General features: G+C 41.0%; 3 protein-coding genes and 1 pseudogene across 3 annotated transcripts; all 4 read right to left on the bottom strand.

Moving 5' to 3' along the window:
• Positions 1–15,399: 15,399 nt before the first annotated feature.
• Positions 15,400–16,332, bottom strand: OR7A67 (olfactory receptor family 7 subfamily A member 67). Its single transcript, NM_001389028.1, is given in 1 exon segment — positions 15,400–16,332. A coding segment is annotated over 1 exon segment (933 nt).
• Positions 16,333–42,321: 25,989 nt separating this feature from the next.
• On the bottom strand, positions 42,322–43,278 carry OR7C1 (olfactory receptor family 7 subfamily C member 1). The gene has a single exon (XM_038565371.1). The coding sequence runs from the start codon at positions 43,270–43,272 to the stop codon at positions 42,322–42,324; it is 951 nt and encodes a 316-aa protein (XP_038421299.1). The 5' UTR covers positions 43,273–43,278.
• On the bottom strand, positions 54,362–55,232 carry OR7A25P (olfactory receptor family 7 subfamily A member 25, pseudogene; annotated as a pseudogene).
• Positions 60,292–61,224, bottom strand: OR7A65 (olfactory receptor family 7 subfamily A member 65). Its single transcript, XM_038567028.1, has one exon. It carries the CDS (start codon positions 61,222–61,224, stop codon positions 60,292–60,294), a length of 933 nt encoding a protein of 310 aa, XP_038422956.1.
• Positions 61,225–67,562: the final 6,338 nt, after the last annotated feature.

Below are 67,562 nucleotides of genomic sequence, written 5' to 3'. Positions count from 1 at the left end.
GTTAGTTTATAGAAATGCAACTGATTTATGTGAGTTGATTTTAAATTCTGCAACTTTATTCTTCTATGAGTTCTAAAATTGGGAGTGGAGGCTTTTGGATTTTCCACATAGAGTATCATGTCATCTGCAAAGAGTGAGAGTTTGACTTCTTTGTCAATTTGGATGCCTTTTGTGTCTTTTTGTTGTCTGATTGCTGAGGATAGCACTTCCAGTCCTATGTTAGTAGCAGTGGGGATAATGGATATCCCTCTCATGTTCCTGACCTTAGGGGAAAACTCTCATTTTTTACCCACTTAGAATGATATTCACTGTGGGATTTTTGTGCTGTGGGCTTTTTGTGTATGATTTTTATTATATTGATATATGTTGTCTCTATCCCTACACTGGGAAGAGTTGTTTTTTTTAAATATTTTGTTTATTTATTCATAGACACACACACACACACACACACACAGGGAGAGAGAGAGAGAGGCAGAGACATAGGCAGAGGGAGAAGCAGGTTCCATACAGGAAACCCAATGCTGAACTCGATCCTGGGTCTCCAGGATCACACCCCAGGCTGCAGGCGGTGCTAAAACACTGTGCCACCAAGGCTGCCCTACACTGGGAAGAGTTTGAATCAAGAAAGCATGCTGTACTTGTCAAATTTTTTTCTGCATCTATTAAGAGGCTCATATGGTTCTTGTCCTTTCTTTTATTAATGTGGTTCTGTATCCCTGTCTGATATTTCCCACTCATTTTCTCTCCTTTCCCCTTTATTCCCTTTCACTGTTTTTTATATCCTAGGAGTAAATCTAACCAAAGAAGTAAAAGATCTGTACTCAGAAAACTGTAGAACACTCATGAAAGAAATTGAGGAACCAGAAAGAAATGGGAAAATATTCCATGTTCATGGATTGGAAGAGAAATTATTGTTAAAATGTCTGTGCTACCTAGAGCAATCTATACATTCAATACAATCTCTATCCAGATACCATCAACTTATTTCACAGAATTGGAACAAGTAATCATAAAATTTGTATCCAACCAGAAAAGACCCTGAGTAGCCAAAGGAATGTTGGAAAAGAAGCCAAAGCTGTTGTCATCACAATTTGGGACTTCAATTCTATTACAAAGCTGTAGTAATCAAGACAGCATGGTTCTCACACAAAATCAGATACATAGATCGGTGGAACAGAATAGAGAACCTAGAAATGGACCCTGAACTCTGTGGTCAACTAATCTTCAACAAAACAAGAAAGAATATCCAGTGGAAGAAAGACAGTCTCTTCAACAAATGGTGTTAGGAAAATTGGACAGCCACATGCAGAAGAATGAAATTGGAACATTTTCTTACACCATATACACAAAAAGACTCAAAATCCAGGATGCCTGGGTGGCTCAGCGGTTGAGCATCTACCTTTGGCTCAGAGCATGATCCCAGGACCCAGGATCCCACATTGGGCTCCTTGCAGGCAGACTGCTTTTCCCTCTGTCTATGTCTCTGCCTTTCTCTGAATAAATAAATAAAATCTTTAAAAAAAGAGGAATCTATTAAAATCCTAAGGGGGGGGGGGCACCTGCGTAACTTAGTTGGTTAAATGTCTACCTTGGGCTCAGATCATGATCCCAGGGTCCTATTATCAAGCCCCATATAGGGCTCCCTGATTAGTGGGGAATCTGCTTCTCCCACTTCCTCTGCCTCTCCATCCCCATTCATGCTCACTCTCTGTCTCTCTGTCTCTCTCTCTCTCTGTCTCTCTCTCTCTCCCCCCACCTCAAATAAATATGTACAATCTTTAAAAAAATTCGAAGGGGGAACACAGGAAGCAACCTCTTTGACCTTAGCCACAGCGACTTTTTGCCAGACACATTTCCAAAGGCAAAAATGAACTATTAAAACTCACCAAGATATACATTTTTTGCACAACAAAGGAAACAGTCAACAGAATGGGAGAATATATTTGCAAATGTCATATCAGATAAAAGGCTAGCATCAAAAACTTATAAATAACTTATCAAACCTAATACCCAAAGAACAAATAATCCAGTTAAGAAATGGGCAGAAGACATGAACAGACATTTCTCCAAAGAAGACATAGAGATGGCCAAGAGACACATGAAAAAATGCTCCATATCACTTGGCATCAGGGAAATACAAATCAATACTAAAATGAGATACCATCTTACACCAGTTGGAATGCCTAACATTAACAAGACAGGAAACCAAAAATATTGGCAAGGATGCAGAAAAGGGGAAACTCTCTTGTACTGATGGTGAGAATGCAAGTGATACAACAATTCTGGAAAACAGTATGGAGGTTCCTCAAAAAGTTAAAAATAAAACTATCCCCTGTACCTCTAAGGTGTTATTTTTTATAGCAAAGAAGAATTAAGATAGCAGATTGAATAGGGTTGCTAATCAGCTGCCATTAATATAAAAAGATTACCTATAATTGTCCCAGTGGGACTAAGGTAATCACAATGGCCCTCCAAATGTTATTGAAGGAGACAAGAGTTGGTGTCAGATTTTGAAAATCCTACCCTGCTAGCTCTTAAGGTGGAGGAAGAGCCATGAGCCAAGGAATACAGGTGACCAAAAATTGAGACTAGAATTGGAAAGAAAACAGATTTTCCCTTGAAGCTCTAGAAAGAACTCGTCCCAGCAGACATGTTGCTATTAGCTGAATGAGACTCCATCCAAGCTTCTGCCTCCAGAATTGTAAGAGCATGAATGTATTCATTTTAAGCAACTAGTGTGGGGCAATTTTCACCAGCAAAAGGAATTTCATAGGGACATAATCAATAATATTATTTGAAGGTATTAAGTTTAAGCTTTCCAATTGACTCATGGCTTCCTTTGGGTAAGGGCAATTTGCATTTGAAAAAAAACCACTTAGAAGAAAAAACATTAAATCAGTTTGGAAAGAAGACAGATAATAAAGATTTCAGCAGAACTCAATGAAATAGAGACCAGAAGAACTGTGGAACAGATCAACAAAACCAGGAGTTGTTTTTTTGAAAGAATTAATAAGATACATAAACCCTTGGCCAGCCTTATTAAAAGAAAAAAGACTCAAATTAATAAAATCGTCAATGAAAGAGGAGAGATCACAACCAATACCAAGGAGATACAAACAATTTTGAAAACGTATTATGGGCAGCTATACTGCAATAAATTAGGCAATCTAGAAGAAAGAGATGCATTTCTGGAAAACCACAAATTACCAAAACTGGAAAAGGAAGCAATAGAAAACCTAAACAGGCCAATAACCAGGGAGGAAATTGAAGCAGTCATCAAAAACCTCCCAAGACACAAAAAGTACAGGGGCAGATGGCTTCCCAGGGGAATTCTATCAAACGTTTAAAGAAGAAATAATACTGGAGGCGGGGCAAGATGGCGGAAAAGTAGGGTCCCCAAGTCACCTGTCCCCACCAATGTACCTAGATAACTTTCAAATCATCCTGAAAACCTATGAATTCGGTCTGAGAGTTAGAGAACAGCTGGAATGCTACAGTGAGAAGAGTTTGTGCTTCTATCAAGGTAGGAATGGAATATTATTCAGCCATTAGAAATGACAAATATCCACCATTTGCTTCCACGTGGATAGAACTGGAGGGTATTATGCTGAGTAAAATAAGTCAATCGGAGAAGGACAAACATTATATGGTTCCATTCATTTGGGGAATATAAATAATAGTGAAAGGGAATAGAGGGGAAGGGAGAAGATATGGGTAGGAAATATCAGAAAGGGAGACAAAACATGGAAGACTCCTAACTCTGTGAAACGAACAAGGGGTGGTGGAAGGGGAGGAGGGCGGGGGACAGGGGTGACTGGGTGGCAGGTACTGAGGGGGGCACTTGACGGGATGAGCACTGGGTGTTATTCTGTATGTTGGCAAATTGAACACCAATAAAAAATAAACTTATTATTAAAATATATATATACAAAAAATATCCAAAAGTAAAAAATAAAAATAAAAAAATTTTAAAAACGTAGGAAGATGGAAAACAAATAATAAGGAAATAAAAAAGCATCCAAGCAGGAGGGGCTACACGAGGAACCTGGCTAATGCCTTGGCGAGTGCCCCAGGACAGGAGAGCCCAGGCACAGAGAAGCAGGAGCTTTACCAATCTTCCTGGAAGGAAAGGCGCTGGCAGGGAGCTCAGGCAGGATCCCAAGAGGGGCATGGATGCCCTTAGGCTCCCAGGGGCACTAACAGAGGACCTGAGCCCCGGGAGAGCACCTACACACCGCAGCCGAGCTCCCTAAATTTAGGGCTGCAGCGCAGCCTGGCGGCCCGAGCCCAGGGTGCTGGCAGACACAGCCCAGGATCTGGTGCTCCCCTCAGGACAGGAAGACACTGGGAGGACACAGGACAGCAAGGACGCTCTTGCCGACGGGCGGCCCTGAGTTGTGCAGATAGGCGCCATACGCCCCCCCAGAGCATTCAGGCCTCTGCGGACTGGAAGCTGCGGTAGTTACTGCAGGAGCTGACTCTGCAGTTGGAGAGTTAGCCACCTCCACTGTTGTTGTTCCTCCTGGTGTCACCTTGTACCTGGGACTGAGCAGGAGCCTCACAGGATAAACAACTCCCACTGAGCCATGCACATGGCAGGGGGCTGGTCAGCTCCCCCAGGTGCACACACCTGAGAATCAGCAAAGGCCCCTCCGAAGAAGACCAGCTGGAAGGACAGTGGAAAAGCAGCTTATTGACCAAGCAGCGCTGAAAAGGTCCAGAGAAAGTCCAGGGATTGACACTATAGAATCAGAGGATACTCCCCCTTGTTTTTTGTTTTCTGTTTGTCTCCTCCCCAGCCTTTTTTTTCCTTTTTTTTTTCTCTCTTTTTCTCCTTTTTCCAGCACAACTTGTTTTTGGGCACTCTGCACTGAACAAAATGACTAGAAGGAAGAACTCACCACAAAAGAAAGAATCCGAAACAGTCCTCTCTCCCACAGAGCTACAGAATTTAGATTACAATTCAATGTCAGAAAGCCAATTCAGAAGCACAATTATAAAGCTACTGGTGGCCCTAGAAAAAAGCATACAGGACTCAAGAGACTTCATGACTGCATAATTTAGATCTAATCAGGCCGAAATTAAAAACCCACTATATGAGATGCAATTCAAACTGGAGGTAAAACGATGAGGATTAACAAGGTAGAAGAAGGAGTGAGTGACAGAAGACAAGTTGATGGCAAGGAAGGAAACTGAAGAAAAAAGAGAAAATTAAAAGATCATGAGGATAGGTTAAGGGAAATAAATGACAGCCACAGAAGGAAAAATCTACGTTTAATTAGGGTTCCCGAGGGTGCCAAAAGGGACAGAGGGCCAGAATACATATTTGAACAAATCCTAGCTGAGAACTTTTCTAACTTGAGAAGAGAAGCAGGCATTCAGATCCAGGAGACAGAGAGATCACCCCTTGAAATCAATAAAAACCGCTCAACACCTCGACATTTAATAGTGAAACTTGAAAATTCCAGAGATAAAGAGAAGATCCTTAAAGCAGCAAGAGACAAGAAATCCCTGACTTTTATGGGGAGGAGTATTAGGGTAACAGCAGACCTCTCCACAGAGACCTGGCAGGCCAGAAAGGGATGGCAGGATATATTCAGGGTCCTAAATGAGAAAAACCTGCAGCCAAGAATACTTTATCCAGCAAGGCTCTCATTCAGAATAGAAGGAGATATAAAGAGATTCCAAGATAGGCAGGAACTGAAAGAATATGTGACCAACAAACCAGTTCTCCAAGAAATATTAAGGGGGACTCTGTAAAAGAAAGAGGAAGTCCAAGGGAACAATCCACAAAAACTGACTGAATAGGTATCATAATGACACTAAATTCATATCTTTCAATAGTAACTCTGAACATAAATGGGCTTAATGACCCCATCAAAAGGTGCAGGGTTTCAGACTGGATGAAAAAGCAGGACACATCTATTTGCTGTCTACAAGAGACTCATTTTAGACCTAAGGACACCAACAGCCTGAAAATAAAAGGTTGGAGAACCATGTACCTTTCAAATGGTCCTCAAAAGAAAGCAGGGGTAGCCATCCTTATATCAGATAAACTAAAGTTTATCCCAAAGACTGTAGTGAGAGTTGAAAAGGGACACTACATCATACTTAAAGGATATTTCCAACAAGAGGACCTAACAATCATGAATATTTATTCCCTGAATGTGGGAGCCACCACGTATATCAATCAATTAATAACCAGAGTAAAGACATACTTAGATAATAATACACTTATACTTGGTGACTTCAATGTAACGCTTTCTACAATCGATAGGTCTTCTAAGCACAACATCTCCAAGGAAACAAGAGCTGTAAATGATACACTGGACCAGATGGATTTCACAGATATTCACAGAACTTTATATCCAAACTCAACTGAATACACATTCTTCTCAAGTGCACATGGAACTTTCTCCAGAATAGACCCACTTACTGGGTCACAAATTAGGTATTAACCAATACCAAAAGAGGGGGATTGTCCCCTGCATATTTTCAGACCATAATGCTTGGAAACCAGAACTAAATCACAAGAAGAAGTTTGGAAGGGTTTCAAACACGAGAAGTTCAAGGACTATCCTGCTAAAAGATGAAAGTGTCAACCAGGAAATTAGGGAAGAATTAAAAAGATTCATGGAAACTAATGAGAATGAAGATACAACCATTCAAAATCTTTGGGATGCAGAAAAAGCAGTCCTGAGGGGTAAATACATCACAATACAAGCATCCATCCAAAAACTGGAAAGAACTCAAATACAAAAGGTAACCTTGCACCTAAAGGTGGTGGAGAAAAAACAGCAAATAGATCCTACACCCAGCAGAAGAAGAGAGTTAATATATATTCAAGCAAAACTCACTGAAATAGAGACCAGAAGAAGTGTGGAACAGATCAACAAAACCAGGAGTTGGTTCTTTGAAAGAATTAATAAGATAGATAAACCATTAGCCAGCCTTATTAAAAAGAAGGGAGAAAAGACTCAAATTAATAAAATCATGAATGAGAAAGGAGAGATCACCATCAACAGCAGGAAATACAAACGATTATAAAAAATTATTATGAGCAGCTATACACCAATAAATTATGCAATCTGGAAGAAATGGACATATTTCTGGAAAACATAAGCTACCAAAACTGGAACTGCAAGAAATAGAAAACCTGAACAGGTTGGTGACCAGGGAGGAAATTGAAGCAGTCATCAAAAACCTCCCAAGACACAAAAGTCCATCGCCAGATGGCTTCCCAGAGGAATTCTATCACAGCTGTAAAGAAGAAACCATAATTATTCTACTAAAGCTGTTCGGGAAGATAGAAAGAGATGGAGTACTTCCAAATTCGTTCTATGAGGCCAGCATCACCTTAATTCCACAACTAGACAAAGACCCCACCAAAAAGGAGAATTATAGACCAATATCCCTGATGAACATGGATGCAAAAATTCTCAATAAGATACTAGCCAATAGGACCCAACACTACATTAAGAAGATTATTCACCATGACCAAGTGGGATTTATCCCCGAGATGCAAGGCTGGTTCAACACTCATAAAGCAATCAATGTGATTGATCATATCACCAAGAGAAAAAACAATAACCATATGATCCTCTCAATAGATGCAGAGAAAGCATTTGACAAAATACAGCATCTATTCCTGATCAAAACTCTTGAGAGTGTAAGGATAGAGGGAACATTCCTCAGCATCTTAAAAGCCGTCTGCGAAAAGCCCACAGCAAATATCATTCTCAATGGGGAAGCACTGGGAGCCTTCCCCCTAAGACAGGAACAAGACAGGGATTTCCACTCTCACTACTGCTATTCAACATAGTACTAGAAGTCCCAGACTCAGCAATCAAACAACAACAACAAAAAAATAAAAATAAAAATAAAAATAAAAATAAAAGGCATTCAAATTGGCAAAGAAAAAGTCAAACTCTCCCTCTTCGCAGATGACATGATACTCTACATAGAAAACCCAAAAGACTCCACCCCAAGATTGGTAGAACTCATACAGCAATTCAGCAGTGTGGCAGGATACAAAATCAATACCCAGAAGTCAGTGGCATTTCTATACACTAACAATGAGACTGAAGAAAGGAAATAAAGGAATCAATCCCATTTTCAATTGTACCCAAAAGCATAAGATACCTAGGAATAAACCAAACCAAAGAGGTAAAGGATCTATACCCTCCAAACTACAGAGAAGTTCTGAAAGAAATTGAGGAAGACACAAAGAGATGGAAAAATTTTCCATGCTCATGGATTGGAAGAATTAATATGTGAAAATGTCACAATTCACACATAATTCAATTCCTATCAAAATACCGTGGACTTTCTTCAGAGAATTGGAATAAATCATTTTAAGATTTGTGTGGAATCAGAAAGGACCCTGAATAGCCAGGGAAATATCAAAAAGAAAACCATAGCTGGGGGCATCACAATGCCAGATTTCAGTTTGTACTACAAAGCTGTGGTAATCAAGACTGTGGTACTGGCACAAAAACAGACATAGATCAGTGGAACAGAATAGAGAATCCAGAAGTAGACCCTCATCTCTATGGTCAACTAATATTCAACACAGCGGGAAAGACTATCCACTGGAAAAAAGACAGTCTCCTCAATAAATGGTGCTGGGAAAATTGGACATCCACATGCAGAAGAATGAAACTGGACCATTTTCTTACACCATACACAAAGAAAAACTCAAAATGGAAGAAAGATGTAAATTTGAGACTAGATTCCATCAAAATCCTAGAGAAGAACACAGACAACACCTTCTTTGAACTTGGCCACAGTAACTTCTTGCAAGATACATCCATGAAGGAAATAGGAACAAAATCAAAAAATGAATTATTGGACTTCATCAAGATAAGAAGCTTCTGCACAGCAAAAGAAACAGTCAACAAAACTACAAGACAACCTACAGAATGGGAGAAGAATTTGCAAATGAAGTATCAGATAAAGGGCTAGTATCCAAGATCTATAAAGAACTTATTAAACTCAACACCAAAGAAACAAACAATCCAATCAGGAAATGGGCAAAACATGAACAGAAATCTCACAGAGGAAGACATAGACATGGCCAACAAGCTCATGAGAAAATGTTCTGCATCACTGGCCATCAGGGAAATACAAATCAAAACCCAATGAGATACCACCTCACACCAGGGGAATGGGGGAAATTAACAAGACAGGAAACAACAAATGTTGAAGAGGATGTGGAGAAAGGGGAATCCTCTTGCACTGTTGGTAGGAATGTGAACTGGTGCAGCCACTCTGGAAAACTGTGTGGAGGTTCCTCAAAGAGTTAAAAATAGATCTGCCCTACTACCCAGCAATTGCACTTCTGAGGATTTACCCCAAAGATACAGATGCAATGAAACACCGGGACACCTGCACCCCGATGTGTATAGCAGCAATGTCCACAATAGTCAAACTGTGGAAGGAGCCTTGGTGTCCATTGAAAGATGAATGGATAAAGGAGCTGTGGTCTATGTGTACAATGGAATATTACTCAGCCATTAGAAACGACGAATACACACCATTTGCCTCAATGTGGATGGAACTGGAGGGTACTATGCTGAGTGAAGTGAGTCAATCAGAGAAGGAGAAACATTTTATGGTCTCACTCATTTGGGGAATATAAAAATTAGTGAAAGGGAATAAAGGGGAAGGAGAGAAAATGAGTGGGAAATATCAGTGAGGGAGACAAAACACGAGAGACTCCTAACTCTGGGAAATGAACAAGGGGTAGTGGAAGGGGGGTGGGAGAGGAGTTGTGTTGACTGGGTGACAGGCACTGAGGGGGGCACTTGACGGGATGAGCACTGGGTGTTATTATATATGTTGGCAAATCAAACTCCAATTAAAAATATACTAAAAAATCAATTTGGAGACATTCTGCCCTACAGCTGGTACAGTTAATTCCTGGTGGCATAAATGTAAGTGTAGTCTGACTCTGAGGCCTTTGTAGTAGTAACAAAGGAAAAGAACTCATGGTCTGAATTAAGGTCACTTTGTAATTTCCAATTTTGTGCCTATATATCTACCTTTTACTTCATGTTGATTCAATCATTCATTCTTTTTAGTGCTATCCTCCACAACTCTCCCTCAAGTATCCTTTCAATGTAAACGTTGAAATCAGAGATTGTCTCTGTGTGTACATATGTGGAAAGCATGCTTATTTTAAAGAAAATGTGTGTGAATATACACAAACAGACACACAAACACAAGACACAACCACTATACTAAAATATTTTCTTAAAAGTAAAAATTAAGGTCTATAAACTCTATTCTTTTTTTTTTTACAAGATTTTATTTAAAGTTATATTTAGTGTTCCACGCTGCCTTCAGAAAAAAAGGAAAGAGCCTCAGGGAATTTAAATTTTTATCAATTACCTAACACAGCAGTCGGAGCTTACCTAACAGTCTTAGTATGCATAAATGAAGACTTACACTATCTACTCTTCATTTTCACATAGCTCCTTTAATTCATCAAATTCTATACTTAAAATATGCAGCTTATTGTGTGTTATTATACTCCAATGAGTTAACAAAATAGGAAAATATCTCTGGAGCAAGGCTAAGGATTAGCTCTAGAGCACAGATACCTGACTATTCATGGCAGGTTTGTAAGAGAGCTCTTCTAACAGGGAAGGAAAGCAAGTGTTATATGGATGTAAGAACAGTTGGGCGAAACTCAAACAATTCACATAAGTTCATTTAATTTCTAAACAGAAGAATAACTTGCATATATAAATGTAGCAATAGACCATTAATTAGCTGAGACAGAAGAGCACTATAGCCACACACAACAACATGGATGAGCCCTAGAAATACAATGTAGAGGTTCACACCTGACCACAGATCCCTGAGAACCCAGCAGATATCAGAAATGCTTCCCAGAATATGATGTCATTTGATTGTAAAGGTATTATTTATTAGGAGAAGAAAGGCAAGAGAAAGATATCTAAAAGTCAATCTCCTTACAACCTGCAGTCCCTGATGAATTACTGAGACATGCAGAGCATGACTCTCCTCCAGGAACTCCTGGCTGACTTAACGTTGATTCTTCATTAGAGACTCAAGACAATCTTACCTTGACAACAATCAGACCTCTAAGGTCATCCTCAAGTTCAGGATACAGAAATTCCTTAGAAACTTACATTATCTCTACCCCCCCTCCATCCACAAACTTGAAAGTACAGAATCAATCATTCCTCACAATCCCAGTATAGCTCATTCTACCACCAGGTCCTCTTCCCATGCTATAATTTTAAAAAAACATCTCTTTGCCTTCGTGGATGTATCTTGCAAGAAGTTACTGTGAGCAAAAATGAACTATTGGGACTTCATCAAGATAAGAAGCTTTTGCACAGCAAAGGATACAGTCAACAAAACTCAAAGACAACCTACAGAATGGGAGAAGATATTTGCAAATGACATATCAGATAAAGGGCTAGTTTCCAAGATCTATAAAGAACTTATTAAACTCAACACCAAAGAAACAAACAATCCAATCATGAAATGGGCAAAAGACATGAACAGAAATCTCACAGAGGAAGATATAGACATGGCCAACATGCATATGAGAAAATGCTCTGCATCACTTGCCATCAGGGAAATACAAATCAAAACCACAATGAGATACCACCTCACACCAGTGAGAATGGGGAAAATTAACAAGGCAGGAAACAACAAATGTTGGAGAGGATGCGGAGAAAAGGGAACCCTCATACACTGTTGGTGGGAATGTGAACTGGTGCAGCCACTCTGGAAAACTGTGTGGAGGTTCCTCAAACAGTTAAAAATATACCTGCCCTACGACCCAGCAATTGCACTCTTGGGGATTTACCCCAAAGATACAAATGCAATGAAACGCCGGGACACCTGCACCCCGATGTTTATAGCAGCAATGGCCACGATAGCCAAACTGTGGAAGGAGCCTCGGTGTCCAACGAAAGATGAATGGATAAAGAAGATGTGGTTTATGTATACAATGGAATATTACTCAGCTATTAGAAATGACAAATACCCACCATTTGCTTCAACGTGGATGGAACTGGAGGGTATTATGCTGAGTGAAGTAAGTCAGTTGGAGAAGGACAAACATTATATGTTCTCATTCATTTGGGGAATATAAATAATAGTGAAAGGGAATATAAGGGAATGGAGAAGAAATGTGTGGGAAATATCAGAAAGGGAGACAGAACGTAAAGACTGCTAACTCTGGGAAACGAACTAGGGGTGGTAGAAGGGGAGGAGGGCGGGGGGTGGGAGTGAATGGGTGACGGGCACTGGGGGTTATTCTGTATGTTAGTAAATTGAACACCAATAAAAAATAAATTTAAAAAAGCATCTCTTTGAACCAAAAATGTCTCAATATTTCTTCTTTACCAATGTGTTCAGCCACCTTGAATCAGTATGATATCTATCCCATTTGACAAGGCCAACCTGTTATATAGCAAGAGCTAACTGACACAATAATCCAAGTGAACAGCCATGAGGCAATTAGAATGTGTGCTGATTTTTTTAATTGGAGTTCAATTTGTCAACATATAGCATAACACTCAGTGCTCATCCCGTTAAGTCCCCCCCACAGTGCCTGTCACCCCAACCCCTCGCCCACCTCCCTTTCCACTATCCCTTGTTTGTTTCCCAGAGTTAGTTGTCTCTCATGTTCTGTCACCCTCTGTGTGCTGCTTTTTATTTGTGGCATATGATCTGACAAATGAGGAGAGCAGTTGTGATCATTCTCTTATTCAAGCTTATTTCCCATGACTTTATGAACAAGTGAATATGTGGACTTCCTTTTGCATCGCTTCACGAACTTAAAGGACATGCACATTTGTGCAGAAGAACTGGTGACCCTGACCCACATGACCAGCAGGACATTCAGCTTTCCTGTGAAGCATCCTGTGATCCTGCAGGGGGAAGGGATTTCTGAGAAAGGAGGTATGAAATGGATGATACTGATACTGCTCATTCACAATCCCTTAGCATTTGTGACAAATATTAGGAAGAGGGAATTATTTTGTGTAACAATAGAGAGAGTCATATTAGCAGGTAGAATTGAAAGTTTTCAAGTTGAAACATGAAGATAATGGTGAAAAAATACAGAAGACCCTAACTAACCCTTCATCTCAATGAATAAACCCCCTCAGTGTGGACACCAATGTTCCATGCTTCAATAAATAGATGCAGAGCATGAAATGTGATGTAAAATAAGAGAAGATAGAAGTATTTTGTGTAGTAGCAAAATGAGTGTTTTGAAATTTTGCTCTGTCATATTCATGATCAGCCTGACACTAAGAACATATAAAATCAATCCATTTACTCAAATTTGTCTTTCCATGTAGACTCAACTGGGAGAGATATACTTGCTAATCAGTGTTTGCAATGGCTGTGGTGGACTTTCCAGACACTTAGCTGAGTCACAAAGTAAAAACAAAATAAGATTAAAATTGAGAGGGAGACAAACCATAAGAGTCACTGAACTCTAGGAAACAAACTGAGGGTTGCTGGAGGGGATGTGGGTAGGGTAAAGGGATATTGGGTGATGGGCACTAAGGAGGGCACTTAATTTAATGAGCACTAGGTGTTGTATGTAACTGATGAATTACTAAGTCCTATCCCTGAAAATAAATAAATAAATAAATAAATAAATAAATAAATAAATAAATAAATATATAAGACTGTGAGTGATTGTCAGACATTAAGCTGTCCCGAGCCTTGAAGCGCCTCTTCAGAAAACCCTGGGTAACCTAGATACTAACACATGAATGACCCTGCTTTCCCCCTACAGTGCCCAAATTCTAATCATAAAGAATTCTCCAATAAAGTGTGAACCTGCAAACTCCTCAACACTCTGGCCATGGACCCTAATAAAGACAGATCCCTCAGTGATACTTTCTCTCCCCCTCAAAATGCCTCTTTTTGCCTCTGAGACATTCCTGTATGGCCATTGGGCATTCCATGAGCCCTCTGGGACCTGTGAGTAATAAACCTTGAAGGTTTTTCTTCTGTTTTCTTCTTTTTTTCTTTAAATTCAATTGTAGTGTTCAATAATTTATCAGTTGGTAAATTATTGGGTAGCGCTCCATCTTTATATCTTACTTATCCATTCAGCTGTCGATGGATATCTTGGCTCTTTCCCCAGTTTGATTATTGTGGACATTGCTGTTATGAACATTGGGGTGCAGGTACACTTTGGGTCACTACATTTGTATCTTGGGGGTAAACACCTACTACAGTAATTGCTAAGTTGTAGGGTAGCTCTAGTTTTAACCTCTCAAGGAACCTCCATTACATTTTCCAGAGTGGCTGTGCCAGCTTGCATTCCCACCAACAATGTAAGAGGGTTCCCCTTTCTCTGAAGCCTTGTCAACATTTGTTGTTTCCTGCCTTGCACAGTAAGATACCACCTTTACACCAGTCAGAATGGCTAAAGTTAACAAAACCTTATTTTTTTAGAGTTCTCTGATGGGTGTTGCTGAGGTATTTCTTGCAGTCTAATACCAATCAAAAGTCTGGTGCAGCCTCACCAGAGGCTCTGGTGCATCTTTGGGAAATATCTGCAAGCACATGGGTACAGGGGAGTGGCTGGGCTTTCCTAGCCTGATCATCCTTGCCAAGAGCCTGAGCCTTAAAGGGAATAAGGTTAGAGTCCACATTATCAGGAAGAGGAGAGAAAGTAGTGATGGGAAAAGATTGACAGACTCTAGATGAAAATGGGGGTTTTGTATTCTCCTCTACAGTAAAATTATGTGAAAGGCTTAGTAGCCAAGTGTAGGTTTTTTCATATGAAGAATACAGCTCATGATTATTCTTTTGGGAAATCTAGGGAAAATTATTTGGCATGATATAAGTCATTTGAAATGAAATTACTTTTAGGAAATCCATGTCCCATGTAAGTTACAGAAGTTTCCAGGCATTTGCGATCAAAGATTGGAGAAACCAGGGACAGCTGGGTGGCTCGGTGGTTAAGTGTCTGCCTTCGGCTCAGGATGTGATCCCAGAGTCCCAGGATCGAGTCCTGGGATGAGTCCCAAATTGGGCTCCCTGCATGAAGCCTGCTTCTCCCTCTGCCTATGTCTCTGCCTCTTTCTTTCTGTGTCTCTCATGAATAAATAAAATAAAATCTTTAAAAAAAGATTGGAGAAACCGTTAGAGATGTATGAAGGTGGACAATGGAAAACCTGTCTATGTATCAGACAGAGCAGAAGGTTAATAATATGAATTACTTAAATGTATAGAGAAGTTGAATTCAAACAAATGGAAATTCCAAGGTATAAATAGAAGAATCAGATTCTACAACCACGGCCTGGTCAAGAATGGCAATTCTTGACTTTGAGGCTGTGAGCCCTACAAACATAGGCATTTCTTCAGCCCCAAGATGACTGGCCCTTACATCACAGGAACCCCAATGATTCTTTTCAGAGCCCTCTTTATATCTCTGTTCCTCAGGCTGTAGATGAAGGGGTTCAGCATGGGCGTGACCACTGTGTACATCACCGAGGCCACTACACTTGCATGGGAGCCTTGGGGCGCAGCAGAGCTAAGGTATACTCCTAAGCCTGTACAGTAAAATAAGGAGACAACTGAGAGGTGAGATGCACAGGTGGAAAATGCTTTATACTTACCCTGAATCGATGATATTCCACATATGGAGGAAACTATCTTAGAGTAAGAGAAAAGGATCCCAGGCAAGGGAGCCACACCCAGCAGCACAGTTGCAAAATACATCACCACCTCATTAAGAAATCTGTCAGAACAGGCGTGCCCAATTACCTGATTGAGGTCACAGAAAAAATGGGGGATTTCCATGCCTGCACAGAAGGACAGCTGTAACACCATTAAGCTCTGTAACAAGGAATTGAGAACACTGGTGATCCAGGCCACCAGAACAAGCAGTACACAGAACCAGGGGTTCATGATGACTGTGTAGTGCAGGGGATGGCAGATGGCCACAAAGCGGTCATAGGCCATCATACTCAGGAGAAAATCATCACATCCTGCAAAGAGTAGGAAAAAGTATATCTGTGTGATGCAGCCTGGGTAGGTTATGACTTTACTTCCAGTCTGAATGTTCTGGAGCATCTTGGGGACAGTAGTGGAGATGAAACAGATGTCTACAAAGGACAGGTTGGTGAGGAAGAAGTACATGGGGGTGTGGAGGTGGGAGTCAGAGCTGACAGCCAGGATGATTAGCAAGTTTCCAAACACAGTGATCAGGTACATGGAGAGGAAAAGCCCAAATATGAGGGGCTGCAGTTCTGATTCCCCTGAGAATCCCAGAAGAAGGAACTCTGAAATTCGTGTATCGTTGTCTGATTCCATGTGGTGGTGATGACTACAAGGAAAGAAAAAGATAAGATAACAATTTTCAAGCAAACAGGCTTCATTTATATATTTATTTTTATTTTTGAGTTTTTATTTAAATTCCAGTTAGTTAACCTATAGTGTAATATTTGTTTAATGTGTGCAATATAGTGATTCAACAGTTTCCAATAGTACCTGGTGCTCATCACAAGTGCCTTCCTTAATCCTCATCACCTATTTCATCCATCTCCCCACCACCTTCTCTCTGGTAACCATCAGTGTGTTCTCTGTAGTTAAGAGTCTGTTCTAGGTGCATCTCTCTTCTTTATTTTTTCCCCTTTTGCTCATTTGTGTTTCACATATTAGTGAAATCATATGATATTTATCTTTCTAACTGATTTATTTCACTTAGCATAATACTCTCTACCAGCATTTGTGTCACTGCAAATGGCAAGATTTCAATTTGTTTTACGAATGAGAAATTTACCATTGTGTATGTGTGTGTGTGTGTGTGTGTGTGTGTGTGTGTGTGTGTATCTTTTTTATCCATTCATCTATTGATGGACACTTGTGTCCACAGTTTGGCTGTTGTAGATAATGCTACTAAAAACATTAGGGTGCATGTATCTCTTTGAATTAGTATTTCTGTATTTGTTGGGTAAATACCTAGTGGTGCAATTGCTGGGTCATAGGGCAGTTATATTTTTAATTTTTTGAGGAACCTCCATACTGTTTAGCAGAGTGGCTCCATCCATTTGCATTCCCACTAAGGAAAGGATTAAGGTACAGGCAGAGAGAGATGGGATGCCCCTGAATTCCCTGACTAGGCTCATGCTGGGAGCTACTTAACTAGGCTCACAGAAATCCCAGATGTGGAGAAATGTTATAGATAAGATATTAACCAGAAAGAAGGGAACATAAGAAATCCACCTTGTTTGTCCTAAATATAGACAAGATATTCACATCATAGTTACATATCCACCTTGTTCCTCTTACGAATAGATTAGATATTTAGAATAGATTAGATATTAGATGATAGTTATAAATCCCACTTTGGTTTAATGTTATAGACATGATATTTAACAAGTTGCTTGATGTGTTTTCTATAAAAGCCAGACCATTAAAACCTTCAGTGGCAACCTATTTGGAACTCTTATCACTCTAGAGAGCTTTTTTTCTTTCCTTTCTGAGCTCACCTTTCCTCAATAAACTTTTTCTTCATTTCAAACTTTTGTATCCCCAAGATTCATTCTTCAGCTCCATGAGACAAGAACCTTGTAACCCTGCAACACCACCATCAAGATAAAAGGTTCCACTTTCTCCACATCCTTGTAAACAACTGTTTTTGCATTGGAAAAGGACAAACATATGGTCTCATTCATTTGGGGAATATAAAAATTAGTGAAAGGGAAAGGAGACAAAATGAGTGAAAATATCAGTGAGGGTGAGAAAACATGAGAGACGCCTAACTCTGAGAAATGAACAAGGGGTAGTGGAAGGGGAAGTGGGCGGGGGTGGGGTGGGGTGACTGGGTGATGGGCACTGAAGGGGGCACTTGGTGGATGAGCACTGGGTGTTATGCTAAATGTTGGCAAGTTGAACTCCAATAAAAAAATTTAAAAAAATATATTCCAGGAAAAAACAAACAAACAACTGCTGCTGCTTGTGTTGTTGATTTTAGCCATTTTGACAGGTGTGAGGTGATACCTCATTGTAGTTTTGATTTGTAGCAAATGGGCATTATTAACAGAGTGACATGGTACAATTTATATTTTGCTCTCAAGAAAGCAATACATATGTTTGGTATAGATCTGATTCCATTTAAGGGAATCTACCGACATTGCTGATTAGGAATTTCTGTCCATTCAGCCTTTTTTCTAACAGGGCATGTATTATAGGTTTAATGAAAATGCTTTCCTGTTTTTGAGGATTATATATTGAGTACTGACATCTGCTAGACAAAGAGTATAAAATTCTGAGAAAGAACAGTCCAGACAACCTTTGAATAAATAACTAGTACAATAATTTCTGGACTGAAGGCTAGTTCTTTTTCTTTAACTTTTGAGGAAACTCCATCCTGTTTTCCGGAGTAGCTGCAACAGTTTGTATTCCCACCAAGAGGGCAAACATTTCCCCTTTCTCTGCATCTTCAACACCTATTGATTCCTGTGTTTTTAATTTTAGCCATTCTGACTGGTGTGAAGTGATATCTAATTGTAGATTTAATTTGTGTTTCCCTGATGATGAGTGATGTTGAGCATCTTTTCATGTGCCTGTTAGCCATCTGTATGTCATCTTGGAAAGGTATCTATTTATGTCTTCTTTCTTTTTCATGACTGTATTATTTGGTTTTTTGGGGGGGGTGAGTTTGATAAGTTTTTTAATAGATTTTGGATACTAACCTTGTATGAGATATGACATGTAAATATTCTGTAGGTTGCACTACTAGGAATTTACTGAAGGGATACAAAAATAGTAATTCAAAAGGGCACATGGACCCTGATGTGTGCAGCAGAATTATCAATAATAGCCAAACTATGGAGAGAGCCCAAATGTCCACTAACTGATGAATGGGAAAAAAAAGATGTGGTATATAAATAAAGTGGAGTATTACTCAGCCATCAAAATATATGAAATCTTGAATTTGCAATCACACAGATGGAGCTAGAATATATTATGCTAAGTGAAATAAGTCAGAGAGAGATAAATACCAAATGACTTCACTCACTCGTGGAATTTAAGAAAAATTTCAAATTTACATACTGCGGGAAAAAGAGAGGCAAACCAGGAAGTGGACCCTTAACTATAGAGAACAAACTGAGGGTTGCCAGAGGGAAGTGAGTGGCGGAGGGATAAAATAGATGATGGGATGAAGGAGGGCACTTGTGGTGATGAGCACAAGATATGGTATGGAACTGTAGAATCACTAAATTCTACACCAGAAATGAATATTGCACTGTATGTTAACTACCTGGAATTTAAATAAATGCTTGACAGGGAAAAAAAGTCCATACAATCCAAAGATGGAGAAGGAATATATACTTAAAAAGGAAAAAAATCATAAATCATACACCATGTCAGAAGGTGACAGGTGCCATGAAGAAAAAAAAAAGTTAGTATGAAAAGTAGTGGGTGAGAAGAGTGCTAACTTTTAATAGGAGTACAGGAAGACCTGCAAATAAGGTGACATTTTAACAGAGACTTCCAATAAGACTAAGCAAGAGGCAGGAGGTTTCTGGGGAAGGTGTGTGTCCTGCAGGGAAAAAAGAGCAAAGGTGCTGCAGAAGGCACTTACTTCAGATATGCAGATCTCAGAATGAAGTCAGTGTGGTGAGGGGATGAGCAAGAGGGAGAGAGATGAGAGGTGGTGGCAGAGAATGGTGAGGACTGAGGTGGCTTTCCTGCCACTGATGGGACTTCAAGACACAGGAAGCCTTTCCTTCACATGGTGTTCTTTGAATTTTATTGATTTTGCTCCAAGAAATTCTGTGAACAGAGATAGATCTGATTCTTATTTTCATCTTTTGGTTAACATTCTGCATTTAAGGGTCACATATTGGAGTATATGAGCTCAGATACTATTGCCTGGAGGACTGCTCGTGCCCCTCAACACACACTGCACATAGTGCCCTATGCCCTCGTGGGATTGCATTACTATCATGCTTTTTTTTTTCTATCATGCTTTTTTAAAAGATTTTATTTACTTATTCAAGACAGACAGAGAGAGAGAAAGAGAGACAGAGACAGAGACGGAGACAGAGACACAGGAAGAAGGAGGCCCCATGCAGGGAGCCCGACATGGAACTCCATCCCAGGTCTCCAGGATTGCACCCCAGGCCGAAGGTAGTGTCAAACCGCTCGGCCATCGGGGCTGCCCACTATCATGCTTTTTTCATTGCTAACCACAGTAGTTTTGAAAGAAAATGATAGAAGGCAAGCTGTCAACATCAGATTACCTTTGCCCTGATGAATGTGTAAATAGCACATAAATTCTAGTTAGTAAGCCTTCCCTGGACATCTAAACAAGAGGCCCCATTTTCATATGATCATCTTGTATTTAAAAAAAGATAAAAAAGCAGTTCCAAAGCACAGAGAGGAACAAAATGGACACAGGTTTAAAGAGATTTATCTAATAAGCTCAAGTGGTCCCTAAGAGACTGTGATGAGCAAAAGCTTCTCTGGTTCTGGCAGCTTTCCAGCCCCAGTACATATACCCTGATGCCCAGAATAATTAACAAGGCAGGAAAAAACAATGTATCCAAACAAGAAAGAGTGACATCTTATGAGGTCAAGATAATTTACTGATTGAATATTCCTCTAGAAAAATGTACAAAGAAGGGATCCCTGGATGACTCAGTGGTTTAGTGCCTGCCTTCAGCCCAGGGCATGGTCCTGGAGTCTTGGGATCAAGTCCCACGTCAGGCTCCCCGCTTCTTTGAGCCTGCTTCTCCCTCTCCCTATGTCTCTGTCTCTCATGAATAAATAAATAAATCTTTTTAAAAATGTGCAAACGGAATAAACCTGCAATTTACAACAGAAATAAACCTGCAATTTACAACAGAAAATATACAATGTACTATATGGAAAATATATAATGTACTATAATGGAAGAGGATTTTTAAAGATGAAATAATGAAAGACTTTTCAGACTATTCTAAATGCAAAACTTTTGGAATCAGAAAACCAGGTTTTGAATGTCAGATCTATAACACATAAGCTGTTTGAATTTGAGAGAGACAACTGAGCCATTCCAAATGTGAATATCCTTACTCAAGTAGTTCCCCCATGCCCTCTTACTCAGGGGGAATAGCAGTATCCATCCTCCTATGGTGGCAGACGATGGTCATCAGTATATGTGAAAAACTTACAGTATATTCCTTCCTGTGAGTAAATAAGTGATTATCACCAGTGAAGAGATTTGGCTGACTTTTCTTCTATCTCACAAATATCACTTTATGTCCCCATCCCCTTCCCCTGTCTCATCCAATGGGACTTCAGTTTCCACCATGTGCTGTCAACAATGACGTCCATGTTGCTGAGTCAAATGGACACTTCTCCTTTGAAAACATTACATAAACCAATTATGAATGAGTCTCCCTATTCTCAGGTAAATCTCAACTTCCTACTTCCTTTCTCTCTGACCTTTTCTTGAAATACCCGCTGAGCTCTCAGACTTACCTGGGTGGGGTCTATAAGATGAAAGTCTCCATGTGGAGGTCTGAATTCTTCCCTGGATGGTTGGTGATGAAAACCAAAGCTCTGTTTCCAGGCAGACAGCAGGCAAGAATGAAACATGGGTCCCCCATCCAGACATAGGAACAGAAAAATAACAACCATGTCCTGGCCAGTCCAGGGTTTCACTTGCTGAAGTTATGCAGCAGAGGAGATAATTACAGCTCCCTAGATCTGTTCATTAGTCACTGCTTACAGTTTTACTCCCATCTTAGAGCACTCTATTCCCTGTGGGTCACTGGTCTGGACAGAAAGGAAATTTTTCCTAGTGAGACTCTGTCCCTGGGAGACAAAATTAGAAGTCAGGTGAATCCAGCTTTATATTCCTCATTCTCCTGAACTTGCATCCCTTTCAGAGGCCTAACCTCCTGCACTTTATCTTAACCTTGAGACCATAGTGAATTTATTTAGTTGAGGGGTTACTCTACCATTTATAGCTTTGGGGTGATGTTAATCAATAAGCCATGTGATCCTCTTTATGTGTGGTTTGGAGAAAAAGTCTGAGTCCTCACCCTAGAATCTCAAATAATTCTTTGTTTGATTCTTCAAAGTGAGGGACCCTGAAATGACACCAAATATACCTCTGAAAAAGACTTTTAGTTGGCAGAATTATATCCCTTAAATACTTCCAATCTTTTTTTTATTAATTTTTTATTGGTGTTCAATTTACCAACATACAGAATAACACCCAGTGCTCATCCCGTCAAGTGTCCCCCTCAGTGCCCGTCACCCATTCACCCCCACCACCCGCCCTCCTCCCCTTCCACCACCCCTAGTTCATTTCCCAGAGTTAGGAGTCTTTATGTTCTGTCTCCCTTTCTGATATTTCCCACACATTTCTTCTCCCTTCTCTTATATTCCCTTTCACTATTATTTATATTCCCCAAATGAATGAGAACATGCACTGTTTGTCCTTCTCCGATTGACTTACTTCACTCAGCATAATACCCTCCAGTTCCATCCACGTTGAAGCAAATGGTGGGTATTTGCCGTTTCTAATGGCTAATATTCCATTGTATATATAAACCACATCTTCTTTATCCATTCATCTTTCGATGGACACTGAGGCTCCTTCCACAGTTTGGCTATTGTGGACATTGCTGCTAGAAACATCGGGGTGCAAGTGTCCCTGCGTTCCATTGCATCTGAATCTTTGGGGTAAATCCCCAACAGTGCAATTGCTGGGTCGTAGGGCAGGTCTATTTTTAACTCTTTGAGGAACCTCCACACAGTTTTCCAGAGTGGCTGCAACAGTTCAATACTTCCAATCTTAATCCACACAATCTTTAAATATATATTGTGTCATGGCAAGGGAGAATTAAGGTTGCAAATGGTTTTAACATTGCTCATCAGCTGACCCTAGGATAAAGTTATTCCTATGATCCAGGTAGGCTCAAGAGAACACAACGGTCCTCAAAATGTGGAAGAGGGAGGCAGAAGTCTTGGAGTCAGAGAGAGATTTTGAGATGCTATGGTGCTGGCTTTGAAAATAAAGAAGGGGATATGAGTCAGGGAGTATAGGTGACTCTAACACTAACAATTGTTCTATCTTAAATTCCTGTATCCAAACTTTTGCATACTTTTACTTTCACATTAATACAAATGTTCATTCTTTTCATTTTTATCCCCTTCCCCAACTTTGTGGCATGAAATATGACTAATAATGAGTGAGTGTGTGTGCATATAAATGTCATGTTTATTGAAAAAAAAGTGTATATAAACACACACACATACACACACACCTGAACATACACACATCATACCCTTCACTACTGAACATTTTCTTAGGGATCTATAAACATGACCACATATTTGTTCATTCCCATAGTATTCTTCTGAAATCAGTTTTATTATCCTGTGTTATTCTCAGAAATAAGGTTTGGGAGGGCACTTGATGGGATGAGTACTGGGTGCTATACTATATGTTGGCAAATCAAACTCCAGTAAATATATATATATATATATATATATATATATATATATATATATATATACAAAAAAAAGAAATAAGGTTCAGGAGTATTAAATTTTACTAAGTTATAGAACAAAGTAGTGAAAGCTTATTGAGCATTTTCTAGAATTACATACAGAAGAAATCATTCAGAATGTGCTCCTAAATTTTGTGCAATGCCTTTAATGCAGCAAAGTTTACACTTTATTTAAAATTTTTATTGAAATAGTTGACAATGTTACATTAGTTTCATATGTACAACATAGTGATCCAACCCACAACTCTTTGTTATGCTGTGCTCACCAAAAGTGCCAAACTACATAAATAGGTGCAATTTATTATATATAATTATACTTCAACAATATAGTTAATGGAGAAAGTCTAGTGGAGCATGGCAGAGGGTAGGATCTAGAGCACTGATACAGCTGATTCGCATCAACAGGGATGGAAGATATCTTTTCTAACTAGAAAGAAAACAAAATGTCTATATGGCTATAGGGCCAATGAAATTAAGGCAATTTGCATTTGGTATGCCCACTCGAAATTAGTGTCAGATACTGATCTTATATTCAAAATACTCTTTCCCAAAGAACAAACAAAGCCCACTGTTACTGGAAGAAAGGAAATAATAAAGAGGAGAACAGAAGTAAATGACACAGAGAATTCAAAGAGTAACAGAAAAAAATCAGTAAAACAAAGTTCAACAAAATTGACAAATCCTTAGGAACACTCATGAAGAAAAAAAAGAAATGACACAAATAAAATCAAAGATGAAAAAGGAGTGGTAACAACTGATGCGGCAGATATACAAAGAATTAAAAAAGATTACTACAAACTATTATATGCCAAAAAAAGTGGACAATCTAGAAGAAATGGATGAAGTCCTAGAAATATATAATCTTCCAAAATGGAAACAGACAGGAGGGGCAAGATGGTGGAAGAGTAAGGTCCCCAAGTCGCCTGTCCCCACCAAATTACTTAGATAACTTTCAAATCAACCTGAAAACCTACAAATTCGGCCTTTCTTTTTTTTAATAAATTAATTTTTTATTGGTGTTCAATTTACCAACATACAGCATAACACCCAGTGCTCATCCTGTCAAGTGTCCCCCTCAGTGCCCGTCACCCACTCAACCCACTCCCCGCCCTCCTCCCCTTCTACCACTCTTAGTTCATTTCCCAGAGTTAGGAGTCTTTATGTTCTGTCTCCTTTTCTGATATTTCCCACACATTTCTTCTCCCTTCCCTTATATTCCCTTTCACTATTATTTATATTCCCCAAATGAGTGAGAACATACACTGTTTGTCCTTCTCCGATTGACTTACTTCACTCAGCATAATACCCTCCAGTTCCATCCATGTTGAAGCAAATGGTGGGTATTTGTCGTTTCTAATGGCTGAGTAATATTCCATTGTATACATAAAACACATCTTCTTTATCCATTCGTCTTTTGATGGACACCGAGGCTCCTTCCGTAGTTTGGCTATTGTGGACATTGCTGCTAGAAACATCGGGGTGCAGGTGTCCCGGCATTTCATTGCATCTGAATCTTTGGGGTAAATCCCCAACAGTGCAATTGCTGGGCCGTAGGGCAGGTCTATTTTTAACTCTTTGAGGAACCTCCACACAGTTTTCCAGAGTGGCTGCACCAGTGCACATTCCCACCAACAGTGCAAGAGGGTTCCCTTTTCTCCGCAACCTCTCCAACATTAGTGGTTTCCTGCCTTGTTAATTTTCCCCATTCTCACTGGTGTGAGGTGGTATCTCATTGTGGTTTTGATTTGTACTTCCCTGATGGCTAGTGATGCAGAGCATTTTCTCATGTGCATGTTGGCCATGTCTATGTCTTCCTCTGTGAGATTTCTGTTCATGTCTTTTGCCCATTTCATGATTGGATTGTTTGATTCTTTGCTGTTGAGTTTAATAAGTTCTTTATAGATCTTGGAAACTAGCCCTTCATCTGATACGTCATTTGCAAATATCTTCTCCCATTCTGTAGGTTGTCTTTTAGTTTTGTTGACTGTATCGTTTGCTGTGCAAAAGCTTCTTATCTTGATGAAGTCCCAATAGTTCATTTTTGCTTTTGTTTCTTTTGCCTTCGTGGATGTATCTTGCAAGAAGTTACTGTGGCCGAGTTCAAAAAGGGTGTTGCCTGTGTTCTCCTCTAGGATTTTGATGGAATCTTGTCTCACATTTAGATCTTTCATCCATTTTGAGTTTATCTTTGTGTATGGTGAGAGAGTGGTCTAGTTTCATGCTTCTGCATGCGGATGTCCAATTTTCCCAGCACCATTTATTGAAGAGACTGTCTTTCTTCCAATGGATAGTCTTTCCTCCTATATCGAATATTAGTTGACCATAAAGTTCAGGGTCCACTTCTGGGTTCTCTATTCTGTTCCATTGATCTATGTGTCTGTTTTTGTGCCAGTACCACACTGTCTTGATGACCACAGCTTTGTAGTACCACCTGAAATCTGGCATTGTGATGCCCCCAGATATGGTTTTCTTTTATAAAATTCCCCTGGCTATTCGGGGTCTTTTCTGATTCCACACGAATCTTGAGATGATTTGTTACAACTCTGATTGAATTGAACGTGTGATTTGCCCTCGTAAGCATTGATATTTTCACAATATTAATTCTTCCAATCCATGAGCATGGACTATTTTTCCATCTCTTTGTGTCTTCCAATTTAAATTTCTTTCAGAAGTGCTCCGCAGTTTGGAGGCTATAAATCTGTTATCTCCTTGGTTAGGTTTATTCCTAGGTATCTTATGCTTTTGGGTGCAATTGTAAATGGGATCGACTCCTTTATTTCTCTTTCTTCAGTCTCATTGTTAGTGTATAGAAATGCCACTGACTTCTGGGCATTGATTCTGTATCCCACCACACTGCCAAATTCCTGAATGAGTTCTAGCAATCTTGGGGGGGAGGCTTTTGGGTTTTCTATGTAGAGGATCATATTCATCTGCAAAGAAGGAGAGTTTGACTTCTTCTTTGCCAATTTGAATGCCTTTTATTTCTTTTTTTTGTCTGATTGCTGAGGCTAAGACTTCCAGTACTATGTTGAATAGCAGTGGTGAGAGTGGACATCCCTGTATTGTTCCTGATCTTAGGGAAAAGGCTCCCAGTGTTTCCCCATTGAGAATGATATTTGCTGTGGGCTTTTTGTAGATGGCTTTTAAGATGCTGAGGAATGTTCCCTCTATCCTTACACTCTGAAGAGTTTTGATCAGGAATGGATGCTGTATTTTGTCAAATGCTTTCTCTGCATCCAATGAGAGGATCATATGGTTCTTGGTTTTTCTCTCGCTAATATGATCAATCACATTGATTGTTTATGAGGGTTGAACCAGCCTTGCATCCCAGGGATAAATCCCACTTGGTCATGGTGAATAATCTTCTTAATGTACTGTTGGATCCCATTGGCTAGTATCTTGTTGAGAATCTCTGCATCGATGTTCATCAGGGATATTGGTCTGTAATTCTCCTTTTTGGTGGGGTCTTGTCTGGTTTTGGAATTAAGGTGATGCTGGCCTCATAGAACAAGTTTGGAAGTGTTCCATCTCTTTGTATCTTTCCAAACAGCTTTAGTAGAATAGGTATGATTTCTTCTTTAAACATTTGATAAAGTTCCCCAGGGAAGCCATCTGGCCCCGGACTTTTGTGCCTTGGGAGGTTTTTGATGACTACTTTAATTTCCTCCCTGTTTGTTGGCCTGTTCAGGTTTTCTATTTCTTCCAGTTCCAGTTTTGGTAGTTTGTGGTTTTCCAGAAATGTGTCCTTCTAGATTGCCTAATTTATTAGCGTATAGCTGCTCGTAATAAGTTTTTAGTGTCATTTGTATTTCCTTGTTATTTGCTGTGGTCTCTCCTTTCTCATTCATGATTTTATAAATTTGAGTCTTCTCTCTCTTCTTTTTAATAAGGTGGCTAATGGTTTATCTCTCTTATTAATTCTTTCAAAGAACCAACACCTGTTTTGTTGATCTGTTCCACAGTTCTTCTGGTCTCTATTTCATTGAGTTCTGCTCGAATCGTTATTAACTCTCTTCTTCTGCTGCATGAAGATTTTATTTGATGTTCCTTCTCCAGCTCCTATAGTTGGAAGGTTAGCTTTTGTTTTTTTTTTGTTTTTTGTTTTTTTTTTAAGTTTCAGTTTATTTTATTTATGATAGTCACAGAGAGAGAGAGAGAGGCAGAGACATAGGCAGAGGGAGAAGCAGGCTCCATGCATCGGGAGCCCGACGTGGGATTCGATCCCGGGTCTCCAGGATCCCGCCCTGGGCCAAAGGCAGGGGCCAAACCGCTGCGCCACCCAGGGATCCCAGGAAGGTTAGCTTTTGTATTTGAGTTCTTTCCATTTTTTTTGAGGGATACTTGTGATATATTTCCTCCTTTCTACTGCTTTTGTTGTATCCCAAAGATTTTGAATGTTTGTATTTCATTATCATTAGTTTCCATGAGTCTTTTTAATTATTTCCTAATATCCTGGTTAACCCTTTCACCTTCTAGCAGGATGGTCCTTAACCTCCTCGTGTTTGAAATTCTTCCAAACTTCTTCTTGTGATTTTGTTCTAGTTTCAAAGCATTATGGTCTGAAAATATGCAGTGGATGATATCAATATTTTCCTATCAGTTAACACCTGATTTGTGACTCAACATGTGGTCTATTCTGGAGAAAGTTCCGTGTGCGCTTGAGAAAAATGTGTATTCAGTTGCATTTGGATGTAAAGTTCTGTAAATATCTGTGAAATCCTTCTGGTCCAGTGTATCATTTAAAGCTCTTGGTTCTTTTTTTTAATTTTTTTAATTTTACTTATTAATGATAGGCACACAGTGAGAGAGATTGGGGCAGAGACACATGCAGAGGGAGAAGCAGGCTCCATGCACCAGGAGCCCGATGTGGGACTCGATCCCCGGTCTCCAGGATCGCACCCTGGGCCAAAGGCAGGCGCCAAACCGCTGCGCCACCCAGGGACCCCTAAAGCTCTTGGTTCTTTGGAGATGTTGTGCTTAGAAGACCTGTCAGTTGTAGAAAACCTTATATTCAAGTCACCAAGTATAAGTGTATTATTATCTAAGTATGTCTTAACATTGATTATTAATTGATTGATATACTTGGTGGCTCCCACATTTAGGGCATAAATATTGATGATTGTTAGGTCCTCTTGTTGAATAGATCCTTGAAGTATGATATATGATATAGTGTCCCTCTTCATCTCTTTCTACAGTGTTTGGGATAAACTTTACTTTATCTGATATAAGGATGGCTACTCCTGCTTTATTTTGAGGACCATTTGAATGGTAAGTGTTTCTCCAACATTTTATTTTCAGGCTGTAGGCATCCTTATGTCTAAAATGGGTCTCTTGTAAACAGCAAATAGATGGGTCTTGCTTTTTTATCCCATCTGAAACCCTGTGCCTTTTGATGGGGTCATTAAACCCATTCATGTTCAGAGTTACTATTGAAAAATGTGAATTTGGAGGAGGGGCAAGATGGCGGAAGAGTAGGGTCTCCAATTCACCTGTCTCCACCAAATTACCTAGAAAACCTTCAAATTATCCTGAAAATCTATAAATTCGGCCTGAGAATTAAAGAGAGAACACCTGGAATGCTACAGTGAGAAGAGTTCGCGCTTCTATCAAGGTAGGAAGACGGGAAAAAAGAAATAAAGAACCAAAGGGCTCCAAGGGGGAGGGTCCCCGTGAGGAGCCGGGCTGAGGCCGGGGCGAGTGTCCGCAGGACAGGAGAGCACCGTCCAGGAGACGCAGGAGCTGCACCAACCTTCCCGGGCAGAAAGGGGCTCCCAGGGAGTTGGAGCAGGACCCAGGAGGGCGAAGATGCCCTCGGGTTCCCTGGGACAGTAACAGAGCAACTGCGCGCTCAGGAGAGTGCGCCGAGCTCCCTAAGGGCTGCAGTGTGCACGGCGGAACCCGGAGCAGCTCGGAGGGCTCGGGGGCGGCTCCACGGAGGGGGCTGCGGGGCGGGAGCAGCTCGGAGGGGCTCGGGCAGAGGAAGAGGCTCCGTGCAGAGGGGGCTGTGCGGTTCCAGGAGCAGCTCGGAGGGGCTCGGGCAGAGGAAGAGGCTCCGTGCGGAGGGGGCTGCACGGTACAGGAGCAGGTCGGAGGGGCTCGGGCGTCTGCTCCACGGAGGGGGCTGCGCGGCTGGAAGCGCGAATCCAACAGCGCAGACTGGGAGCACAGGGCGCCGGGACACAGCCCAGGATCCCGCCTCCCCCCTGGACAGGCAGAGGCCGGGAGGGCCCAGGACAGCAAGGACGCTCCTGCCCAGAGCTGAGCAGATCAGCGGCCCCGCCCCGGAGCCTCCAGGCCCTGCAGACGGAGTTCCTGCCGGAGCTGAATCCAGGTTTCCAGAGCTGGCCCCGCCACTGGGGCTGTTCCTCCTGCGGCCTCACGGGGTAAACAACCCCCACTGAGCCCTGCACCAGGCAGGGGCACAGCAGCTCCCCCAACTGCTAACACCTGAAAATCAGCACAGCAGGCCCCTCCCCCAGAAGACCAGCTAGACTGACTGACAACTTCCAGGAGAAGCCAAGGGACTTAAAGTACACAGAATCAGAAGATACTCCCCAGTGGTTCTTTTTTTTTTTTTTTTTTTTTTTTTTGTTTTGCTTTTTGATTTGTTTCCTTCCCCCACCCCCTTTTTTTCTCCTTTCTTTTTCTTTCTCTTTTTCTTCTTTTTTTTTCTTTCCGTTTTTTTTCTTCCCCTTTCTTTTCTCTTTCGCTTTTCTTTCCTTCTTTCTCTCCTCTCTTTTTCTCTTTTTCCCAATACAACTTGCTTTTGGCCACTCTGCACTGAGCAAAATGACTAGAAGGAAAACCTCACCTCAAAAGAAAGAATCAGAAACAGTCCTCTCTCCCACAGAGTTACAAAATCTGGATTACAATTCAATGTCAGAAAGCCAATTCAGAAGCACTATTATACAGCTACTGGTGGCTCTAGAAAAAAGTATAAAGGACTCAAGAGACTTCATGACTGCAGAATTTAGAGCTAATCAGGCAGAAATTAAAAATCAATTGAATGAGATGCAATCCAAACTAGAAGTCCTAACGACGAGGGTTAACGAGGTGGAAGAAAGAGTGAGTGACATAGAAGACAAATTGATAGCAAAGAGGGAAACTGAGGAAAAAAGAGACAAACAATTAAAAGACCATGAAGATAGATTAAGGGAAATAAACGACAGCCTGAGAAAGAAAAACCTACGTTTAATTGGGGTTCCCGAGGGTGCCGAAAGGGACAGAGGGCCAGAATATGTATTTGAACAAATTCTAGCTGAAAACTTTCCTAATCTGGGAAGGGAAACAGGCATTCAGATCCAGGAAATAGAGAGATCCCCCCCTAAAATCAATAAAAACCGTTCAACACCTCGACATTTAATAGTGAAGCTTGCAAATTCCAAAGATAAAGAGAAGATCCTTAAAGCAGCAAGAGACAAGAAATCACTGACTTTTATGGAGAGGAGTATTAGGGTAACAGCAGACCTCTCCACAGAGACCTGGCAGGCCAGAAAGGGCTGGCAGGATATATTCAGGGTTCTAAAGGAGAAGAACATGCAACCAAGAATACTTTATCCAGCAAGGCTTTCATTCAAAATGGAAGGAGAGATAAAGAGCTTCCAAGACAGGCAGCAACTAAAAGAATATGTGACCTCCAAACCAGCTCTGCAAGAAATTTTAAGGGGGACTCTTAAAATTCCCCTTTAAGAAGAAGTTCAGTGGAACAGTCCACAAAAACAAGGACTGAATAGATATCATGATGACACTAAACTCATATCTCTCAATAGTAACTCTGAATGTGAACGGGCTTAATGACCCCATCAAAAGGCGCAGGGTTTCAGACTGGATAAAAAAGCAGGACCCATCTATTTGCTGTCTACAAGAGACTCATTTTAGACAGAAGGACACCTACAGCCTGAAAATAAAAGGTTGGAGAACCATTTACCATTCGAATGGTCCTCAAAAGAAAGCAGGGGTAGCCATCCTTATATCAGATAAACTAAAATTTACCCCAAAGACTGTAGTGAGAGATGAAGAGGGACACTATATCATACTTAAAGGATCTATTCAACAAGAGGACTTAACAATCCTCAATATATATGCCCCGAATGTGGGAGCTGCCAAATATATAAATCAATTACTAACCAAAGTGAAGAAATACTTAGATAATAATACACTTATACTTGGTGACTTCAATCTAGCTCTTTCTATACTCGATAGGTCTTCTAAGCACAACATCTCCAAAGAAACGAGAGCTTTAAATGATACACTGGACCAGATGGATTTCACAGATATCTACAGAACTTTACATCCAAACTCAACTGAATACACATTCTTCTCAAGCGCACATGGAACTTTCTCCAGAATAGACCACATATTGGGTCACAAATCGGGTCTGAACCGATACCAAAAGATTGGGATTGTCCCCTGCATATTCTCAGACCATAATGCCTTGAAATTAGAACTAAATCACGACAAGAAGTTTGGAAGGACCTCAAACACGTGGAGGTTAAGGACCATCCTGCTAAAAGATAAAAGGGTCAACCAGGAAATTAAGGAAGAATTAAAAAGATTCATGGAAACTAATGAGAATGAAGATACAACCGTTCAAAATCTTTGGGATGCTGCAAAAGCAGTCCTAAGGGGGAAATACATCGCAATACAAGCATCCATTCAAAAACTGGAAAGAACTCAAATACAGAAGCTAACCTTACACATAAAGGAGCTAGAGAAAAAACAGCAAATAGATCCTACACCCAAGAGAAGAAGGGAGTTAATAAAGATTCGAGCAGAACTCAACGAAATCGAGACCAGAAGAACTGTGGAACAGATCAACAAAACCAGGAGTTGGTTCTTTGAAAGAATTAATAAGATAGATAAACCATTAGCCAGCCTTATTAAAAAGAAGAGAGAGAAGACTCAAATTAATAAAATCATGAATGAGAAAGGAGAGATCACTACCAACACCAAGGAAATACAAACGATTTTAAAAACATATTATGAACAGCTATACGCCAATAAATTAGGCAATCTAGAAGAAATGGACGCATTCCTGGAAAGCCACAAACTACCAAAATTGGAACAGGAAGAAATAGAAAACCTGAACAGGCCAATAACCAGGGAGGAAATTGAAGCAGTCATCAAAAACCTCCCAAGACACAAGAGTCCAGGGCCAGATGGCTTCCCAGGGGAATTTTATCAAACGTTTAAAGAAGAAACCATACCTATTCTCCTAAAGCTGTTTGGAAAGATAGAAAGAGATGGAGTACTTCCAAATTCGTTCTATGAGGCCAGCATCACCTTAATTCCAAAACCAGACAAAGACCTCACCAAAAAGGAGAATTACAGACCAATATCCCTGATGAACATGGATGCAAAAATTCTCAACAAGATACTGGCCAATAGGATCCAACAGTACATTAAAAAAATTATTCACCATGACCAAGTAGGATTTATCCCTGGGACACAAGGCTGGTTCAACACCCGTAAAACAATCAATGTGATTCATCATATCAGCAAGAGAAAAACCAAGAACCATATGATCCTCTCATTGGATGCAGAGAAAGCATTTGACAAAATACAGCATCCATTCCTGATCAAAACTCTTCAGAGTGTAGGGATAGAGGGAACATTCCTCGACATCTTAAAAGCCATCTATGAAAAGCCCACAGCTTTATCATTCTCAATGGGGAAGCACTGGGAGCCTTTCCCCTAAGATCAGGAACAAGACAGGGATGTCCACTCTCACCACTGCTGTTCAACATAGTACTGGAAGTCCTAGCCTCAGCAATCAGACAAAAAAAAGACATTAAAGGCATTCAAATTGGCAAAGAAGTAGTCAAACTCTCCCTCTTCGCCGATGACATGATACTGTACATAGAAAACCCAAAAGTCTCCACCCCAAGATTGCTAGAACTCATACAGCAATTCGGTAGCGTGGCAGGATACAAAATCAATGCCCAGAAGTCAGTGGCATTTCTATACACTAACAATGAGACTGAAGAAAGAGAAATTAAGGAGTCAATCCCATTTACAATTGCACCCAAAAGCATAAGATACCTAGGAATAAACCTAACCAAAGAGGTAAAGGATCTATACACTCAAAACTATAGAACACTAATGAAAGAAATTGAGGAAGACACAAAGAGATGGAAAAATATTCCATGCTCATGGATTGGCAGAATTAATATTGTGAAAATGTCAATGTTACCCAGGGCAATATACACGTTTAATGCAATCCCTATCAAAATACCATGGACTTTCTCTAGAGAGTTAGAACAAATTATTTTAAGATTTGTGTGGAATCAGAAAAGACCCCGAATAGCCAGGGGAATTTTAAAAAAGAAAACCATATCTGGGGGCATCACAATGCCAGATTTCAGGTTCTACTACAAAGCAGTGGTCATCAAGACAGTGTGCTACTGGCACAAAAACAGACATATAGATCAGTGGAACAGAATAGAGAATCCAGAAGTGGACCCTGAACTTTATGGGCAACTAATATTCGATAAAGGAGGAAAGACTATCCACTGGAAGAATGACAGTCTCTTCAATAAATGGTGTTGGGAAAATTGGACATCCGCATGCAGAAGAATGAAACTAGACCACTCTCTTTCACCATACACAAAGTTAAACTCAAAATGGATGAAAGATCTAAATGTGAGACAAGATTCCATCAAAATCCTAGAGAAGAACACAGGCAACACCCTTTTTGAACTCGGCCATAGTAACTTCTTGCAAGATACATCCACGAAGGCAAAAGAAACAAAAGCAAAAATGAACTATTGGGACTTCATCAAGATAAGAAGCTTTTGCACAGCAAAGGATACAGTCAACAAAACTAAAAGACAACCTACAGAATGGGAGAAGATATTTGCAAATGACGTATCAGATAAAGGGCTAGTTTCCAAGATCTATAAAGAACTTATCAAACTCAACACCAAAGAAACAAACAATCCAATCATGAAATGGGCAAAAGACATGAAGAGAAATCTCACAGAGGAAGACATAGACATGGCCAACATGCACATGAGAAAATGCTCTGCATCACTTGCCATCAGGGAAATACAAATCAAAACCACAATGAGATACCACCTCACACCAGTGAGAATGGGGAAAATTAACAAGGCAGGAAACAACAAATGTTGGAGAGGATGCGGAGAAAAGGGAACCCTCATACACTGTTGGTGGGAATGTGAACTGGTGCAGCCACTCTGGAAAACTGTGTGGAGGTTCCTCAAACAGTTAAAAATAGACCTGCCCTACGACCCAGCAATTGCACTGTTGGGGATTTACCCCAAAGATACAAATGCAATGAAACGCCGGGACACCTGCACCCCGATGTTTATAGCAGCAATGGCCACGATAGCCAAACTGTGGAAGGAGCCTCGGTGTCCAACGAAAGATGAATGGATAAAGAAGATGTGGTTTATGTATACAATGGAATATTACTCAGCTATTAGAAATGACAAATACCCACCATTTGCTTCAACGTGGATGGAACTGGAGGGTATTATGCTGAGTGAAGTAAGCCAGTCGGAGAAGGACAAACATTATATGTTCTCATTCATTTGGGGAATATAAATAATAGTGAAAGGGAATATAAGGGAAGGGGGAAGAAATGTGTGGGAAATATCAGAAAGGGAGACAGAACGTAAAGACTGCTAACTCTGGGAAACGAACTAGGGGTGGTAGAAGGGGAGGAGGGCGGGGGGTGGGAGTGAATGGGTGACGGGCACTGGGTGTTATTCTGTATGTTAGTAAATTGAACACCAATAAAAAATAAATTAAAAAAAAAAACAGACACGTAGATCAATGGAACAGAATAGAGAACCCAGAAGTGGACCCTCAACTTTATGGTCAACTAATATTCGATAAAGGAGGAAAGACTATCCATTGGAAGAAAGACAGTCTCTTCAATAAATGGTGCTGGGATAATTGGACATCCACATGCAGAAGAATGAAATAGACCACTCTCTTTCACCATACACAAAGATAAACTCAAAATGGATGAAAGATCTAAATGTGAGACAAGATTCCATCAAAATCCTAGAGGAGAACACAGGCAACACCCTTTTTGAACTCGGCCACAGTAACTTCTTGCAAGATACATCCACGAAGGCAAAAGAAACAAAAGCAAAAATGAACTATTGGGACTTCATCAAGATAAGAAGCTTTTGCACAGCAAACGATACAGTCAACAAAACTAAAAGACAACCTACAGAATGGGAGAAGATATTTGCAAATGACATATCAGATAAAGGGCTAGTTTCCAAGATCTATAAAGAACTTATTAAACTCAACACCAAAGAAACAAACAATCCAATCATGAAATGGGCAAAAGACATGAACAGAAATCTCACAGAGGAAGACATAGACATGGCCAACATGCATATGAGAAAATGCTCTGCATCACTTGCCATCAGGGAAATACAAATCAAAACCACAATGAGATACCACCTCACACCAGTGAGAATGGGGAAAATTAACAAGGCAGGAAACCACAAATGTTGGAGAGAATGTGGAGAAAAGGGAACCCTCATACACTGTTGGTGGGAATGTGCACTGGTGCAGCCACTCTGGAAAACTGTGTGGAGGTTCTTCTTTCAGTTTCTGCCTATCTTGGAAGCTCTTGATTTCTCCTTTTTTTTTTTTTTTTTTTTTTGAATGATAGCCTTGCTGGATAAAGTATTCTTGGCTGAAGGTTCTTTTCAGTTAGGAGCTTGAAATTATCCTGCCAGCCCTTTCTAGCCTGCTAGGTCCCTGTGGAGAGGTCTGCTGTTAACCTAATACTTCCCCCTTATAAAGTTTAGGGATTTCTTGTCTCTTGCTGTTTTAAGGATCTTCTCTTTATCTTTGGAATTTGCAAGTTTCACTGTTAAATGTTGGGGTGTTTAACGGTTTTTATTGAATTTGGGGGGGGGTTCTATCTCCTGGATCCTAATGCTGGTTTCCCTTCCCAAGTTAGGGACGTTCTAAGCTATGATTTGTTTAAATGTACTTTCTCGTCCTCTGTCCCTTTCAGCGCTCTCTAGAATCCCCATTAAACGTAGTTTTTTCCTTCTGAGGCTGTTATTTATTTCCCTTAACCTTTCCTTGATATTTTATTTCTTTTTTTTTCTTTTTTCCTCAGCTTCCTTCCTTGCCATCAAATTGTCTTCTTTGTCACTCACTCCTTCTACCTCATTAACCCTCGTCGTTAGCACCGCCAGTTTGGATTGCATCTCATTTAATGGATATTTAATTTTGGCCTGATTAGATCTAAATTCTGCAGTCTTAATGTCTCTTGAATCCTTTATGCTTTTTTCCAGAACCACCAGTAGCTTTATAATTGTCCTTCTGAATTGTCTTTCTGACATTGAATTGTAATCCAAATTCTGTAACACTGTGGGAGTGAATACTGTTTTGATTTTTTTTGTGTGTGTGTGATGAGTTCTTCCTTCTAGTCATTTTGCTCAGTGAAGAGTGGCCAAAAAAAAGTTGTATTGGAAAAAGGAAGGAAAAGGGGAAAAAAGCGGGAAAACAAACAAAAAACAAAACAAAACAAAAATACCCAAGGAGGTGTATCCTCTGATTCTATATACTGTAAGTCCCTCGACTTCCCCTGGAGCTTTCCAGTGCTACTTGGTTAAAAACTTGTTCTTCCCCTGTCCTTCTAGCGGATCTTCTGGGGGAGGGGCTTGCTGTGCTGATTCCCAGGTGTGTGCACCTGGGGTAGCTGCCCGGCCCCTTCCAAGTCCATGGCTCAGTGGGAGCTGTTTATCCTGTGTGGTCCCTGCTCCCTGGCTGCCCTGCTCAGTCCCAGGCGCAAGGTGACACCAGGAAGAACATCAACAGTGGTGGCAGCCAGCTCTCCAGCCCTAGAGTCAGCTCCCGCAGTAACTACTGCAGTCTCACAGTCTGCAGGGGCCTGGATGCTCCAGGGGCAGGGGTGCCCATCTGCACAGCTCGGGGGCACCCGGTGGCAGGAGCGTCCTCGCTGTCCTGTTCCCACTGGCCTCTGCCTGTCCCAGGGAGAGTGCTGGATTCTGGGCTCTGACCCCTGGCGCCCTGGGCTCCGGGATCTGTGCAGCTGGAATCACGCTCCCGGGGTTGCGCAGCCCCCTCCACTCAGAGCCCCCGCCTGAGCCGCCTGAGCTGCTCCCAGGGCCGCTGGGCGCGGGCTCCAGCCTGTTAGGGTGCTCGGCCTGTGGTGTGTGACGCGCTCTCCCCTGGGTTGCACTTCCTCTGTTAGTGACCCCGGGAACCTGGGGGCTCCACTGCCCCTCCTGGGATCCTGCCCGAGTTCCCTGCAAGCGCCTTATGGTCAGGGAAGATTGGTTAAGTTCCTGCTTCTCCGGGCCTGGGCTTTCCTGTCCTGGAGGCACTCACAGCCCAGCATTAGCCCGGCTCCTCCCAGGGGCCCTTCCCCCACTGGATGCTTTTTAAATTATTTATCTTCCTACCTTGATAGAAGTGTGAACTCCTCTCACTGTAGCATTCCAGCTGTTCTCTATTTAAATCTCAGGCCGGGGATCCCTGGGTGGTGCAGGGGTTTAGCGCCTGCCTTTGGCCCAGGGCGCGATCCTGGGATCCCGGGATCGAGTCTCAACTCGGGCTCCCGGCATGGAGCCTGCTTCTCCCTCTGCCTATGTCTCTGCCTCTCTCTCTGTGTGTGTGACTATCATGAATAAATAAATAAAATCTTCAAAAAAATAAATCTCAGGCCGAATTCGTAGGTTTTCAGGATGATTCCAAAGTTATCTAGGTAAGTTGGTGGGGACAGGTGACTTGGGGACCCTAGTCTTACGTCATCTTGCCCCCTCCTCTCCAGTCCTTCACTTTTAAAACCATTGGTATTATAATAGATCTATTTAGAACTTTAAAGACACCATAGGCTGAGCTTAGAATCTTATATGGATTGTATTATTTATTTCCAACAAAGCCATTCTTGGGGACTGTAAAATTATACAGTCTCTCTTTCAGTCTCTTTCTACATTTGTAGAAATGTGATTCAAAATGGTTGAGTGATTGACCCAGAATTATGAACTGGGTCATTATGAACTGATGTGCTTTTATTGGAATGCAACAAGATAGGCCAGTGGTTCTCAGCCAGGGATGATTATTTCTCCAGAAGACTCTTGGAAATATCTGGAGAAATTTTTGGCTGTCATAGCTGGGCTAGTACTACTATTAATATGGCATGTCTAGGGTTGCCCAGAGAGTCTGCTTCTATAACTAGCTCCCAGTCATTGAAATTGGCTGTCTTGGTCTGTGACACTTTTGTGTGTTAAGGCTGTGGTCCATTATCAGAGTCAAGTGTGTTCTTCTCCTCCCAGAATCCCCCCAACCACCTCAGATCTCTTTAGGTGGTCAAACAAGTTTATAGGTGTCTCTTTTTCCTCAAGACATAAAATGGGCTTTTCAAATCTTTGTTCCCTTATCTGTAATCTGGATTCAGTCTGAGAAGTTAGAAATATTTTAGAGCTCAAAGGAAATTCTCTGGCACAGAGCAGGTTCTCCATCCACAGGGACTATTGTTACATTTAATTCCACATTTCCTCAGCTCATGATGGCACAAAAAAAGAACTCTTAGGACAGGAAGTGAGTTTCAGATTCCTTTGCCTTTGGGACACTTTTTCTGGGTGGGTAGGGAATGAAATGGGCATCACTGGCAGCTTCCTGCACAACTGGGGAAGTCAGGCGGGCACTCATACACTCTCACATTCTCCAGTGAAGTACCTGGCTGAGAAGATCTGTGGCACTGAATGTGCTGATTTGGAATAGAGGGTATGTGGGTAAAGTGTTAGAATGGCTAAAATTAACAACTCAGGAAACAACAGATGTTGATGAGGATATAGGGAAAACGGAACCCTCTTACAATGCTGGTGGGAATGCAAGCTGGTATAGCCATTCTGGAAAACAGTATGGAGGTTCCTCAGAAAGTTAAAATAGAGCTACCCTATGATGTAGCAACTGCAGTACCAGGTATTTATCTAAAGGATACAAACAGTGATATGAATGGGCACCTGCACCTCAATGTTTATAGCAACATGTCTACAATACCTACAAGATGGAAGGGGCCAAGTGTCCATCAACAGATGAATAAATAGGGGATCCCTGGGTGGCTCAGCGGTTTGGCGCCTGCCTTTGGCCCAGGGCGTGATCCTGGAGACCTGGGATCGAATCCCACGTCGGGCTCCCCGTGCATGGAGCCTGCTTCTCCCTCTGCCTATGTCTCTGCCTCTCTCTCCTTCTCTCTCTGTGACTATCATAAATAAATAAAAATTAAAAAAAACAGATGAATGAATAAAGAAGATGTAGCATACAATAGAATACTACTCATCCATCAAAAAAATAAGATCTTGCCATTTGCAACCATGTGGATGGAATTAAATGGTATTATGCTAAGCAAAATAAGTCAGAGAAAGACAAATATCAGATGATTTCACTCATATGGAGAATTTAAGAAACAAAACAGATGAATATAGGGTAAGGTAATGAAAAATAAAATAAGATGAAAATTGAGAGAGAAGCAAACCATAAGAGACACAGAACTCTTAAACCAATGAGGAGGGGTGCCTGGGTGGCTCAGTTGGTTTAAGCATCCAACTCTTGATTTCAGCTCAAGTAATGATCTCAGGGTTGTGAAATAGAGCCCTGGGTGGGGCTCCCTGCTGAAATTCTGTCTCTCCTTCTGCCCATCTCTCCCCACTGCTGCTTGCTCTCTCTCTCTCTCTCAAAACAAAAACAAAAACAAAAACAAAAACCAACCAACCAAACAGAAATAATTGAAGAAAACAAGCTTTTTAAATAAATGGTGCTTGGACAATTTTTATTAGTTAGAGGCAAAATAACATTAAATTTCTATCTTAACACCAACCACTTGTTGACATAAAGTGAATGAACTTGTAGAAAAATAAAATGACTAAAATTAAGTAGTAGAAAAAATATAAAATAGCAGTTGACTTATAAAAGACAGATTAGATTAATCCTCTGGGCATAAACCAGATGAAAGTAAAGGAACTAAGAACATAATTGATGGATTCCAGAATGTAAAAACTTATAGGTCAATGATAAAGAAAATTTAAAAACACATCTAAAATTAGTGAAAATTTTTAGAACACATTTCTTATTAGAATGCATAAAGTGTAGACATTTAAAAAGTTCTTTTAAAACAATTTAGAATAAAAATACCTAAGATGAGAGAAGATCTAAGGATGCAGACAAAAAATGTGAAAATGGAACTGGAGGGTATTATGCTGAATGAAATGAGTCAATCGGAGAAGGACAAACATTATATGTTCCCATTCATTTGGAGAATATAAATAATAGTGAAAGGGAATAGAAGGGAAGGGAGAAGAAATGGGTGGGAAATATCAGAAAGGGAGACAGAACATAAAGACTCCTAACTCTGGGAAACGAACTAGGGGTGGTGGAAGGGGAGGAGGGCAGGGGGTGGGAGTGAATGGGTGACAGGCACTGAGGGGGGCACTTGACGTGATGAGCACTGGGTGTTATTTTGTAAGTTGGCAAATTGAACACCAATAAATAAAATAAAAATAAATTTATTATTAAAAAAACAAAAAAATAAATACATGTGAATAAATATATAAATGTGAAAATATGCTAAACATTGTAACAATCAAATGAAGTGAAATGATAATATTAGGGAAACCTTAATAAATCTCAGCATGGGGTGTGATTTATTTCTAAGGCTGCAGCCCCCAGAGACTGAACATTTCTTATTTCTTAGCTGGGGAGCTGATTTCTAGAAGCAAACATTTATATGTTAGGGATGAAACAATTATTATAAGATTTGTCTGGAGGCAACATAATGTGATGCCTGAGAGACAGTCTGAACCAGGCAGCCCTCACAGACCTCAGAAGGGTTGAGCCTTTTCACCGCAGCCTTGACCTTGAGTGAGTCAGCTAGATAGCGTAAGCTCTGCTTCTTCTTCTGTAAATGGTATTAAAAAACTTACATGAGGTAATGTGTAAAAACATTTATAGAGTGTTATTATTATTTTTTGTTATCAAGATCCATATCAATAACCAAATTTTGGGGGCATCTGCATGGCTCAGTGAGTTAAACTGCTGACTTTTTGATCTTAGGGTCTTGGGTTCAGTCTCTTCCATGGTCTTGATGCTGGGCATGGAGCCTACTAAAAACAAACAAAAATCCCACCAAATTTCTTTTCTAGCTCAAAAGCTTTCATTAAATCAGTATATTTTTATCTTTGGGTTTTGACTGTATTTAATTTTTTACTCAACAAGGATTCACTGAGAATAAACTCCATCCTGAGAACTGTACTAGACACTGTAGTTTCAAAATTAGTTAAGAGATAGTTCTGAAATTAAAGGAGTCTGTATTGTGGACAAGCAAAGAAATTTAGTAAAGTTGATGTGACTGGAAGGAAAGTAAATCAGATTGGGAAAAAAGGGAGGGGGTCAGATCTTTCCGTTGATTTTATTCATGTGACCTGAGAAAACATCTCTGGAATGAATTTTCAGGACATTTCCAAAATAGGCACACATCCCATCACTCTGAGGATAGATATTAACTACATGATGTTTGACTTATTTTTTAAAAGAAATCCAAATTATCTGAAGATTACTGAGAAAATACTTAGTATATTCACACTAAATGAAGATGACTGGTTATAAAGTGAAAAGGGGAACCTAAGATATAACCTGAACAAAAATAGAGAAGACAGGAAGACCCAAGGAGAGAACTGCTTTAAAATGTGTACACCTGGGGAAAAAAATAAAAATATTGAATGGAGGAAGCCAGGATCTCTGGGCCTTCATATTGTATGCCGGTGACTCAGGAGAGTCCTGTAATGGTCCTGATGCTGAGAGGCACCAACCTACCCAGGGCCCCCTTCATGTCCCCATTCCTCAAGCTGTAGATGAAGGGGTTCAGCATAGGGGTGACAATGGCGTACATCACTGAGGCCACCAGACTTGTCCTGGAGGATGTAGTTGCTGCAGAACTGAGGTAGTCCCCTAGGCTTGTGCCATAGAACAAGCAGACCACTGAGAGATGAGACCCACATGTGGAAAAGGCTTTGTACTTATCTGCAGTTGAGGAAATTCTCAAGATGGAGGAGAAAATCTGAGAATAAGAAAAAAGGATCCCAGAGAGAGGAAAAACACCTAGGACAATAGTCACAAAATACACCACTATGTTATTGATAAGGGTGTCAGAACAGGCAAGCTTCAAGACTTCAGGAAGATCACAAAAAAAGTGTGATATTTCCATGTTTGTGCAGAAGGGTAGCCTCAAAAGGGTCAAGGTCTCGAAAAGGGAGCCCATTACACTGATGCACCAGGACCCCAGGGCCAGCAACCCACAGAGCTGCGGGTTCATGATGAGTGAGTAGTGCAGGGGGTGACAGATGGCCACAAAGCGGTCATAGGCCATCACGGTCAGGAGTAAATTGTCCAGGCATCCAAACACAAAGAAAAAAAATATCTGGCTGAGACATCCTTCATATGTTATGGTTTTGCTCTGAGTCTGGATGTTCACCAGCATCTTGGGGACTGTGGTGGAGGTGAAACAGATGTCAGCAAAGGACAAGTTGGCAAGGAAGAAATACATGGGTGTGTGGAGACGGGAGTCTGAGCAGATGGCCAGGATGATGAGCAGATTCCCAGTGAATGAGACCAAGTATATGGACAGGAACAACCCAAAGAGCATGAACTGAATCTCTGACTTCTCTGAAAATCCCAGGAGGAGAAATTCTGAAGCATGTGTTTGATTTCCTGATTTCATGTGGATGAAATAACTAACAGGAAAGAGAAAAATCAACATTCAATTACCTTCACCTTGACAGCACAAAAATGTGATTGTCTTTAATTTCAGGCAAATGGATAATAAAGTACTACCCTGTTATAATTGCCTTGTTTTGGGGAATTTGAAATGCTTCCATCATTCCTTCTGGTGCCACTGCTTTCTGGAAAATGTAATCGCAGTTCCACAGCAGTCATTCCCCCCTATAGCCTAGGTACTCAGAGTGTGGTCTGTATACCAGCAGGAGCAGCATTGCCCAGGGCTTCTTTGAATGCAGAGTCCCAGGCTGCATTCGGACTTGCTGAATCAGAATCCACATTGTGAGAAGGTCATGGTTTTTTTCCCCCTGCTCATTCATGACTCAATAGTGTTGTTCTAGAAAATCTGTAGCTTCTAGTCCTTTAACTCTTATCTCCTCACCTTTATTTTCTTCTACACCTTCCTTCAAACCTCCTTACTTGATATGTAGGCAAAAAGAGAGCCCAATAATTACAGGTTTTTTTTTCTCTGCCATCTCTGTGGAGTAAAATATTGTCATACACTGGCCTTGACTATTCCAAACACTGGGTATGAATCCTATATTTAGTTTTCTAATGGAAATATCTACAACTTTCACAATGATTTGTCTAGTTTCTATGATTCAGATTATATTATTTTGCATGTTTGTTTGTAACACTGTTTTTGTCATGGGAAAATCTGCCATTATGCCTTCTTTCTTTTATTTTTGAGTAGAATTTCTTTAAATACTATTTTTAAAAAGTTTTTATTTATTCATGAGAGACACACAGAGAGAGAGAGAGAGGCAGAGACACAGGCAGAGGGAGAAGCAGGCTCCATGCAGGAAGCATGAATGTGGGACTTGATCTCGGGTCTCCAGGATCAAACCCTGGGCTGAAGGTAGCGCTAAACTGCTAAGCCACCTGGGCTGCCCTAAATACTATTTTTAAAAATGAAGAAGCACCACGCATTAGGCCATTGTTATACTTGGGCATGTTTTGTTTTTAAAGGTAGGACTGAAAGTTTTGATATACATATACATATATACATTATATACATGTTTTAAAAAGATAGACAATCACAAGATATTGTCAAGGAAAATGATAGCGTAGGGAATTCCAAAGGCCCAATATTTCACAAAAGAATTGAAATTACTGGGGACAACTAACAGTATCTAGGAATGTAAAAAATAGTTTCTGATTTTGAAAAAGGAAGTGAACCTTTGCTTCCTTGTTAAATTCCCTTACTACATGTGGTACATGTCTGTACCACAGACACAGGGGTTCTTTTGTAAGGAGAGCAATTCCTTTTTCAGCTTAAGGCTCCACTCTGAAAGATGCCCAAGGAAACAATCCCAGAGTCCCTAATTGGGATTTCCCTACACTCAAAGGGAATGAGATACACATGGGTTCAAGGCCCATAAGAATTCTAGTACTTTCATTCAGAGATATGGTGATGCCCCTGAATGCACTCAGCCTCACCTAAGATAATTCCAAGACTATCCCCATGGCTCTCATATAGATAGTGAGGGAGGACCAAAAAAATGAAAATAATTCCAAGGATGAAAGACAGGAAAATGATACCCATCCTGGGTCTGATAACAATTTTTTTAAATTTATTTTTTATTGGTGTTCAATTTACTAACATACAGAATAACCCCCAGTGCCCGTCACCCATTCACTCAGGTTACACCCAACAGGGCACAGAAATCTTTCTTGTCAAAATCATGTAAGATCAGTACATAGAAATTACAACAGGTCCAGGAAATATTAATTTGAGTATCAAAGTAGTATCAGATGGTGACTTGTTATTTGGAGCCACCAAAATTAATATTAGTACAGCTAACCAAGACTGTGCAATTAGTTTTCACTACTCAAGAATCTGAATAGTCTTGTAGCTGAGATGGATTAGGTACCTTTAAATTTGATCAAGTTTTACTGCTGATTTTTTTCAATACACTTTATTTTTTTGTATATTTTTTGATTGGAGTTCGATTTGTCAACATATAGTATAATACCCAGGGCTCATCCCATCAAGTTCTCCCCTCAGTGCCCATCACCCAGTCACTTTAATACTTGAGCCATGATAATAGTGCTCCTGCTTCACCTCTTCCCTTCTGTGGCTCTTACTCTATGTGTGATGCCTCTAGCTTGCATTAAGAAACATTTCAAGAACTTTAAATTGCATCTTGGATTCTGTGAAGAAAATTGGCTGCACAAATTGCTCCTTCCATCACACAATGAGAATTGAGGAGGTCACTGTCTTTATTTCCTTAGTGTCAGAAAGTGTCATGCTTCTCTCAAGTGATTATTTGTTATCACATTATGGATACTGTGACCCTTCCAATTGATCACTGGGCTAGAGATTGCTGACATAACAAATCCATTCTCTTCTTCCATGTTATTGGAATCGGATTAAATTTGGAGGTGATCATATGCCAGCTAAGATACTATATTTCCCAACTTCTTTTTCAATCACAGACAGTGGGTAGAGAGTATGAGAATTGCTGAGTGGGAATACTAGAATGCCCTTTAGAAGACTTTCCATTTTATATCTCCTTCTTGCCTAGAATTCATACATGACACTGGAACTCCCATAGATGACATATCTTGGAAAACCACATAGTGTGGGTGTGGAAGCAGAGATGGAATAGACCCTTGTCCATCATATTAGCATAGAGACATCATGCCCCTTCTTCGATGAGGGAGACAAATTAACCCCTAAAGGAACAGGGACACTATTCCTTCTTAATTTTTCTATGTATTTATGTAGCCATATTTCATCCTAACAGCACAAACACAGTCCTCTACCTTCACTGGAATTCTCAGTCATATCAAGGGCCCAATTTTGGCAACAATGTAACATTTCATGGTAGATATTTGGTTTGCTCATGTAATTATTCACCTAGTTTTATGTCTCCTTTCTCTTGGCCACACTATTTCTCTTATCATATATGTTTAAGGTGTTTTGGTTTGTTCTAAGTTTTGTGTAGGTTCCTTAAAATTCTTTTGGAAAATGTCATGTGAATGAGTGAATGAGTAGATAAATGATGTTTTTCAGATGCCACCATGGCATGGACTCTCAATCCATCACATTTGCCCTCCCATAAGCATTCTCTGAGACCTCTTTATATTTACTCTTGTGCTGATGGGAACAATATCCACAGAATAAAAGAAACATTTCCAAGTCCATCAGGCACTAGATAGAAAGGGGCGATTGCAACTCACATCTGCCTGACTGCAAGTCAAGGCTATTCTCACTCTGCAGGGCTGTCTTAGGCAGTCAATGCTTCACAAATAAGAGGAAAGGCTAATGTTGGAATAAAGCAGAACCCGAGAGGAGAGCAGACATAAGGGAAGGTTGGTTCCTGCAGGAGGAGAGGGGCCCTGCAATGATGCTCTGAGAAGAGAAACAAGAAGGGCTGAGAAGGAATGAGGAGCAAGAATCCTCTGCAAACTGGCATTCTCACTTTGGAAAACAGTGTGAAGGTTCCTCAAGAAGTTAAAAATAGAGATACTCTATGATCCAGCAATTATACTACTGGGTGTTTACCCCAAAGATACTGATGTAGTGAAATGCCAGGACACCTGTACCCCAATGTTCATAGCAGCAATGTCCACAGTGGCTGAACTGTGGAAGAGCCATAACGTGCATTGAAAGATGAATGGGTAAAGAAGATGTGGTCTACATACACATTGGAATATTACTGAGCCATCAGAAAAGACTAATACCCACCATTTGCTTCAACATGGGTGGAACTGGAGGGTATTATGCTGAGTGAAGTAAGTCAATCTGAGAAGGACAATCATCATATGGTTTCACTCATATGAAGAATATAAGACGGATCCCTGGGTGGCTCAGCAGTTTGGCGCCTGCCTTTGGCCCAGGGTGCGATCCTGGAGACCCGGGATTGAATCCCACGTCGGGCTCCCGGTGCATGGAGCCTGCTTCTCCCTCTGCCTGTGTCTCTGCCTGTCTCTCTCTCTCTCTCTGATGTGACTATCATAAATAAATAAAAATTTAAAAAAAGAATATAAGAAATAGTGAAAAGGATTATAAGGGAAAAGAGGGGGACTGAGTGGGAAAAATTAGAGAGGGAGACAAACCATGATAGACTCCTAACTCTGGGAAACAAACAAAGGGTTGCAGAAGGGGAGGTGGGTGGTGGTATGGGGTAACTGGGTGGCAGGCACTAAGGAGGGTACTTGATGGGATGAACACTAGGTGTTATACTATATGTTGGAAAATTGAATTTCAATTAAAACATGTAAAAAAAAAAGAATCCTCTGCAGGCATGAAGTGGGCAATTTTGGAATCAGTCCCATCACACTATCTCATCAATCTGACTGTTTCCCCAGAAGACATGGTTAATAAAACTTTCCTTCTCTCCACACAATTTTCCCAGAGTACTTACTGGACTGTTCTGGCTTCTTCTGATGCCTCATCCAATGGATGTGGCTCTACTGGTCCTTCCTGCCAAGGACAGTTGATGTAGAAAGGACAAGAAATGGGGTCAGGTGCTGGTTCTTTGGAGTGGTTGGACATCTCAGAGAGGCACCAAGAGGAGGATGCTCTTGGCCTGCAGTTGATGAACAGCAGGTGAGCCCTGAGAAGGTGGATTCAGAGACTGAATTCTCAGAGCACCTTATTAAGTAAATTACTTTCATATTGCTCAGTTCTCTAAACAATCCAGCTCCACTGAAACCAAGGGCCTAAAAACAAAGGAAAATTTTCTGCCATTTCAGTTCCCATGTGTCCACCTTGGGATCCAGGTGCATATTCCCTTTCTACCAATGGGTCCATCCCCCTGGAGTGGACATCTCTCCAATGTACATAACCTCTCATGTAGGCACATCAAAAGCCCACACTGAGCCTCTGAGCTGTTGTGAGTGACAGTCTCTAGTGTCTGACTCAAAGATATAGCTATGTCACCTGACCACTTTTTGTTTTATTGTTTGTTTACTTTGATGTGTAAAAGCCTCTAAGTTTGATATTGTCCCAATAGTAGTTCTGCTTTTGATTCTCTAACCTTAGGAGGCTTATCTAGAAAAATGCGCTATGACTCACATCAGAGAAATTACTGCATGTGCTCTCAATAGGATTTTTATGGTTTTAGGCTATTTAGGTTTTTTAATCCTTTTTCAGTTATTTTTGTATATGCTATTAGAATGTGGTCCAGTTTCATTATTTTACACGTAGCTCTAGTTTTCCAGCACCATTTACTGAAAAGATTGTCTTTTCCCCATATTCTTGCCTCTTTTGTCATAGATTAATTGACCATATAATCATGGTTTTATTTCTGGGGGCTGCAGCCAAGAATACTTTATCCAGCAAGGCTCTCATTCAAAATAGAAGGAGAGATGAAGAGCTTCCAGGATAGGCAGAAACTGAAAGACTATGTGACCACCAAACCAGCTCTGCAAGAAATATTAAGGGGGACTCTGTGAAAGACGATGTCCAAAGAAACAATCTACAAAAACAGGGACTGAATAGGTATCATGATGACATTAAATTCACATTTTTCTTTTTTTTAAAGCATTACAGTTAATAAAACTGTAACTTCTTTAATTAATGCTGAGATTTTCCTGACATAGTTTTACTTTCACAATTTGTTAGTAAAGATTTTAAAAATAAAACATAGGATGCCCTTTTTTCAAGTGGAATGCAGCCAAGTGGGCAGAGTGCCAACTAAGTGATATTACTGGGCTATAGGAAAGTTAGGTGAGCTTGGTGTGGCCTCATGATATCACAGACATCCTGGCTACTCCCAAGTATTTGCTTGTTTGCAAGGAAATTTTGGAATTCAAACAAGGTATAGATTGAGTAGATCATATTATGTGGTTTATTTAGGCTAAGGGTTAAATTACAGTCTATTCTAGATATTTCCAGTTCATGCTCTTTCAAGTTAGCTGATGACATACCTAGCTTTGACCCTTAGAGTCTCATCTCTTCTGGAAGCTCTGTTATGCCTTGGGACAGCTAAGTCCTTTTTACCTGAGCCTCGTCTAGTACCTCAGCAAGTGTGAAGGATGTTGAGAAATGCTGCAGCTGCATGTTAGGGACATAGGAGCTCATTACAGTAGTCCTCCACTTTTATGTAAATTTGGGGATTTCCCTTAAAGAAAACATAAGCTAACTGTACTCTCTTGATTCTGTTTTAGTAAGGATCCCCTAGACTCCATAATAGACATTTCTGGAACAATCCTTTCAGTTCTTTTTTTCTTTTCTTTATTTTTTTATTTTATTTATTATTTTTTATTGGTGTTCAATTTACCAACATACAGAATAACCCCCAGTGCCCGTCACCCAATCACTCCCACCCCCCGCCCTCCTCCCCTTCTACCACCCCTAGTTCGTTTCCCAGAGTTAGCAGTCTTTACGCTATGTCTCCCTTTCTGATATTTCCCACACATTTCTTCTCCCTTCCCTTCTATTCCACAATAGCCAAACAGTGGAAGGAGCCTCGGTGTCCAACGAAAGATGAATGGATAAAGAAGATGTGGTTTATGTATACAATGGAATATTACTCAGCTGTTAGAAATGACAAATACCCACCATTTGCTTCAACGTGGATGGAACTGGAGGGTATTATGCTGAGTGAAAGAAGTCAATCGGAAAAGGACAACCATTATATGGTCTCATTCATTTGGGGAATATAAATAATAGTGAAAGAGAATAGAAGGGAAGGGAGAAGATGGGTAGGAAATATCAGAAAGTGAGACAAAACATGAAGACTCCTAACTCTGGGAAACGAACTAGGGGTGGTGGAAGGGGAGGAGGGCGGGGGGTGGGGGTGAATGGGAGATGGGCACTGAGGGGGGCACTTGACGGGATGAGCACTGGGTGTTATTCTGTATGTTGGCAAATTTAACACCAATAAAAAATAAATGTTTGCTGTGGGCTTTTCATAGATGGCTTTTAAGATGTCGAGGAATGTTCCCTCTATCCCTACACTCTGAAGAGTTTTGATCAGGAATGGATGCTGTATTTTGTCAAAGACATGAACAGAAATCTCACAGAGGAAGACATAGACATGGCCAACATGCATATGAGAAAATGCTCTGCATCACTTGCCATCAGGGAAATACAAATCAAAACCACAATGAGATACCACCTCACACAAGTGAGAATGGGGAAAATTAACAAGGCAGGAAACAACAAATGTTGGAGAGGATGCGGAGAAAAGGGAACCCTCTTGCACTGTTGGTGGGAATGTGAACTGGTGCAGCCACTCTGGAAAACTGTGTGGAGGTTCCTCAAACAGTTAAAAATATACCTGCCCTACGACCCAGCAATTGCACTGTTGGGGATTTACCTCAAAGATACAAATGCAATGAAACGCCGGGACACCTGCACCCCGATGTTTATAACAGCAATGTCCACAATAGCCAAACTGTGGAAGGAGCCTTGGTGTCCATCGAAAGATGAATGGATAAAGAAGATGTGGTTTATGTATACAATGGAATATTACTCAGCTATTAGAAATGACAAATACCCACCATTTGCTTCAACGTGGATGGAACTGGAGGGTATTATGCTGAGTGAAGTAAGTCAATCGGAGAAGGACAAACATTATATGTTCTCATTCATTTGGGGAATATAAATAATAGTGAAAGGGAATATAAGGGAATGGAGAAGAAATGTGTGGGAAATATCAGAAAGGGAGACAGAACGTAAAGACTGCTAACTCTGGGAAACGAACTAGGGGTGGTAGAAGGGGAGGAGGGCGGGGGGTGGGAGTGAATGGGTGACGGGCACTGGGGGTTATTCTGTATGTTAGTAAATTGAACACCAATAAAAAATAAATTAAAAATAAATAAATAAATAAAAAATAAAAAATAAATGTATTATTAAAAATAAATAAATAAATAAATAAATAAATAAATAAATAAATAAGAAACTGAAAAAATATGTGACCTCCAAACCAGCTGTGCAAGTAATATTAAGGGCGACTCTGTAAAAGAAGGACAAAGTTCAAGGAAACAATCCAAAAAAAAAAAGAGGGACTGAATAGGTATCATGATGACACTAAATTCATATCTTTCAATAGTAACTCTGAATGTGAATGGGCTTAACAATCCCATAAAAAGGCACAGGGTTTCAGACTGGATAAAAAAGCAAGACCCATCTATTTGCTGTGTACTAGAGACTCATTTTAGACGTAAGGACACCTACAGCCTGAAAATAAAAAGTTGGAGAGCCATTTACCACTCAAAAGGTCCTCAAAAGAAAGAAGGGGTAGCCATCCTCATATCAGATAAATTAAAGTTTTCCCAGACTGTAGTAAAAGATGAAGAGGGACACTATATCATACTTAAAGGATCTATTCAACAAGAGGACCTAACAATCATGAATATTTATGCCCATAATGTGGGAGCTGCCAAGTATATCACTCAATTAATAACCAAAGTAAAGACATACTTAGATAATAATACACTTATACTGGGATCTGGAACACAGCTTCCTGTAATTGACAAATCTAAGCACAACATCTCCAAAGAAACAAGAGCTGAAAATGATACACTGGACCAGATGGATTTCACAGATATTTACAGAACTTTACATCCAAACTCAACTAAATACACATTCTTCTCAAATTCACATGGAACTTTCTCCAGAATGGACCACATACTGGGTCACAAATCAGGTCTGGACTGATACCAAAAGATTGGGATCCTCCCCTGCATATTCTCAGACCATAATGCTTTGAAATTAGAACTAAATCACAAGAAGAAGTATGGAAGGATTTCAAACACGTGGAGGTTAAGGACCATCCTGCTTAAAGATGAAAGGGTCAACCAGGAAATTAGGGAACAATTAAAAAGATTCATGGACACGAATGAGAATGAAGATACAACTGTTCAAAATCTTTGGGATTTTTCTTTCTGAGGCTGTCATTTAATTCCCTTAATCTATCCTCATGGTCTTTTGTTTGTCTCTTTTTTCCTCAGTTTCCCTCTTTGCCATTAACTTGTCTTCTATGTCACTCACTCTTCTACCTTGTTAACCCTAGTCGTTAGGACCTCTAGTTTAGATTGCATATTATTTAATTGATTTTTAATTTCTTCCTGATTGGATCTAAATTCTGCAGTCATGAAGTCTCCTGAGTCCTTTATGCTTTTTTTCTAGAACCACCAGTAGCTTTATAATTGTGCTTCTGAATTGGCTTTCTGAGATTGAATTGTAATCCAAATTCTGTAACTCTGTGGGAGAGAGGACTGTTTCTGATTCTTTCTTTTGAGGTGAGGTTTTCCTTCTAGTCATTTTGCTCAGTGCAGAGTGGCCAAAAACAAATTGTATTGGGAAAAGGAGAAAAAGAGAGAAGAGAAAGAAGAAAAGAAAAAGAAAAAGAAAAAAGAAAAAAAAGAAGGAAAAAAAGAGAAGAAAAAGGGGGGAAACAAACAGAAATAAAAAAAAAACAAGGGGGAGTAACCTCTGATTCTGTATACTGTAAGTCCCTCGACTTCCCCTGGAACTTTCCAGTGCTGCTTGGTCAATAATTTGTTTTTCCCCTGTCCGTCTAGCTGGTCTTCTGGGGGAGCGGCCTGCTGTGCTGATTTTCAGGAGTTAGCTCTTGGGGGAGCTGCTTAGCCCCCAGGCTGGTGCAGGGCTCAGTGAAAGATGTTTAAGCTGTTTATCCTGTGAGGCCACTGTGAGGCTCAGTGGGGGTTGTTTATCCTGTGAGGCCCCAGGAGGAACATCAACAGTAGCAGCTGGATTCAGCTCCTGCAGCAACTACGGAGCTCTCAGTCTGCAGGGGCCTGGATGCTCCGGGGGCGGGGCCGCTGATGTGCTCAGCTCGTTGCCGCCCGCCCGGAGGCTGGAGTGTCCTTGCTGTCCTGTGCCCTCCTGTCTTCTGCCTGTCCCGGGGGGAGGCCGGATCCTGGGCTGTGTCCCCGGTGCCCTGTGCTCCCGGCCTGTGCTGTTGGATTTGTGCTCCCGGCCGCGCAGCCCCCTCCGCGCGGAGCCACCACCCGAGCCCCTCCGAGCTGCTCCCGGGTCCAGCCTAGCGCACGCTGCAGCCCTTTAGGAAGCTCAGCCTGGGGGTGTGGCGCGCTCTCCCCGGGGCGCAGGTGTCTGTTAGTGTCCCAGGGAGCCTGAGGGCATCCCAGCCCCTCCTGGGGTCCTGCTCTAACTCCCTGAGAGCGTCTTTCTACCCAGGAAGATTGGTGAAGCTCCTGCTTCTCCAGGATGGGGCTTTCCTGTCCTGGGGGCACTCGCCCCGGCCTTCATGCAGCTCCTCCCCCTTGGATGCTTTTTGTTTCTTTCTTACCCCACCCCGTCTTCCTACCTTGATAGAAGCATGAATTCTTCTCACTGTAGCATTCCAGCTGTTCTCTCTTTAAATCTCAAGCGGAATTTGTAGGTTTTCAGGATGATTTGAAGATTATCTAGGTAATTTGGTGAGGACAGGTGACTTGGGGACCCTACTCTTCCGCCTTCTTGCCCTGCCTCCCTCCCATTGACATTTTTCACAGAGCTGTAACAAATGATTCTAAAATTTGCATGGAACCAGAAAATCCCCCAAATAGGCAAAGGACTGTTGAAAAAGAAAACCAAATCTGGTGGCATCAAAATTTAGGACTTCATGCTCTATTAAAAAGCTGTAATCATTAAGACAGTAGAATACTCGCACAAAAATGGAGCCGTAGATCAAAGGAACAGAATAGGGAGCCCAGAAATGGACCCTCAACTCTACAGTCAATCTTCAACAAAGCAGGAAAGACTATCCGATGGAAAAAAGACAATCTCTTCAACAAATGGTGTTGGAAAAATTGCAGCCACATGGAAGAATGAAACTGGGTCATTTTCTTACAGCATCCACAAAGATAAACTCAAAACAAATAAAAGACCTAAATGTGCAGCAGGAATTCATTAAATTCCTAGAGGAGAACTCGAGCAGAAACCTCTTTGACCTCTGCTGCTGAAACTTTTTGCTAGACATGTCTCCAAATGCAAAAAAAAAATGAAGTATCAGGACTTTCATCAAGATAAAATCTTTTGCACAGTGAAGGAAACACTGGACAAAGCCAAAAGACAACCTACAGAATGGGATATTTTTGCAAATGTTTTATCAGAGACACTTAACTATAAGAAACAAACTCAGGCTGAAGATGAAGGGGTTCAGCATGGGGTTGACCACCTCATACATCACTGAGGCTACTGCACTTGAGTGGGAGCTCTGGGGAGCAGCAGAACTAAGGTACACTCCTAGGTCCATAGAATAAAATAAGGAGACAACAAAGAGGTGAGAAGCACAGGTGGAAAATGCTTTATACTTGCCCTGAGCTGATGAGATTCCACATATGGAGATTATCTTAGAATAAAAGTAAATTATCCCAGTGAGGGGACCAACCCCAGAAACGTAGCTACAAAATACGTTACCATTTTACTAAGAAAGATGTCAGAAAAGGCAAGTTGGGTCATCTGACTGAGTTCACAGAAAAAGGGAGGGATTTCCACCTCTCTATAGAAGGACAGTTGCAACACCATTGAGGTTTATGACAAGAAATACAAGACACCTATGACCCAGGGCACAAGAACCAGCCACACACAGAACCAGGGGTTCATGATGACCATGTAGTGCAGGGGTGACAGATGGCCACATGTCGGTCATAAGTCATCACGGCCAGAAGATCCATGTCCAACACTGTAAAGATTACTATAAAGTACATCTGTGTGATGCAGGCTACATAGGTGATTACCTTGCTCTGAGTCTTGATATTCTGCAGCATCTTCAGGACAGTGGTGGAGGTGAAACAGATGTTGACAAAGGAGAGGTTGGTGAGGAAGAAGTACACGGGGGTGAGGAGGCTGGGATCTGTGCTGATGACCAGGATGATGAGCAGGTTTCCAAGCACAGTGATCAGGTACATGGAGAGGAGCATCCCAAATAGGAGGGGCTGTAATTCTGGTTCCTCTGATAATCCCAGAAGAAGAAACTGAAATTTTTGTTCCCTTGCTAGGTTCCATGTGGTGGAAGTGACTTCTGGGAAGAAGGAAGTAACGTGACTGATTTCCACTCAAACTAATGTAGTTTTGGAATGTTGGTGAGATTCAGAGCCAAAGACCAAAACAGAATCTTTGAGATGTCTTTGCTGCAAAAAAGGTGATTTTATTAAAGCTCAAAACAGGACCTGTGGGCAGAAAGAGCTGCTACACTGGGGTTGTGAGGAGTGATTATGTACTTTTTAGTCAGTGAGGGTTATGGATAGCCTAAGTCTCTAAGGAATTTAGAAGCAAGGTTTTCAGAATGCTAAGGGGCTAACTGCTTTTAAGATAAAGCTCTTTTTGACTCCTAACTCTGGGAAACGAACTAGGGGTGGTGGAAGGGGAGGAGGGCGGGGGATCAGGGTGAATGGGTGACGGGCACTGAGGGGGGCACTTGACGGGATGAGCACTGGGTGTTATTCTGTATGTTGGCAAATTGAACACCAATAAAAAATTTATTATTAAAAAAAAGATAAAGCTCTTTTTAGTCATAAACTTTAATACTTCACAGCAGCCATGATTTCCTTCCATGAAAATGGTCATGCTCTGCATGTTTCAAGTATATATCAATGGGCTGCAAGCCTTACAAAATTTAATTTAAGCTGAATTTCTTTTGCCTTTGTTTCCCACATCAAGACTTGCATTAATCACAGATTTGAAAATCAACTTTTTATATTTTGTAGCCCATGAATTAATTTTAATATGTTGTGCATGGATATGGCCCCCTTTAAAGAACCCACTGCATCATATCTAATCATTTTTTTACCAACTAGCTTCTTTCCTAAGAAATCATATATTCTTCATGATTCATATATTCTTCATCACCTGGGCAGCCCCGGTGGCCCAGCGGTTTAGCACCACCTTCAACCCAGGATGTGATCCTAGAGACCCAAGATCGACTCCCACGTCAAGCTCCCTGCATGAAGCCTGCTTCTCCCTCTGCCTGTGTCTCTGCCTCTCTCTCTGTGTCTCTCATGAATAAATAAATAAAATCTTTTAAAAAAAACGAAAACCATATCTGGGGGCATCACAATGCCAGATTTCAGGTTGTACTACAAAGCTGTGGTCATCAAGACAGTGTGGTACTGGCACAAAAACAGACACATAGATCAGTGGAACAGAATAGAGAATCCAGAAGTGGACCCTGAACATTATGGGCAACTAATATTCGATAAAGGAGGAAAGACTATCCATTGGAAGAAAGACAGTCTCTTCAATAAATGGTGCTGGGAAAATTGGACATCCACATGCAGAAGAATGAAACTAGACCACTCTCTTGCACCATACACAAAGATAAACTCAAAATGGATGAAAGATCTAAATGTGAGACAAGATTCCATCAAAATCCTAGAGAAGAACACAGGCAACACCCTTTTTGAACTCGGCCATAGTAACTTCTTGCAAGATACATCCACAAAGGCAAAAGAAACAAAAGCAAAAATGAACTATTGGGACTTCATCAAGATAAGAAGCTTTTGCACAGCAAAGGATACAGTCAACAAAACTCAAAGACAACCTACAGAATGGGAGAAGATATTTGCAAATGACATATCAGATAAAGGGCTAGTTTCCAAGATCTATAAAGAACTTATTAAACTCAACACCAAAGAAACAAACAATCCAATCATGAAATGGGCAAAAGACATGAACAGAAATCTCACAGAGGAAGACATAGACATGGCCAACATGCATATGAGAAAATGCTCTGCATCACTTGCCATCAGGGAAATACAAATCAAAACTACAATGAGATACCACCTCACACCAGTGAGAATGGGGAAAATTAACAAGGCAGGAAACAACAAATGTTGGAGAGGATGCGGAGAAAAGGGAACCCTCTTACACTGTTGGTGGGAATGTGAACTGGTGCAGCCACTCTGGAAAACTGTGTGGAGGTTCCTCAAACAGTTAAAAATAGACCTGCCCTACGACCCAGCAATTGCACTGTTGGGGATTTACCCCAAAGATACAAATGCAATGAAACGCCGGGACACCTGCACCCCGATGTTTCTAGCAGCAATGGCCACTATAGCCAAACTGTGGAAGGAGCCTCGGTGTCCAACGAAAGATGAATGGATAAAGAAGATGTGGTTTATGTATACAATGGAATATTACTCAGCTATTAGAAATGACAAATACCCACCATTTGCTTCAACGTGGATGGAACTGGAGGGTATTATGCTGAGTGAAGTAAGTCAGTCGGAGAAGGACAAACATTATATGTTCTCATTCATTTGGGGAATATAAATAATAGTGAAAGGGAAAATAAGGGAAGGGAGAAGAAATGTGTGGGAAATATCAGAAAGGGAGATAGAATGTAAAGACTGCTAACTCTGGGAAACGAACTAGGGGTGGTAGAAGGGGAGGAGGGCGGGGGGTGGGAGTGAATGGGTGACGGGCACTGGGTATTATTCTGTATGTTAGTAAATTGAACACCAATAAAAAAAAAAAGAAAAAAAAAATAAAAATAAAAAAAAATAAAAAAAACAAATCATATATTGTATAGTTTTACAAATTCTTCAAATATCTCAGGAATATAAATTGACTGCTGATCAAGTTTAAGGAATTATGTAAGACATGGTTGTTTTAATGTTTATATTTCATTAGAGACTCAAAGCAAGCTTAACTTGACAATAGCCAAGTTCTAAAGTCCTGTGAACCTCACATTCAGCCTACAGAAAGTCCTTAGAAACTTGTTATCTCTACCACCCTCCATCCACAAGCTGAAAAGTGTATAACCAGTCTTCCTCACAGTCCCCATGCAGCTCTCTCTGTCCATGAGTCCTGACCCTTGCTATAGTAAAAGCACATTTTTCCATCATAAAATGATGGAATGATGACATTGATGTCCACATGCTTCAGTAAATAGATGTACAGCATGAACAGTGATAGAAAGAGAGAAAGAGAAAGAAAGAAAGAAAGAAAGAAGAAAAAGAAAGAAAGAAAGAAGAAAGGAGTTTCCTCAATCAGTTAAAAATATACCTGCCCTACGACCCAGCAATTGCACTGTTGGGGATTTACCCCAAAGATACAAATGCAATGAAACGCCGGGACACCTGCACCCCGATGTTTCTAGCAGCAATGGCCACGATAGCCAAACTGTGGAAGGAGCCTCGGTGTCCATCGAAAGATGAATGGATAAAGAAGATGTGGTTTATGTATACAATGGAATATTACTCAGCTATTAGAAATGACAAATACCCACCATTTGCTTCAACGTGGATGGAACTGGAGGGTATTATGCTGAGTGAAGTAAGCCAGTCGGAGAAGGACAAACATTATATGTTCTCATTCATTTGGGGAATATAAATAATAGTGAAAGGGAATATAAGGGAAGGGGGAAGAAATGTGTGGGAAATATCAGAAAGGGAGACAGAACGTCAAGACTGCTAACTCTGGGAAACGAACTAGGGGTGGTGGAAGGGGAGGAGGGCGGGGGGTGGGAGTGAATGGGTGACGGGCACTGGGGGTTATTCTGTATGTTAGTAAATTGAACACCAAAAAAAATAAATTAAAAAAAAAGAAGAAAGAAAGAAAGAAAGAAAGAAAGAAGAAAGAAAGAAAGAAAGAAAGAAAGAAAGAAAGAAAGAAAGAAAGAAAGAAAGAAAGGAGAAAAGAGAAAAAAGAAAGAAAGATTTTGTGTAGTAACAAAATAAGTATTTAGAAATTTTGCTTCATCATATTTATGTTCATCTTGATGCTAAGAACATACCCAGTCCATCTATTTATTCAGATTTGTCTTTCCATGTAGATTCCCTTGAGAGATATATACTTGCTAATCAGTGTTTGCAGGGACTATGATAGGCTTTCTGGACATCTAGGTGAATCACAGAATAAAAGCAAGAGACCAATTTAGAAACACAAGAGCGTATTTGTAGAGTAAGTGCCTGACATTAATCTTTTTTATTGTAATATAAGTGCCTGACTTTAAGTTTTTTATTTCTGAGGCATCCATTTCAAAGACAGTTATGTTGAAGAAACACCTCATCAGATGAGACACAATTACCAGATAAGCACTCAATTTGCCCCAGCCATGAAATACCTCTTCGGAAAGCCCTGAGTAACCTTGAGACTGACACATGAGTGACTCTGCTTTTCCTTTCAGCACCTGAATTCTACTCATACAATATTCTACAAAAGGGGGAACCCACAGCCCACTCTGGCCATGGACCTCAATAAAGGCAGATCCTCAGCTACACTCTCTCTCCTTCTGATTGACGTATTCCCATCTCTGAGACCTCCTTGAATGACCATTGGGCATCCCATATGCCCTCAAGGCCTCGTGAGGAATAAACATGGTTTGTTAGAGCTCTCTGATGGGTGTTGCTACGGCATGTCTTGCAATCACAATAAGAATGAAAGGCACACAGCAGAGGCTCTGGTCAGAGAAGAATCTGTGGGAATGTCCACAAGCACATGGGCACAGGGGAGTGCCCGGCTTCCCTAGCCTATGCATCCCTGTCAGGAGCGTAAGACGTAAACAGAACAGTGTTAGAATTCACATTATCAGTAAGAAGAGTGAAGGTAGTGACAGAAAAGATTTTCAGGGTGTAAATTGGGGTTTTGTATTCTCCTGTACAATAAAGTTACTTGAAGGGCTTAATGGACAAGTGGAGTTTCTTCCATATGAAGAACGCAACCCATGACTATTCTTTCGGGAAATCTAAGGAAAATTTATTTGACATGATACAAGTCATTTGAAATGAAATTATTTTTAAGAAATCCAACATGTCCCATGTAAGATACAGAAATTTCTAGGCATTCGTGATCCAAGGTTGGGGAAAACATTGGATCCTTTGAAAATGGACAAAGGAGAAACTGTATAACAGAAGGAGCTGAAGCTTAAAAAAGGGGTACTTAAATATATGAAGACAGTTTAATTCAAAGAAATGGAAATTCCAGGAAATAAATAGAAGGTATAGATTTTTACTTCCTCAGTCTGATCAAAGACTGGCTCTGCAACTATGAGTCCTGCAATCACAGGCACTTGTACAGCCCCGTGACAATTGGCCCTTACATCACTGGAACCCCAATGATTCTTCTCAGAGCCATTTTTATGTCTCTGTTCCTCAGACTATAGATGAAGGGGTTCAGCATGGGTGTGACCACCGTGTACATCACCGAGGCCACTGCACTTGCGTGGGAGCTCTGGGTAGCAGCAGAGCTAAGGTACACACCAAGCATCGTACAATAAAATAAACAGACAACCGAGAGGTGAGATGCACAGGTGGAAAATGCTTTATACTTGCCCTGAGCTGATGATATTCCACGTATGGAGGATACGATCTTAGAATAAGAGTAAAGGATCCCAGCAAAAGGACCCCCACCCAGCAGGAGAGCTGCAAAATACATCACCAAGTTATTAAGAAAGGTGTCAGAACAGGCAAGTTGGACCATTTCATTGAGTTCACAGAAAAAGTGAGGGATATTCAAGTGTGTACAGAAGGAAAGCCGCAACATCATTAAACTCTGTAGCAAGGAATTCAGGATACATATTATCCAGGATACCAGAACCAGCAGTCCACAGAGCAGGGGGTTCATGATGACCATGTAGTGCAGGGGGTGGCAGATGGCCACATACCGGTCATAAGCCATCACACTCAGAAGAAAGACATCCAACACAGCAAAGAGTATGAGGAAATAAATCTGTGTAATGCAACCTGCATAGCTTATGACTTTGCTCTGAGTCTGGATGTTCCACAGCATCTTGGGGATGGTGGTGGAGGTGAAACAAATGTCTACAAAGGACAGGTTGGCAAGGAAGAAGTACATGGGCGTGTGCAGATTGGGGTCTGTGCTGATGGACAGGATGATGAGCAGATTTCCAAACACAGTGATCAGGTACATGGAGAGGAAAAGTCCAAATATGAGGGGCTGTAGTTCTGGTTTCTCTGAAAATCCCAGAAGATAAAATTCAGAAATTTGTGTATCATTTCCTGATTCCATGTGGTGGAGTTGACTTCTGGAAAAATAGGGAAATAACATAACTGATATTCATACATATTTGCATTACTCAAAGACTTGAAATGCTCTATTTTATATTTTGCAGCCCAGAGATACCTCTTTTTTTTTTATCCCATATAAATTTTATTTCCACTAGTGCTGGGTAGTGTAGCTTCAACAAAAGGATGACAATATGCAATAAACCATGGTAGAAAAGTGGTTTTTGTGTGCTGGAATCTTATGTTTTACTGAACTTTCTCCCCTGTGATAACCAATAACTTAATTTATTTTATTTTATATTTTTTTATTGAAGTTTGATTTGCCAACATATAGTATAACTAGAGAGTATTTTGCTGAGTGAAGTAAGTCAATCCAAGAAGGACAATCATTATATTGTTTCACTCATATGGGCAATATAAGAAATAGTGAAAGGGATTATAGGGGAAAGGAGGGAAAATGAGTGGGAAAAATTAGAGAGGGTGACAAAACATGAGAAACGCCAGAGATATTTCTTATTTTGTTTTTTGTTTTTGTTTTGTTCTGTTTTTGATTCCCCAGCATGGAGTCCAACATGGTGCTTGAAGCAATGCAATGACCCTAGATCAAGACCTAATCTGAGAGTGCCTGGGTGGCTCAGTCGGGTAGGTGTCTGCTTTTGGTTCAGGTCATGATCCTGGGGTGGTGGGATTGAGTCACACATTGGGCTCCTTGCTTCTCCCTCCCTCCCCTCCGCCTCACTCCTTCTCTCTCTCTCTCTCTCTCTCTCTCTCTCCCTCCCTCAAACAAATAAATAAAATCTCTTAAAAAACTGAGCTGAAATCAAGAGTCAGCTGCTCAATGGACCTAGCCAAACAGATGCCCCCAGGAATACTTCTTAATAAGTTTTTGTGGTATGGTCACCTTTAGGGGATCTCCTCTGCCACATCTGACATGTTTTTTAAATTAGATTCCTTCATAAGAAATCATATATTTATAATTTTACTGAGAAATACTTCAAATATTTCAGGAATATAAATCTCTGACCAAGTTTCAGGCACTAACTAAGCAATGAGCATAAAGTGCTAAAGAACAGAAGTCCCTACAGTGATGGAGAAAGAATGGATAAGCAAGTAACAAAATTATAGAACTTTTCAGATGGTAAGAAGTACTAGGAAGAAAAGGAGAACAGGGATAAAGCAGAGTGTGAATAGGACATTCTATTTTCATGGTTGTGTAGCAGTGTGTACCTGCAGAGAATGGCCAGTGCAAAGGCCCCAAGGAAGGTAGTTGTCTCCAATGTTCAAGTCAAAGAAGCATAGCCAGTGCTGCAAGGGGAATGATCAGGAGGGAGATGGAAGAAAGACATGGTCAGACATGCTGAAGAGGGAAGTGGCCTCTCTGCTACCTCTGAAACCTCATGGCACAGAGACTTCCTTGTCCTCTTCCATTGTGTTTATCTTGCTGCAAAGGCATCCCAGGAATTGAACCAGATCCCCTTCTTAGTGGCCTCCCTAGATTGAGTTCTGGCCCCTGGATTGTGTCAGCTTGGGATTTATGAGTCCTGGCACCCTACTATGGGGACTGTTCACACTCTACAAGTCACACAACCACAGGACAGCATGGCCTCCTGGGTTGTGTTATTCCCCTGCCTTTCTCAACTTTGTCAGCCTGATGATGCCAGGATGAACCCAACCCAAATAGGTCAGGTCAGTGATCTTTCCCCTGCAAAATGCAGAAGTGGCTCCCAGAAATGCCAATTCTTACATCTTCCATGGACAAATAGAACTGGGTCACCATATTCAGATGGCCATCTTCTGCTGTATATTTCACAAACATTTTTTAAAAATCTAAGAAGAGGAAAGAAAAAGAGTGAGAGAGGGGGACGTGAAATAAAAAATAATAATAAGCTCAGGTGCCCCTGAGAGACTCTGAGGAAGGATATTCTCCCTTATTTCTGGCAGCATTCCACCTTGATTATATCCCCTGATGCCCAGCAAAAATAATAGGAGAAAAAATTAAACACATCCAAAAAACAAAAGTAGTGATACCTTTATAATGTCAAAAACTTTTATATGGTAGACCCAGGAGAAAAATTGAGCAAGGTAAAACCAGTACTTCACAAAAGCAAGTATACATAATACAACAAAAGGTGGGCATTTGAAATATCAAGCATAGAAGACTTATTTTTCATGTGCCTCCTGCATAATTGGCTGATTTATTTCTATGTGGTCTGATGGGGGTGAAGTTAGCCCCTTTCTCCCTTCCCTTAAGTGGCAGCCATTCATTGATATTCCTGGGATTTGGGTGTTGATCCCTCTTTTGACAAAGACATTGGGCATACTCTAATCCTCATTCTTGATTTCATCCAATGTGCAAAGGTACATGCAGACCATGCTCTATAAATCTTGCTGATTTATGACAGTCTATCTTTTTATACCAAACAATTTTGCTTCATATGACTATGCTTGAGAGCGTTACGTCACCTGTACATTTATATTGTTGTACTCTGTCCTCAATGCTATACTGCAACATGCAAAAAAAAGAAGGGACTTCGCCTTCTTTGTTCATTTTTCATTTTGTCACAAAATCTACAAATATATGTGTTTAACATAAAAATATCTAAGAAGATGAAAAGTGGGATCCCTGGGTGGCGTAGCAGTTTAGCGCCTTCCTTCAGCCCAGGGCGTGATCCTGGAGTCCCGGGATCAAGTCCCACATCAGGCTCCCAGCATGGAGCCTGCTTCTCCCTCTGCCTGTGTCTCTGCCTCTCTCTCTCTCTCTCTCTCTCTCTCTCGGTGTCTTTCATGAATAAGTAAATAAAAATCTTTAAAAAAGATGAAAAGTTATGGAATAAAAAAAAATGAGAGGATAATGAAACCAGGTTAAAATGGGTAAGTTTCCAACCAACTGTCCTAGGCAAAATTATATGAAAGATTAAAACTAAATGAAATCATATATGAAATAGCAATTATTAATATCAACATGGATCAATAATAAACTTGTCAAAGGCCTACACAAAAGAGTGTAATATATAATGTCCCTAGAATGCTCAGTTTTTATTTGTTAAGAGTCAAGAATTATAATACCCACCATTTGCTTCAACATGGATGGAACTAGAGGGTATTATGATGAGTGAAATAAGTCAATTGGAGGACAAACATTATATGGTCTCATTCATTTGGGGAATATAAATAATAGTGAAAGGGGGAGGAGCAAGATGGCGGAAGAGTAGGGTCCCCAAATCACCTGTCTCCACCAAATTACCTAGAAAACCTTCAAATTATCCTGAAAATCTATCAATTCGGCCTGAGATTTAAAGAGAGACCAGCTGGAATGCTACAGTGAGAAGAGTTCGCGCATCTATCAAGGTAGGAAGATGGGAAAAAGAAATAAAACAAAGGCCTCCAAGGGGGAGGGGCCCCGCGAGGAGCCGGGCTGAGGCCGGGGCGAGTGTCCCCAGGACAGGAGAGCCCCGTCCAGGAGACGCAGGAGCTGCACCAACCTTCCCGGGCGGAGAGGGGCTCGCGGGGAGTTGGAGCAGGACCCAGGAGGGCGGGGATGCCCTCGGGCTCCCTGGGACACTAACAGACACCTGCGCGCCCAGGAGAGTGCGCCGAGCTCCCTAAGGGCTGCAGCGCGCACGGCGGGACCCGGAGCAGCTCGGAGGGGCGCGGGGGCGGCTCCGCGGAGGGGGCTGCGGGGCGGGAGCAGCTCGGGGGGCTCGGGCGGAGGAAGAAGCTCCGTGCAGAGGGGGCTGCGCGGTTCCAGGAGCAGCTCGGGGAGGCTCGGGCAGCGGCTCCGCGGAGGGGGTTGCGCGGCCCGGGAGCGCGAATCCACCAGCGCAGGCCCCGGAGCACAGGGCGCCGGGACACAGCCCAGGATCCCGCCTCCCCCCAGGACAGGCAGAGGCCGGGAGGGCCCAGGACAGCAAGGACGCTCCTGCCCCAGCTGAGCAGATCAGCGGCCCCGCCCCGGAGCCTCCAGGCCCTGCAGACGGAGTTACTGCAGGGGCTGAATCCAGGTTTCCAGAGCTGGCCCCGCCACTGGGGCTGTTCCGCCTGCGGCCTCACAGGGTAAACAACCCCCACTGAGCCCTGCACCAGGCAGGGGCACAGCAGCTCAACCAAGTGCTAACACCTGAAAATCAGCACAACAGGCCCCTCCCCCAGAACACCAGCTAGACTGACAACTTCCAGGAGAAGCCAAGGGACTTAAAGTACACAGAATCAGAAGATACTCCCCCATGGTTCTTTTTTTTTTTTTTTTTTTTTGTGCTTTTTGATTTGTTTCCTTCCCCCACCCCCTTTTTTCCTCCTTTCTTTTTCTTTCTCTTTTTCCTCTTTTTTTTTTTTTCGTTTTTTTTCTTCCCTTTTTTTTCTCTTTCTCTTTTCTTTCCTTCTTTCTCTCCTCTCTTTTACTCTTTTTCCCAATACAACTTGCTTTTGGCCACTCTGCACTGAGCAAAATGACTAGAAGGAAAACCTCACCTCAAAAGAAAGAATCAGAAACAGTCCTCTCTCCCACAGAGTTACAAAATCTGGATTACAATTCAATGTCAGAAAGCCAATTCAGAAGCACTATTATACAGCTACTGGTGGCTCTAGAAAAAAGTATAAAGGACTCAAGAGACTTCATGACTGCAGAATTTAGAGCTAATCAGGCAGAAATTAAAAATCAATTGATGAACTCATTCAACTCATGCAATCCAAACTAGAAGTCCTAACGACGAGGGTTAACGAGGTGGAAGAACGAGTGAGTGACATAGAAGACAAGTTGATAGCAAAGAGGGAAACTGAGGAAAAAAGAGACAAACAATTAAAAGACCATGAAGATAGATTAAGGGAAATAAACGACAGCCTGAGAAAGAAAAACCTACGTTTAATTGGGGTTCCCGAGGGCGCCGAAAGGGCCAGAGTATTTGAACAAATTCTAGCTGAAAACTTTCCTAATCTGGGAAGGGAAACAGGCATTCAGATCCAGGAAATAGAGAGATCCCCCCCTAAAATCAATAAAAACCGTTCAACACCTCGACATTTAATAGTGAAGCTTGCAAATTCCAAAGATAAAGAGAAGATCCTTAAAGCAGCAAGAGACAAGAAATCCCTGACTTTTATCGGGAGGAGTATTAGGGTAACAGCAGACCTCTCCACAGAGACCTGGAAGGCCAGAAAGGGCTGGCAGGATATATTCAGGGTCCTAAATGAGAAGAACATGCAACCAAGAATACTTTATCCAGCAAGGCTCTCCTTCAAAATGGAAGGAGAGATAAAGAGCTTCCAAGACAGGCAGCAACTAAAAGAATATGTGACCTCCAAACCAGCTCTGCAAGAAATTTTAAGGGGGACTCTTAAAATTCCCCTTTAAGAAGAAGTTCAGTGGAACAGTCCACAAAAACAAGGACTGAATAGATATCATGATGACAGTAAACTCATATCTCTCAATAGTAACTCTGAATGTGAACGGGCTTAATGACCCCATCAAAAGGCGCAGGGTTTCAGACTGGATAAAAAAGCAGGACCCATCTATTTGCTGTCTACAAGAGACTCATTTTAGACAGAAGGACACCTACAGCCTGAAAATAAAAGGTTGGAGAACCATTTACCATTCGAATGGTCCTCAAAAGAAAGCAGGGGTAGCCATCCTTATATCAGATAAACTAAAATTTACCCCAAAGACTGTAGTGAGAGATGAAGAGGGACACTATATCATACTTAAAGGATCTATTCAACAAGAGGACTTAGCAATCCTCAATATATATGCCCCGAATGTGGGAGCTGCCAAATATATAAATCAATTATTAACCAAAGTGAAGAAATACTTAGATAATAATACACTTATACTTGGTGACTTCAATCTAGCTCTTTTTATACTCGATAGGTCTTCTAAGCACAACATCTCCAAAGAAACGAGAGCTTTAAATGATACACTGGACCAGATGGATTTCACAGATATCTACAGAACTTTACATCCAAACTCAACTGAATACACATTCTTCTCAAGCGCACATGGAACTTTCTCCAGAATAGACCACATATTGGGTCACAAATCGGGTCTGAACCGATACCAAAAGATTGGGATTGTCCCCTGCATATTCTCAGACCATAATGCCTTGAAATTAGAACTAAATCACAACAAGAAGTTTGGAAGGACCTCAAACACGTGGAGGCTAAGGACCATCCTGCTAAAAGATAAAAGGGTCAACCAGAAAATTAAGGAAGAATTAAAAAGCTTCATGGAAACTAATGAGAATGAAGATACAACCGTTCAAAATCTTTGGGATGCAGCAAAGGCAGTCCTAAGGGGGAAATACATCGCAATACAAGCATCCATTCAAAAACTGGAAAGAACTCAAATACAAAAGC

Source organism: Canis lupus, chromosome 20 (assembly GCF_011100685.1).
Source record: "Canis lupus familiaris isolate Mischka breed German Shepherd chromosome 20, alternate assembly UU_Cfam_GSD_1.0, whole genome shotgun sequence".
NCBI lineage: Eukaryota > Metazoa > Chordata > Mammalia > Carnivora > Canidae > Canis > Canis lupus.
Note: the sequence above shows the minus strand (reverse complement) of the source record. Positions and strands in the feature narration are given on the sequence as shown.

Coding starts and splice junctions, on each gene's coding strand:
- OR7A65 (XM_038567028.1), bottom strand. CDS start 61,224: ATGGAATCAGGAAATGATACACAAATTTCTGAATTTTATCTTCTGGGA.
- OR7C1 (XM_038565371.1), bottom strand. CDS start 43,272: ATGAAATCAGGAAATCAAACACATGCTTCAGAATTTCTCCTCCTGGGA.